The 72089-nt window shown below is 41.9% G+C and overlaps 1 protein-coding gene across 1 annotated transcript; it reads right to left on the reverse strand.

The window, feature by feature from the left end:
* Positions 1 to 10154: 10154 nt before the first annotated feature.
* On the reverse strand, positions 10155 to 39908 carry brinp3a.2 (bone morphogenetic protein/retinoic acid inducible neural-specific 3a, tandem duplicate 2). Its single transcript, XM_041935795.1, has 8 exons — positions 39688 to 39908; positions 27362 to 27552; positions 25155 to 25345; positions 20797 to 20902; positions 20369 to 20605; positions 17579 to 17801; positions 11930 to 12272; positions 10155 to 10925 (listed from the first exon to the last, which is right to left on the reverse strand). Exons 1-8 carry the CDS (start codon positions 39906 to 39908, stop codon positions 10155 to 10157), a joined length of 2283 nt encoding a protein of 760 aa, XP_041791729.1.
* Between the last annotated feature and the right edge of the window lie 32181 nt (positions 39909 to 72089).

Genomic DNA, 72089 nt, shown 5'->3' on the forward strand with positions numbered 1-72089 from the left:
TATTCAAGGCCAAATAGGAACACTGAGTTCTCTCACTCAGCTCCTCCGCTCCCTTGCTCTCTGCTCCACCAGGAGGAGGAGCAAAATGTGGCGTCTGCGTGTGCCGTCGATGTTTTTCCCGTCTGAAGATAAAACAACGGGTGGTTTGAGTTAGGGGTCAGCGCCACTCACAGTAACTACCTGTGAAGGAACGGGATCAAAGATAAAGCCGCGCCTCCTGCTCCTGGGAGGGTCTGATCCCACCCTGCACAGCGCCTGCACTCCCTCTACGGGCGTGTTCTCCCCGAGAGGGTGAAAAATGAACGGCGCCAAAGCAGATCTGAGGAACTGTTGCCGAGCAGCTGCACTGTGAAATTGATATTAATTGAAATTGATTATTCAATCTGGGACACATGGGTCATTAATTTCTAATCTCTCCCTTCAATCAATAATATATCCCTCTCCTCTCTAAAGCGTCTTTTACAGCTTTTAACTCTTGTTTATGAATAAAAATGATTACAATGATAGCATTCCTTAATTAAAGCCGAGGCTTCCCTGCCTCATCATTATTTTACTGAATTTCATGCCTGTACGAGAGAGAAAAAAAAGTCATTAAGCTAAAAGAAAAGAAAGATTAGGAGTGGGAGGAAACTCCTTGTTTGAACTCGCTCCTTTGCGTCAAAATGTTTGCACTTGTGATTCACCACTTTGATTCTTTCTGATGCCAGAGACAAATGTGTTTTCTGATCTACGGGTCTGTATTTTTCTCACAGCAGCAGCGACAGAGGGTCAGGTAATTTAACACACCCGTCGGCAGCCATGCGGAGGCTTGGGCTTCATCAGGTTATCCACTAAGAATACTGTTGAACTGACGAAACCAAAATACAGGATATATGAGAAAAAACAGGAAGAGCCTGATCTGATCCAGAAAGTATTCTATGTAAATGAAAGTTCACCACATTAAATAAAGGCCACTACATATATATATATATATATGAACATCCATTAGTAAGTCCTAACCTGCAGTTACATTATCACATTATTGGAAACCGCTAAACCTCTAAACATTTCATGTACGAGGTTTCTTAGTGCAAAAGACTAATTTGATTGCCGGCAACTTCTGTTCTCACCACAAACCTCTTTATGTGGCTATAGAAAATTAACAAGGGCCGTCTTCAGACAGAGTTGTTTTCCACAATGCAGCCTGATTGGGCGTTGATTATGTTTGTTGGTTCAACCTTAATTATCCCGGCTGTTTGGTAGGCATCTCCTCCCTCTGATTGCTGACGCACATCACCGTGAGGTTGCGAGCGGCGGCATCCCGCGCGCATCAACAGCGACATTTCAAGTGCCGCCGAGGCTCCTAATGATCGTTTCCGAGCACTCCAGGCTGCTCGGGATTTGATTTGGAGTGTGTGTCACTGGAAAAAGGAGCTTTTTCCACAAACACACGCAAGTATTGCTTTTTCATGAACTTGCCTCCACTTGAATCATCGTTCTTGAGGATGTTAAGACCTGTTTGTCCCTGAAGTGATTGAATTACCTCTTTTCTATCTTTTATTAGCATACGAAGTAAGGCTGCTTCACGAACATGCACAAAGACTTTTAAATGAAATTCTGGCAAATTCTAATCTGTGATATTTATCAACATATTTAATTATGTGATTGGCAAATATTATAGAATTAAAACAATTTCTCATAAGAAGCCATTCATCAGATTAAGCATCCTCTGATCTATGTATCAGATAGCTAGAGGAATACATACATACGGAAATAATGACCTCATCTAATTTTGGTAAGTGTTACAGAAACTAAAGATTTGATTTAGAAAGATAATAACTCTAATAGATACACACAAAAAATGTACTTTATCGTGACTGCTGTTTCCAAGGTTGAAAATAAACTTCAAATCTCAACTTTTAAAACAATGTGGACAAAAAGAAAGACGGAAATTCTGCTCTGTGTGATACAAGTGAAAGCACCAGAACAGACCTTGGCAAGTTTGTTTTTGACAAATCAAACATTTTAATTATGTATTTAACAACCTAATGATATATAAAGTTGCTAAAATTAGGATTGAGTACGATTGAGTAAAGAATGTAAATGTCTCAGCTGTGACGTCAGAAACCATGTAACACTTGTGTTAAGACACACACCTCCCAATGGTCTGAAAAATGAAGGGCCATTTCATTTTCATCACATCCCTTTCACAGCTGATTTACCATTTTATACACAGTTTAGGTTGGTATTCCTATCCATCTATATTACCTTCATGAAATATTACATAACAAGCCCAATTTCAATCACCCCATTTGGATAGAGGTGCCATTATCTAAGGGCGAGTCTGATGTTCAGTAAGCATTAAGGAGGTAACACTTTACTAAAGCTTCACAGCACTGTAGAGCCTCCGTTATCCAGAGAGGAAATAGTGCTGATTTCACACTCCACTCCCCTAACACACAGACTCAGACATTGACTGTGGAGCAGTGTATTTGTAAAAATGTGAAACAAATCCAAATAATTCATAAATGACCTTGTCTAGCGCCAGTGCCTCAATCCTCTGATGAGTACATGTCACAGCAAAGGACTGTCTAATAAGTGATGCATTGGAAAGCCTGGCCAGAGGATCCCTAAAGCAATTCTTTTGTAATTGATGTTGCAGCATAAAATGGCTCTCAGTGGGCCCAGCTGATTAGGTTGGTTTCTTTGTTGCTGTCTAGCCGCTCGCCTCTCACAAACAGTCACTCACCAGGTGGAATGACAGTTTCACATCCAATTATCCCATTAAATGCGATCGCATTCTTTCTGTCCTGTCCTGTGTGTGTTATCTCATCTCTAAATGTGTGTTTGCAGACCAGAAGGGTCTGCATGTTAATATTAAAGTCTGATTATTGACTATCACTTGCATTGATGGACGGCGGTTAAAACAAACAGAGACAAGATGCAGGTTTATTCTGGAGTATTGAATACAATCTATAATTTATGGCGGTGACTATGCTGGGAAAATTCTTCTCTCTTTCTCGCCCTCTCCTGTTCTGTCTCATCCTCCTTGTTGTATTTTCTGTATTCGCTGCCACGTGGACTCTGGGGACTCAATGCAAATGTCCTGGTGCTCCACTTACTCCTCGAGTTCATCAAATCTAATCAGCTGCGTGCTCCGTTGATTCCCCTTCCTCGTCACAAAGGAGACAACAGAAGTGCATGTGCCGCTTATGCAACCATGTCATTTCTCAAAGCACTTTACTGCATTACTGCAACATCACATGTACCCATGCCTAAAATGCAATATTATACATTACGATACTTTTATATATATTGCATGATACATTATGAATATAGCACCATCTTAGCAGTACAAAACCCAGTGTCCTGAGCATGAAGCAGCATAAATAACAGGCTGTGGTAATCTGGCAATTATGATAATGCTCTAAAATGAGCACACAATGCGCTTTTGATGCCTCGTGAGTGACATTTCTGCTCAAACATGGTGCATTGTGTTCTGCTGGGCAGTCTGATCAGTGTTATTACTACGTTGCCGTGTGACACATTTGAAAGGATTTTTACTTAATGAAAGCAGAAGCAGCGTCCAAGTCAGCGTGTCATCCTACATGTCGACGATGTCGTGCTTTTTCCTCCTCCCTGTCTAGCCTGACTCACAGGGAAACTGTGTTCTGCTGTTTCCAGAGACACGACTTCTGCTTACTTTAGAAAAAGAAGCAAATAAATAGAACTGATGGGAATGAAACTTAGTATTGCACTATTTGTTTTTTCTCTTCTTCTGAAGTGAGTGCAACTGCTTGATTTTAAAGACGTAGCCTGCTCGAATTGTAATCAATAAGTTATTTGCAAATCAGTTTTACTGTGGTGGTGTCTGCTATTTGCAATATGTAATAACATGTATAGTTCAAAAAGCCGTTAAATTAACTCCACCACAACCAGCTAGAGCACTGAAAAGCTGCTTCCTTGTTACTGCATCAGAGATAGTCCAATAATGCAGTTTATTTAATCACTGGACATTTCAAAAGAGCCATTGTTCATTTTACTACTGAGATTTAAGTGCATTTTTCTAATAATACAACATTTTGAATGCAGGACTTTTAGTTGTCTCACATTATGGTGTTAGACACAGGCGAAACTTTAAAATGAAACGACTTGATTGATTATTAATAAAGCAGCCTTCTTCAACAGTAATTAATAAGTTATTTCCCTCTGTTGCTATGCACCATGTGCTCAACATAAACAAGCAGGCTAATTAGAACACATTACAAAATAGCTGGAATACAAAAAAAAAGTTCAAATGCATCATATCTATCTATTTATCTATCTATCTATTGATCTATCATGTTCAACTGAGGATGATTTTAGTGAATAATAATAAAACAATATTTACAATATTTTCCTCAGACAAGTTATGTTAATGCATTAATTGATGTATCTCTTAATCTAATAATTAATACTGAAAAACAGAAACTAAGCCTGATTCCTTTCCATACGTCTTTCTCACTGTCTCGTATTCCCTGCACATCCACAGTCGATGCAGCCTCACTTCCTAATGAATGGCATTCATCTGGCACCCTGAGTAATGTCATTTTACAATGCATCAGAGCAGCTAATAAACTCAGGATTGATTTGTGCTTATACAAAAACACATCAGGCGGAAACCATCACATCGGTAATAAATTGATGCTGATCTGGTCGTGGGGACAGAGCAGCCAAATGCCAGGAGAATTTTATTTATTTATATTTTTTTCTTATTGGAGGCTCCTCAGCGGGGCAATCGATCTCGGTGCAGAGCCTTTTGTTCTCTGTAGTAATAAAGGAGGGTATTGATTTATTGGCGGGCGACAGTTACCTTTTGCCTCCTCCTCCTGTTCTCTGTTTCGCTCCGCTGCTGAGTCCCCGGGGAGGAAAAGTTTGGTCTGTGGAAGCTGAAGCTCTGCACTTTATTCCAGCAGAATGCTCATCCACACTGACACTGAGATTTAAGTTCACTGTGAAAATACAATGCAAGGGGTATACATCTGGACAAGCAGATTTTTCCTGAATTGGCGGTTGGCATGTACAAATATGTTTGTTGACAAAACAGGGCCAGTGCTAATCTGTACTCAGACATAAATGAACTCCTCCAGTTGTTGTAGTGAGTGTGGGAGTCCATAATTGTGTAAATGTGAGCAGGAATTAAAGCAAAGAATTAAAACAAAGTGGCAGATGTGAGAGCAAAAGCTACGTGACTCAGCTAAGTATCACTTTTACTAGGACCAATAGTACAGAGTGCCACCATCCAATGCTTTGTTTTTACATCCACTGTAATGGGACAGCTCATGCTTTCTGTTCTCTAAATAAGACCTATATCTTTTATGTCCGTGTCACCAAATTAGATCATTTTCACTCATATAGTCTTCATGCAGTCTTTTTCTTCCCGGAACTGCAATTGCATTGGAAATGAATGACTCTGCCAACATTTCCAAAGGCAGCCCTGTCTTCTAGTCCCATGTGCAGTTAGGTTGGTTTAGATTAGGAAGTGCAATCATTTCATGTGAATAATAAGCTGAATGTGTTGTGTCTAAAAGTCACTGCTAACCGCAGAGTTTTTGACCTCTAGTAGCACTCTGGACACGTTTTGTATTGCATTAAGCAATGCGTCAGCAAAGACAGGGAGGAAGAAGAACGCTAGCAAGAAAACATGGACGTAAACAACGCAGGATTTAAAGTAAAAGCAGATGTCAGTGTTCCTTGACTTAGCTAGAAGGTGTTGTCATTGATTTAGACCTAAATTTTGAACTAAAATTCCTATTTAAAAGACAAAGCCAGCCTATTACCTCTTCAATAGAAAGCAAGAATAGAAACTCCATGTCCAAATACATTTTCAAAAAGCACCTCCTACTTTTATCTTGAAGTACAGCAGTGAGCTTGCCTCAGCTTACAATGCTGAACAGATGTGGAGCAAACTCCAAGGTGGTCTGAGTTTGTTTCAGTGATTTAAAGTCAAGCTTATGCTAGTTTATTATTGAAACCTGGATTTCTCTTATTCTCTTATTTCTGTTATTTTTCTGAAACAGTCTGCAAGGTTCTTCTCATCCACCCAGCCTCGAATGCAAGTTGTCAATTTTCCTGAAAGTTGCAAGTTTAAGCTGTCTAAGGTCATCATCAGGATCAATATTCTGGGTGCAATTTCTCTTCAGGTTCAGCCAAAGCAGAATAAAACCAGAATCACTGGTTTGCTGGTGTTTGCCTTCGCCAACCAGTCAAGATAACAGTTGAGGTCACAGTGACCTCTGACGTTAGACCACCAAGACTGAATCAGTTGATCTTTGAGTCCAAGCGAACGTTTTTTGTTTGTGCCAAATCCGGAGATACTGTGTTCACGAGAACGGGACGGACAGAAAAGCAGAAAACATAATGCCTCCGGCCATGGCTCTCGCTCGCGTGGGGGCATAAAAACAAAGTAAGAGGAATCATCTTCAGTAAACCACAAACAGAGAATTTAATCAAGCACATTTACAGAGAATCAGAGGGGGCTTTTCTTTCCTCTGATACCTTTGATTGACAGACTACTAAAGGTCAAAGTGTCTCTAATCAAAGCTTCCTCTTGCCACCCACTCATACTGTCATAAGGGAGGCTGCATGGAGACACTTGGAGAATAAAAAATGAAGCCATTTACAAACTCACAGTAATGTATTATGGGTAGCTGCCTCTGCAGCACAGGTTTTTAGAAAAGAGTCTGGTAATTGCACAATGAGCAGAGTGCTGTAAAACATCATAATTATGGGTATGGTACCTTGGGATCTTTTTATTTTACTGGAGGAGGTACACGTACTGTCAGGAGGACAGAATTTTATTTGTAGTACTCCATTTCTTTTTTTCAATTTTTTTGAAAAACACCGTCCATATCCCTAATTACTCAGACTGAGTGCGTGTTTAATTAATATTTTGGTGAAGATGGGTAAAGTATATTAGTGTTTGACTCCTGTAGGTTTGGTGATCCCTTTCCCTCCAGTCCACAGAGCAATAAACACAGCTGGCTGGCAAACCTAAAGGTTTGTAAGAGACCATGTTTGTGTCAACTTTGAGGTCACTAAATGTCCAAAGTCACCACAGACCCACCAACACAACCAGAGGTGCTGTCTCTCATTCTTTCTGACCTGCTCTTTGCACGCCGCGGTGAAGCACTCGTTTCCTCCACGTAATTGACAAGCCCGTATCCAGGAAAAGACGTGCTGACATTTGGTAACACATTCCGCCGCTCACACATCTCATCAAACACTACTCATCCATGTACAGCCCTCGTCCAACGTAGCTTTTGACATGAGTTGGAGTTGATAGGAGGAGCAGACAAATTGAGGTGATGACTGTTAACCTTCACAGGTGCGTGACTTCCCTTTGGTGTGCAGTGTCACGAAGGCATGACATGATAACAGATTAGAGGTGGCATCTTATTCCTGACATTAAGAAAGCAGACAGAATCTTTGACCTGCACTGCAGAGGCACAACAGCGTTTGATCAGCGACTGAACTAAAAATCCATACGTTTGTGTATCTCCTTAACATCAATAAATCATTATTCATGCGGAGACGTTAGTATAATTAATGTAAATGAGGAAAGGAGAAAGCCTGAGCCTGCCCAAAGCTAAAACAGCTAAGCCTGCCTGGCAGTTTATGTTTAAACCTGCACCACCACCCATTCACATGTTAAATTTACTGTATGCTTCCATCACTTGCCAAAAAAACTTTGGGCTTGTGACATTTCCATTGCCAATATTTATATGCAGCAGGTGGTTTGTTGACTGAAACCCAATTGCAACAGTTTTCTTGCTTGGTAGCAAGCTTTAACTTCTGACTCTTTAATTCCAGCTATCAGCTTTTCAGGCCAGAGTGTGCGCAATGCAGTGCTTTGTTGTGTCTCATCAGGAAACACTGGTATACTGACAGTCTTGTTAAACCGACAAGAGTGGGTGATGATGTGTGCAGCGGACGGTGGGGGATTTCAAGCAAAAGATCATGTCAACCTGTCATAATCTACCTCTGCCATTGGTTATCCCTAAAACATTGGTGCATGGTAAGTGCTTCGTGGTAAAGGTGTAGTTTAGTTTAAGCTTCCACTTAAAGCTCAAGACAGGTTGTGGACATGGCAAATAAACTGGTAGATATGGTAGTTATTGTAGCTTGTTCAGCCTGGTATTGAGGTCAGGCAACAAACGCAATTGGCTTAGAGTCAGGGGAGGATTGTAGTCATGCTTAAATACACAAACAACAACATACTGTAGGTACAGGATGACCTGTGATGTTGAAGTGAAGCTCTTGTTTGCTTCCTCTTCTTCACAGCATGCCTCGGCACACTGACACCACACACAGACTGTCCTGCAGGCACAGTTCAACAATAGCTTGTAGAGCTGCTATGCACTTGGGTTGGACAGGAAGTGCTGTGTGCTGCCTGCGCTTAATTGGTATTTGGTCCCATCACCTTGTCTAAACTGGCCATGCAGCGGAAGCAGCACGTCAGCAGCACAATAGCAGCAGCTGCTGTCCTCTGTCAGCGTCTACACCGGATCTGTTCAGCGCCAGTACCGCTGTGCACGCTAGACATGTTTGACAGAGCTCACAGCCCAATACACACGCATATGTTTGTGGAAGTGATTAAAAAAAGAAAAAAAAAAGGCTTCAGGTCGCAGTTACATAGCATGAGCGAGGCACATGCCACTGCACAGCTGGTGTAGTTAGCTGTGTAGATGGTTAAAATGCACTGCATCTGTTATATCACACACAACACTGCAAAACACTTAGAAATACTACAAGATGAAGACTCAAAGTGGCACACAGAACTACCTCTTACAAACAAAATACACTTAATACACAGATTCTCAAACCTGGCACAGACTCTGTAAGGCCCAATATGGCCTCAGGCCTTTACTTACCTGGACCCTGGACTCAGGTCTGTCTGTAGCCAGCCTCTGTACCACCGCTGTATTAAATTCGGTAACAAAATGAACTTGATGACTTTACAGCATTTGTGAGTAAGTGTGAATAATGCACAACTTCTTATTACTATTCAAACTGCATAGTTTCAATTTCACACTAGCTTGCCTCATTGAATTACATACAAGGTTTTAACTTAAATAAGGGCTGCTGTTGAGGGGGGACAAGCGGGTTCCATTACAATAAAACCAATTTGTCCATAGGAAATGTAGCCTTCGTTTTCAGTAGATTGAAGGTAGAAATAGACTTAAATAGAGGCTGATGATTGTATGCACCGTGGTCTAACTTTTCTAGTAACACTACCAAGATGAAGGGCCGTTTATAGACTGATGTATGAAAAAACTACACTTAACAGACTTTACCTTGTTTGTTTGACCTGCTGATGTGAATGGAGTAAAAGAGAGATTATGTAATCAGGCATGCTGCGCATTTCTCAACCCTCGAGCTTTGGGATGTTATTACCGGGTGAATTTCGAATAAGTGAAAGGAGGAGGAAATGTTGAGACACATGGAAGTAATTGCAAAAAAAAAAGAATTAGCATAGCTGCGTGGGCGTACAAACACTTCATGATCCAGTTTATTTACCCTGACTCTAATTTGTCAAACCTTTTAAAGTGCATGTGAAAAAAGGAAGGAAGCTTTTTTAAAAGTAGCATGAAAAATATTCCAACAGCTGGAATCTGTTATAACATGATGTTTTAATATCAATTTATCTACAAAATCTTGACTGACACCACTGTTTCTGGTCTTCATGGAAAGTGCACTGTCACTGAAGCAAAGGGAACATATAAAAATTACAAACAAACAGACTGTACCATTTTTACCATAAAATGTCCATTCATTTGGCATTGGTACTTACAGTATAAGTGAACAGAGTCATATTGAAACAGGATGGTTCACCTTTTATATAGTGGTATCTGATTTTCTACTGTAGATTTCTTTTGTTGTAAAGTTTGTTCTTGTGAAACAGTTGTGCATTTTCTCGCTGATCCTTCTCAGTCTTTATCATATAGCACTGAAGGTAGTTGCCACAAAACAGAAAACAACCAGATGAGTACATTCTTTATAATTCGTCTCCTGATTTACCGTATGTTTGGTAATCCGTAGAGACTGTGAGCATCTGCCCCACAATTGGCACAATTCGTATGTCCAGGAGTTCTCCTCGAAGCCATTTATAGTCCAGATCTCCCATCAAGCAGCTGTTAACTGCACAGCTTGGTGGTCTCGTAGTCCATCGAACTGGGCAGACGTGAGCTGAAGGCCTGCAAGGAGGCATGAATGCGGACCACCTCGCTGGCAGTCAGTTTGAGTCGGTGCCGCAGAAGACAAGCAAACAGGTCCAACCTCTGTTGACCTGGAGGGGACAGCCGGTTCACTCGGTCGCGTATTTCCAAGAGCTGAAGCATGGCCGTGTCTTGGGAACCTTGGGTGTACGGGTAGTCCAGCTGCAGAATCAAGTCACGGATTGCCTCCGGGTCAAAGTGCATGCTGTAGCCAAAGACCTGGATGCTGTTGATCTTCATGTAGCCAAGGTTCCGAGCAGGATCCGTCATTTCTAAAGGCTCGTAATAAACGCTGTCATTCACTCCATCTTGAGTCTTTATCCTGCTCCGAAGGTAGATATGAATAGTTTCAAAGAACGTCTTCCACTTGTTGCCCAGCGTCAGAGTCCAGTTATAGCACTCGAAGGGTAGGTCCAGCTTGGTGGCCTGCCAGTCTGGATAACTGTTCTCATTGACAGGGATGTACCAGCTCTCTGAGTGGCTCCCTCCAAATGGATTGATGTAGAGAGTGAGGACAGGCTCCAGGGTGCTGTTCTTTGTAAGGCAGATCTGGAGGGATATTCCCAGCAGCATGTGGACCATGTTAGACTTGTACTTGTTGCTCTTCAGCGTCAGCAGCATCCTCTTTCTCCACGATGGGTCAAACCAGCTGTTGAGTCTCATGTCATTGCTGATGAAGATTGCGTGGACCTACCAGACACACAGACATGAAAACACTCATACTCATGTACACAGTGAGTACGTACATGCAACATTTCAACTGTATCAGCATAAAAGCAAGATTACTATTGGTTGTTTGAGTTTTAATCACTGGTTTGTGGAGTACATATACATTTTGTGAGGTGTACTTTTTGGCATTTTTGGGGTTTGACATGCAGCAACGGTACCTGGCTATAGTTGAAACCATGTGACAAGAAACAGTTGTTAAATGGGCCCAAAAAAATGAAAACCTGAGGAAATTATTTGGTGATCAGTAAGCCATGGGTTAAAATGGCCGCATGAGGATGTTTTACAGCCAACATTTGTTCAAGGAAAAGAGTAAGGCACGGAGGAATGGAAACTACTTAAAAGGCAAAGGTATTTCATTGCTTCTTCCATTTTATCTATTTTCATGTGGCTTAACAAAAAAGAAGAATCTCAACACAATCAGACTTACTTGTTGTAAACCACAAGATGCATCAAGCTGCCATTTCCAAGGTCAAGCATTACCCTTCAGTCTTACATATTTTTATTCATATACAAGTAAACTAGTATTATGTTGAGGCAAAACACAGGTGACGTCTGTTTCTATTGTATGCAACACTTCTGGGCTTGGCAGGCAGATTATGTGACATTCAGGATAATGTAAAGAAACACTAAATGCATTTTTGACCATAACTGGCTCACCATGTATCATCATCTATCTATGCCATCAGATCAAATCACATCAAAATCTGATTTTGTTTTGTGCATTGTTCTCTATTCTAATTAACCAACCACATACTGCTAAGATGTACAGATCATCTAAATGTGGTTCAACAGATACAATGAAAAACATGGGGAAGATATGTAGTTTGTCAGTAGCCACAAGGGCGAGACTTTGCAATGATGAGTGATTCAATGAGTGAATATATCCTCCCCAGGCTAACGCTGTGAAAGACAGCCCGGCACTTGATCAGCCTGACGTGACTGAACGGAGGCTAAAAGAAAAATACCTCTAGCCTGCGGTCGGCTCTCTGCAGCAGGTAGCCCAGCTCCAAATCCTGAAGGTCCGTCTCGAATCCCAGGTAGTTCTCTGTGGAGTCCGCCACCATGGGCCTGCAGACCCCCTGCACCAGAGCGAAGCCCAGGTTGCAGCTCCCACAGCGGGTGTGGTTGTCTGGTGCGCACGCCGCGCAGGCCGAGCCCTCCCCAACAGAGCAGGGCGGCGGCAGCTGACAGGGGCTGTGCTCGTATCGACAGCTGCAGCTGTGGAGCTCCTCAGAGAATGCACCAAGTTGGTTGTTCTCTGAGCAGTACAGGAGTGACTGGAAATGACTCAGCCAGTAGGACTGGGGCCTACACCAGGGAAAGCAGAAACACAGAAGCAGAAACAGAGAGGCAGAGAGGGAGTAGTTATTGAACGGGGCTTATAGGATGAGCTGGTTTAAAAGGTAGCTTCTTTATTGGGTCCAGGACACCTGTCTGGGTCTGCAGACAGCTTGCTCGTTAAAAATAGCAAGCATAATCAGCATAACGTAAAGCATGCAGACAGGATTCAAGCAAATGCGGTTTATGCAATTTGCAGGTCAAAAGACCCCTGTGAAAGTTCTTTTGGCCTGTGCCCATATAGTATTTTTTTTCAGTTGTTCCCTAAGAGAGAAGAGTGTTATGAACATTACATTGCCAGAGGAATACGTGCACAAGAGGTAGAAAAAGGAGAAAAGCAATATTTCCACCTGCATCTCAAAATTACTGTCCCTCTAGGATTATGTGCATTGCAAGGTTTACAGTTTTATTCTAATGCCACAGCTACAGTACCTTGCTTACCAAGTGAATCTACAATCTTCCCTTATTTCAGTTGGATATATAGCAGGATAATATTGTCAAGACTGTATAATATTGTTTGTAGACCTTCATATTATTGAGTCAGGCTGGGCTGAGGTTGCTGTGGAGTACACCAGTTTTCATGCTTTTTGTGTAAAGTGCCAGATGAATGGAGGTTACACATTTAAAGAACGTGAGCGCAAGCATCGATGTTTGAAAAGGACGAGAAAGTGAGAGGCAGAGAAAGTTGCCTTCGATGAGTTTGTGACATAAATATTAGAAGCGCCGCAGCCGTAGGGTAACTGACTTCCAGACGTACACATAATTCCCCCCATGTGGGCCGGAGTTTGATTCCCGTCTGTAGCACATTCTCGACTGTGATCCCTTTATGCCTCTTATCCTCTTTGCTCGCTGAAGAGAAGAAATGCGCAGCACATACCGCTGGCTTTCCTTTGAGATAAAAAAAAGAAAAAAAAAAAACTTTTTCTTTGATGAGGGAGTATTTGTGGTAAACTTTATGCTAATCTGAAAATGTTTGCTGGATTACATTAGGGGCATCCTTCTTCTATATCCCAATCTTATTGTGTGCTTGGCAGTAAGAAACAAGTCTGAGTTCAGAAAATCACTTATTTGAATATCAAAACCCCCTAATGGAAAAATCAGTGATGGGAAATGAACCGAAAGTGCTCTTCCTTTCCATCACTCGCTACCTGTGGGCATGGTATTTCACCTCCGACAGCTTCAGCAGAGCAAAGCAGTCGCCAAGACAAGACTGCTGTTGTACTGTTAGTTCCCTGGTGTGATTATGTACAGCCTTCCTGCTCCCTGCAACTCTTCCTCCAAACCGCTGCTGTAAATCACAGTGTCTTCTCACTTCAGTGCCACTTTTAAGTGAGCGGGCAACACTGCGTTTCGAAAATGAGTCCGGCCGAATATGCAGCTGCAGGTTTTTGTGAAAATATGTAAAAAAAAATATTTGATTAAAAGGACACTCGAGCTCTGTTTCTATTGATAATATTTTTAATGTAGAGAAAGCCAAGGGTTTTTGAGAAGTTAATGTGATTCCCAGAGATTGAAACTGAGAATTAAATCCATATTGAATTTCCTGACACGAGACCAACATGCACTTTAACCTAAAGAGCTCTAACTGAAGCAATGTGCAATACATGGCCAAATGTGTACGCCCAAACAGTACAAAACAAACCGCTGAGCATTCATCTAACCTGTGTTCTTCTGGGTTTGGGTTTTCTGCAAGAGTTTGGAACAACTGCTGCAGGCATTTCCTGCCATTCAACCTCAACCACATCAGTGAGGTCCAACACTGACGCTGGATGATAAAGGTCTGGCTCACAGATGGCATCCCAGTTCATCCCAAAGGTGTCGGATGGGGTTGAGGTCAGGGTGTGCAGGCTAGTGAAGTTCTTCCACTCCACACTCAAGAACTCCTCAAAACCAGAAAGCTTTTGTGTACACTTGGCTTTGTGAATTGTCATAAGGAAACCAGACCATAGCATGCTGTCACATTAAGATCCCCCCTCACCAAAACTGATTTAAAAAAGGATTTCTCTCCGTTGATTTGTTCTTTATACTGTAGAATATTTTCACATTTCCTGCTTTTTTCTTGCAATCTGTATTCCATTTTATTTTTCATTTGTTTTGTGCGTTTGGTGATACACACACACACACTAACACACACAGAATAAATAAATGAAAATATTACATCAAATAATCATCATGTCATGTTTTATACTTACTATCAGTATTTCTATTGTCAGATCTGCAACAGAAGCTCCCCAAAGGAGCACAGTGTTGCTTTTTTCTTATTAACTTATTTATCCTGTCTTGTCAGAAATACTGTGTGTGTTAATAAGAGAGAAACTGCCAAACCAGTCAACTAGTTAATCAATAATAAGGTAGGCAAGCAAAAGCAGTCAATGCAAGCAATGTAAAGGAAGCCCAGTGTCACGATATGCTATAATCACACCTTCTTGCAATATCACAGTTTCCGGCCATTTTTCCTCTACGATTTAATGTAACTGAAGCAGTGTGAAGCTGTAAAGATTGAATTGGTCTGATCTACTGAATGCCCCGACAAGTTCATTAAAAAGCTATTCAGCATTTTAGTCAAATCTTAACTGCACTCTCTTAGTAGTCAAACAAAGACGAGAGGACTCCTCCACACAAGACCTTGGAGTTCAAGAAAAAATCCACCACCTTTTTTTTTTGGGAGAAAGGCTGCGCATAAGAAAGGCATTTTCTAAGCTGATTAAAGCAGAAGTACTGAAAACATCACTTGAATGACAATGTGCATCATTATGCCTAATGGCAAAAGTTTGAGCACAAAGTGTACTGCGTAGTCTTATCATTACCCGCCTAATAAAAGCCAAGCTGACTGCTGCTTCCACTGGCTTATTTGCTCATAATTGTCAACGCAGACGAAAAGTAGCCCCCAGGAAGCAAAATCAATCACACATCTCTCATCTATCTCAAGTGCCCCGAACAGGATGTTAAAGGGAGAGAGAGGGGTTTTTGTTGTTTTTTTTCAAGGGCTTCCGTCTCTCTCCCAGGCAAACTGACAAACATCCCATTCTCCTTCCACCGAGTATGGAGATTTCTGTGAAGACATAAAAAAAAAAGGGGGAAAGCTTCACAGTTGACGTGACGGTAATAACATAGATAAACTCTGCCTGGATGAGGGCGATGACGCTCCCACTCCTTTTCCTGGCAAGTGGGTGGGACTATCAGCTGCACAGATCATTGATTAATGTCTGTTTTGGCAATGTGGCGGAGAGGAGGAGACAGGGCTGTACACTGAGCCTGAGACAGGAAAGAAGACAAGAAACCACTCTAGAGAGAGAGACTGGACATAGAACAGCAAGCACTGTGAAGACTGATCTGCCGCTTGATTCATGTGCTTTGCTCTCTAGCGTCACCACCATTACTGTGGACGCTCAGCCGGTCTGAACACTGTATGACTGACAGCGAAGTTGGATTCATCAATTCAGAAACTGTCCTCAGCAGAAAAATTACAATATTGGTCAAACACTACGTCTATTTTTTGTTTTTAAATGACAAGTGACAAGTGCGAGCATGTGAATGATGTCCTCTCTCAGCAGCAAAGGCCTGATGTTGTGATCACACTGCAAAATGTCATGGAGAAGGTCGAAGTTGACTCAAAATGTCCAACATTTACTGCAGAGACTAGAATTTTCAGCACTGGTTTTGCTTAACCATGACAGTCGTCTCTCCCCATTGAAACAACTAGCTGCCTAAACTAAATAGATGTTGCAGATCAGAAAACACTAAGACATTTTTGGAACAGCAATATAGGTAATACTAATACTCGGTTAATACTGACATACTGCACATCTGATTTCAGTTTATTAGCTAGTTGGTTCTAGTTGGTTATGTGAATAGACTTCAGGAGAGAAAACAGCTGTTTGATTAACCTTGAGAAAATAAGTGTGAATCTGTTAACTTAGCCTAACTTAGCTTCATTCACTAGCCTATAACAGGGCAGCAAATCAACAAATGTTCAATCCCTCTTCCACAATTTCATCTGATTTTGTAGTCAGCTGAAATGCCGAATTTGATAAACTTCTGAAGCTGAGACAGATTTAAAATCCTGAACGTTGAATTTTCTCCTTTGCAGCCATGTGGCCCATGCAGGGAATCTGGTTTCACAGGGATTTCATGGGGATGAAGTTCGCTGCAATGAAATGAAGATTTCATCATTTCATGCAGATTTCATGAAGCTCTATAAAGATTTTAATGGAGCAGAGACTTGTGGATTTCCTCAGTTAAAGCTGACTGTTGGAGCAGCCAATGACAGCAAGGTAAGCCAGGTAAACTCATTTATGGTCATCTGCAGATGAAAAGATACGGTTACTATAAAAACTGTGCTAAATTGTACTGTGCTGTGTTGATGTCACTGCATTTCAACATGTAGCAGGATGTGCATATTTCTTGTGGAAAGCTGTACAAAAGAGATAAAATGAAATCCTTAGCATACAGCAAAGGGTATAGCGAGGGTATGCAAGTGAAATGCCACCACAGCATGGCAGCTTGTTTACTTCCACCTACGTCCCTGGAAATGTACAGAGGGAACTGCAGGCTACAGTTTACATCTGCTGTGGGCTAAAAAAAAAAAAGCCACAACTTTGCAACTACATCCACATCAAACAGAAAGGGAAGACTAAACAAGAAGGAAAGTACAACAAAAAAGGCACAGCTTTAATGAAAAATGTTGGCTGCAGTAGTTTGAGCCAGGATCCTACTCAGGAGAAAATCACCCCTGACTAAAACACATTAAAAAAGTAAATGATGTATTGTAATGATGTAGCTAGCTAAAGGTCCCACATTGTAGAAAGTGAGAGCTCCATATATTTTTTGGATTATAAAGCTGGGCAAGGTGCTATTTAAATACTGTGAAAGCATCAAAATGCTCAATCCAATAAGAAATGCACACAGCCCTTACTCAGAAACTGCGTCTTTAAAGGAGCCATCAGGACTTCACAACCACAGAGTCACCACCCTCAGCCACGCCCCCAGCACGGCCTTGTTTACAAAAACACCTGCAGAGCTGATGGAAAGATAGTGGGCAGTGGCTGCTCAGGCCTGTGAGAGCTGGCCTATCACAGCAGAGTGGGATTTTTGGGTGGGCGGGGCACTAAAACAGATCGTTTCAGACAAAGGGTGAACAAAGGCGCTGCGGCAATGGACAGTATGAAAAAAATGACACTTAAAATAAAAGTACAAACCTGAAAATGAGCACACAATGGAAGCTTTAATATAGATACGGAGGGACTAAAGCTGTGTGCTTCAGCGGCTGCACCCACCGTTCTCTTGGCAGGCGGACTTGGGGCTGTCGGTGACATCTTTTACTAAGACTGAAGAGCTTGAAAATGACTCTCTGGGCTCGTTTGGAGAGGACCCGCATGCTGTTCTCCAGCTGCTCATATCGCCACTGGAACAAGTTGTCCATGGACCACAAGTGTTGGATAGTTGACACATTCAGGAAATAGTTCTGCGGCAGCCTCGCATAGAACGCCTTGAATTCATCTGGAAAAACAGATAAAAGAGGGCATCATTTTAACATCAGTACAGCATTGTCATATGTCCATGAGGACGGTTGGCATCCAATATCCTCTATACTGTACGCAACATTAGATACTATCATGACAAATGGTGGTTATCACACCCATATTTATATCAATAGGCTGATTGATGACAGTGGTGATTTCCCATTCAAACTACTCAGTGTTATAAATATTGTACACCCAGATTTAAAAAAAAAAAAGAAGTTTGGACATTGTGTTAAACATAAATAAAACAGAATGTGATAATCTAATAATCCTTTTTGACATACACTCAATTGAAAACAGTACAAATGTCATGTTATGATCTGTTCCTGTTATCCTGTGCTCTCTCTCTCTCTCTCTCTCTCCATCCCTCTGCCCACAGGTGCATGAGCAGGGGCGGGGCCGATCTTCCTCAGGAGCGCAGCTGACTACCACACCTGACAGTAATCAACCCAATCAGCGCTGGCTACTTAAGCCCAGTCCAAGCACTCCTCCGGTGCAAGATTATTCTTGCATGTAGCACATATAGTCTCGCTTCTGAGGAAGAGTCTAGCCACGCACCAGTTTTTTGTATTTCCTTGTATTTCCCTGAGTTGTGTTTTCCGAGTATTTTCTGTCTTGATATTTTGTTGTTACTTTGTTTAGTATATTATCATGATTGGGTATGAAAGGAGCATCCTGGAAAGGCTCAGACGTTGACAAGCAGGGATGGAGCGAGGTTCACCACTTTGTGAACACATTGTCTATTTAAATGAGTACCTCTGTGGTTTGGAGTCAGTGTGCAAGTGTTTCCATTGTTGTTGTTTTTTCCATTACCCTTGCACCTACGTGATGTGTGTGCAATTGTGTTACGTTGTTGGGTGACTACTGGGTCTATCAAGACTAAATTGCACAGTGTAAATCATAAATTTTCCTTCAACACATGATGGAGAACTGCCATGTTAACAGTAAATATACATTTTTTTTTGGTCCTGTGTTTACAACAAGGCTCGGCTGCCAACGACATTTATGTTCATGTTTATTAACATCCTGCAGTGGCTTGTTCATGGGTCTCGTCCATATAAAATGATGGCCACCTGAAAGCAAATATCTCGTAAATACAACGTGCTCATGTGATATTTCCTGACTTTATGACTTGACAAGCGTCACCTCAACACTCCATTAAACAACTGAGTTGTGCACATTGCATTGTGGGATTATTATAAAATGCAGATGGTGCACCAGTTGTGTCCTCCACTTTGAGGCAAAAGATGGCTCAGTTGCATTTGGAAATGGACAGACTTTGGCAGCCTCTTCTATTTGGGCTAGAAATGTGGATTTTGGAGTGCCTGAATTGAATCTGGCTGCTGCTTTGAAAAGTCACCTCTAACATTTTGATTGTATTCTCTAAAAAGCAAAAGGATGGAAAAGGCCTCCAGAATGACACCAAAGATGGTAGAAAATGAGAGATGTCCCACTTTGAAGCACAAAGCAAACTTTTTCATGGGAATTTGGCTCTTTGGGACAAATTATTCAAAATTATCCTGAAATGATGTATTAATCTTTAAAGAATGCTAAATACAGCATCTCTGATATGGTGTTACTGCTCAAAACTGTGCTCAAGTTCAAAGTATTTCTTATGTCCCTTACAGAGGAAGTCATCCACTTTAGTGTCACATGAACAAAATAAATTAATTTAGTCTGAACGCAACAGCCACATATATCTACAGACAGGATCCTGCTTCAGACAAAAGGTGAGTGTTTGTCTGGGAAAAATGGCCATTCAGTCATTTTTGTCAGCATTTGTTCTAATGTTAACAACAGTATTGCTTCTAGGAAGATGTCACTATCTGATCTCCATCTGAGTCACTAGTAGACCACTTCCTGGCATCTTCCTCTGCTGATAAAGCTGGAAATCTGTGATATCTCCGGCTGAAGGACACATTTAAGACGCACGCGGTGGTCTGCATTCTGAGCACGGCCGTGCCCTCACTTCACACCCAGCTATTAAAACATAAACTTTGAAAGTAATTGCACTTAGGGATATTTCAGCCAAATCTGAGGAGTGGAAAAAAGACATCCATTTCGCTTTCACCTGAGTAATAATCACCAAGGCAGGGTGACCGAGCACAGCAATAATAACCAAACATTATGCTAGGAGCTTCCACTCAAACTGTTTCCCCGGTGATATGAAAAGCCGGACTCGCAATAAATGGGTTTTATAGCTGATTAATCTGCTCCAGACATATTGTAAACTACCTGAGCCGAAAGCTGTTGATTTTTTTAATCCGGTCCTGTCGCCTTGTTAATTTGCTTTATGCAGATAGTGTGCCAGCACCCAGGATTCACAACCAGCTATTATGGTTCACCTATAAATCATAGAAAAGGGAGGAACATACATATAGGATCCTGACTCAGATTTAACGGCGCAGATAAAACACTAGAATTCATCCTCACTGCCTGTCATATAAATGATTTATATTCTAAAAGTTTGATTTGCCTGCATTTAGATGAGGCATGCAAAGGGAATGGAAGCAAGAATCCATTATTTTCTAGAGGGTGTCTTACCTGATTCCTCAAACTCTTTATAGAGGATCCCCCAGGTCTCTGTGATCCTCTCCAGGCTCTCCTCCATGGCTTGGATGTCCATATAAGGACAGTTGCACTCTGGGAACTTGGGGTCACAGTTGCACCAGCAGTCATTGTCCTTGCAGCCAAATTCGCCCTCTCCATTACAGGCTATGTAGCTGAGCGCAGCCTGCACAAAACTTTCTCTCAAGTAGTCCGGAAGGATCACCTGCAAGCCTGTCGAACAAAACCGGGTTTAGTGGCATCATCAAACTGTGAAGCTGGGGAGTGACAGTCAAATTATAGTGGCAATTATGTGCTGGCTGAGCTCACAATTTAATAAAATCTATAAGTCTGAATATTTGCTTTGTGCATATCAGAGGAATGGTTGATCTTTAAAAACATAAATGGTTAAAAAGCAGACTAACCTTGCAGCTGGACTTTATTTTCGGGGCTCTGAACCAGCACAGAGCTAACAGAGTCAAGGTTGTCATAGTTACTGCATCCAAGAGGACCTGTGCGGGTCTCTGTCACCTGGGCAACAACAAATAAAAAGCTCATTTATAAATTCTCCACAGCATCCATTTTAGAACGTGCACAAGACGGTTATGTTGCATTGCTTCACACAAAATATGTTTAAGGGGTGTGTTTACATTTGACATAGAAAATTAGAGGGGGGGGGGGCAAAGAAAATGTGCCTCCTACAGTCTCTTTAAATAAACAGGTTTGCAAAGAACCGATTGTGCTTGTGAATGCAAAAGAAACTGAAAACTGGGGTAAGCTCATTTAGATTCGTCTAAATTGCCGTACTCTGCTGCACTCGTTTTTTTTCCCGCAAGAATGCTCCAATGTTTTTTTTTTTTCGCCCAGTCACTGATTGAGGACGTTTTGATTGACCTTTGCCACAGAGCAGCTCCAGCAAAGCATCCTCTTTTCACTTCATTTGCAAGAAGAGATCTTATTTCAGCGCTCCCCTTTTTCTTGCTGTGACACGGCAGGGAGCGTCTGACTGACTCTCATTTTTCTCTCTTTGTGGTTCTGGGACACCACATTTTGTTCAGCGATTTGTCCTGGTCGGGCTTGTCAGAGGACAGTTGGTGTAAAGTGACAGATGGATGAGGCGAGACAATGAGGGTCAGTCGATCAGTAACACAATCATAGAGGGCTGAAGGGCTTGGGAACTCATATGAGGCCAGCGCTGCAGGGAAGTGAAAACTCAGTGTGGGCTTCTTTAATCAAAAGCCTAATCCAGAAGAAAGGGGTTTGTGAGCGGAAGAATAAATATCCTCCGCGAATGGGAAAAGGAAAATGAAGATAATTTGAGTGCAATTCTTCGACTATAATATTTATATCACATTATAAACCCCTTGTTTCCCTCATGAGGGATTTTAATCCTGATATGAATGTGAGGAAATGATATACAAGCCTTGGTCTCAGACCACATGAATACTGAATCCATATAAGGAATTATTTGATATGCCATATGATATGCCATATGGCAAAAACATTGACTGATGAGCAGAGCTTTCAATTTCCGCTTTGCATAGCAGCTGCTATTCACTGTAGATGCATTCTGGTATATTAAAAATACTTAATAGGACATTATTGGCCACCTGTATCTTGGCACATGGCTGTATGAGGAATGGTGCAAAGGCTGGCGCTCTCTGGATGAATTTGATAACTGTGGTTTGGTGTTTTCATTCTACAACTACGACAATGAAGACGTAACTATAGCTCTGAATCACGCCTATTAAATTGCGTCGGAGACTCCCATATTTCTTTGTCAAGAAACATCGAAGACATGCTTGTATGTGTGTCCACCTGATGAATGCAAGTCCAGTATTCACTCTCCTTTTAGCTCCGGTTTGGTTCCCACCACATCCTAAGAGAACTATCGTACACTTTCTTCACCCACCTAGTCGTGCCGTTTGTGTGACTCAGGTACAGCCACAGTGTGTTTATCAGAGCTTGTTTGGTGGAAGCAGGTGCAGCTTTGAACAGGTTTGATAAGAGCGATGAAACTGAACTGAAGTGAAAAGTTGTGGCAATGAAAACCAAAAGAATGAGCTAAATGAGGCTGAAAAGCTGAAGAGGTGGTGATAATCACGTCTCATAGCCGCTTTGATTTAATGTTTAATGAAGCTTAAAGTCTTAAATTGTACTAGCCATGAGTGTGTCAGTGTGTGTAAAATCGACCTAATGCATTTTTTTCTGTCTGAAATCTGTTACAGAGGCAGTTTTACTGACTTCTTTCTGTTTATGCCAGAAATATGCTGTGAAAATAAAGTCTGGCTTGAGTGTGATCGCGGATGATCGAGTTAGCAGCCCATCTTCTCTGTGATAGTCCAGACAACAATCGATCGAGTCAGGTAACACAAAAATGTATTTCTCTACCATAATGACAACACAATGCAATCGAGAGGCTGTCCACAAGATGAAAAGATGAAACCAGAGGCTCCTGCCGTTTCCTCGTTCGAGTCTGTCGCCTTTGTTCATCACTGTGTGCAGACGTACTGGCAAATATGGCCTGAGTCAGTTGGGGATATCGCCGTCAATTCAGTCTGGGAAATTCTCGAATCATAACAAAAATGATCCCCGACACTCTCCAACAACTGTGGTCATTACTCATTGTGGAAACAAGCCGATCCGCTCGTAGACTCTGCTCCGTGCCATGACTTCTTTGAGCCCATATTTCCGCAGCCAAACCCCTGCACACCATAACAGTAACAGGCTTTTCCTCCGAAATGAGCTTCAATTTCCCCTTTGCATGGAGACAGCAGGGGGGCCTTCGGCTCGCCAGCCCTCTCTCATTCATTCCTCAACTCGTTCGATTTCAAATTCACGCAGAGGAGTGCTTAGTTGTGTCTGTTCCGCTGCCGTGTGGGTCAACGCCCTGTGGAAACGATGCAAAAGCGTCGAGGAATCTGCCGCTCCTTTGACTCACTTTCAACCGGTGATGGAGGTGAGTTTCTCCTGTTTCCACTTCCTACCTGTCAGTTACGCCCGATGACTGCCTTTGGAGCATGAAACCACGCTCCCTCTTCCTTTCTGTAGCTACAGAAAAACCCTAATTCCCGAGAAATTAAACACACAAAAGCAGCTGCCTCTGCACCTCTGATGTGCCCACCTTAGCTGCAAAAGAAATACCCGACCCTCCCTGAACACAATGTAGTGAGAGGACAGAGCTTTGATAAAAGTACAGGGAGTTTGATTCATGTTCTGCTACAGCAGAGAAAGCCACACTTCACAAGCCGGCTGCCACTGTGTTCTGAGGAAAGAAAAAGGCAGAAAGGAGGGTCATCCTCCCCTCCGTAGCCCTATTAACCCCATGCTACCTGAAGGTGACAGCCAGAGGCAGAAACCTGTCACGAGCTGTGTTTCACAAGATTCATTTATCTTCCCCTCGCCATATGTGCACATCACAGAGCTTCCTCCAGACTCGATATGCTTGTGGCAGCTGAAGATCATATCTCATCACGAGCAGGCTGATAAAAAGCATCATTTTCCACTTTGCCGCTGATCATTGCATTGTAAGAAGGAAATCACACCCCAAAACTACATGCATGGCTTTTAGAGATGTGATTTTCTACTCTGCAAACGACACCTGGAAGCGACGGACAAATTTCAGCTGGAGAAATGGAATCTGTGATTGTTTCTAATGAACGCGAATGAATGTGTGTACCATACAAAGAGATTAATAGGTGCACAGCAATCACGTGTGCAGTGAGTCTGTATTTCTTGAGTGTCTAGATTGATTTAGCATTCTTTAATGCTCTTTGTTGCTCATCACCTGCTATAATTTGCATAGTTATTCTGCTGTCAGAATAACAATATCGACCTCTTAAATCTTTTAATATTGTCTGTATGTCCAAATAATGCATGATGGACTGCGGAGAAACAATAAATCTGGGCTCATTCTCCACACACTGTCATTTGCACATTTGGCCAAAGTCTACATGTATTTCAATGTTTCTCGCTAAAAATGGGGCATAGTTGGTGTCGGACAGAATATCATGTAATTTCACTTCCAGCTATGGTAATTACGCTTTGCTTTCATTCAAAAAGGGCTTTGAAAGAAGCTTCTACGGGCAGCTTCGCATGCTTAGCAGCTCCAGATGGCAGGGAGAGGTAAGACCTAAAAACCCTGGAATCATGTAAGCACGATGTTGTGCAAGCTCATGTTTACAGTCGAAGCCAGTCTGCCGCTTTATAACAAAGGATAAAACACAGAGGCAGGAGCACAAGGTCTTATGTTTGTGATTCCAGGCCTCTTAGAATAAAGCACTTGCTTGCCCTTCTGATTCAGATCCTTCTGTTTCTGTTTTGTTTTTTGTGTTATTTTTTTCCCCACTGTAATTTGATCAATTATACTTAGCTTCTCGTGTAGCCCAATTTTGCCTCAGCTACTTATATATATTTGAATATTGTGACCAGGCTGCTACTTTAAAAGCCATTTGCTGTATGTCTCCAGTTGTCTCTGAATATATAGGATGTTTAATTTTTCAGAAAAAACTCAGAATCAGCTACATGACATAATTTAATTAAAAAAAAGTAAATAAACATACAGTTTGAGATGTTTTGTTAACAGAAACTGTAGAAAAAGAGACAACAAAAGGTTGAAGAAATCAGAGAGACCTTAATCTATAAAGACTAGCAGCCCTCTATCTTATTACCACTGGGAAATCTCAGATTTGGGAAGAATAAAGAAGATGGAATCTGTGACAGTCAGCGCAGTAGTCTGAGAATGTGCATCAAGAACTCAACAACAGAGATAAGAAGGCGTTACCTTGATGGCAGTGGAGGCGATCTGGATGTGGTGCAGCTTGCGCAGGGTGCTCTCCCTGTCGATGAAGTAGGAGGCAGCCAGCTGGTGCAGAGCCTCCAGGGTCACAGTGGAGGAGTTACCCGAGTAATCGCTCACCTCTGCTTTCTTACTCAGTTTCCTCTTGTCCACAAATATCGTTAAGGCCTCTTCTCCTGCGCAGAAACGTAGCATTGTATTGTCGAGTTATTAAAGGGATAGGTTGCGCCCATTATCTATTGCTATTCAGGGCTTCTAACTATAATGTCGCCTTCGGCTTCTTGAGGGCGGAGGTACACTTCTGTGACATACAATCAAATAGATAATATCTTAAGTGTTTAAATTATTTTTGGTGTTCCTCTATCTTTGAGGCTAAATGCTCAGGTGTTTATGCGCTGTACTTCCCACACTTCTCTTGTCGATCAAAAATCGTGTGAACTAGTGTGAGATCCTTCCGTGGGCCATGATACCTTTTTTGTTCAGAATTATTCCAGTTAATCTTCAATTTAACACTTTGCCATCACTTTAAAACCCGGCACCTGCCGTGCTGCAGGAGACACACAATGTGCTCTAAATTACTGGTGGCTGAGAGCACGGGAGCCTCTGGAGCCCAAAGACGCTTGACCACAATTAGGATAAGCCATGTCGCCCTGTAACAGTAGCCACTGATCGGAGCAATCAGCACTTCATAAGTCTAGGGGCCATGGTGCAGCACACTCTTTGCTTGAGAGTCCCCAAGACACCGCACATCATATTTCTCATCGTAATGCAGTGTTAATGCTTCAGGGCCATTCTTTCTGCCCGCTGCCTTCCTTCCTCGGCTGCTGAAGGGCACCCTCTTAATATCACAATCTATTTATTAATTTCATTAAGTCCATCTGTTTCTGAACACAGAGGCAATCCATTCAGAACCACAGAGGCATATCTATGGCAGCAATCCAAGGCAAACGCCTCATTCTCCTCTCTTCATACCACTAAGTGCTGGCTGGGAGCCAGCGTGAGGGGCTGCATCAGCTCCGGCAGCTGGTGGGGTTGCATTACATACAGCCACTCACAACAGCGACCTTTTCTAAGCCAGGAGTCAGGTCTAAAGTAATTGACAAGTGTTGCTCTGTAAAAGCAAATCTGCTTCGCAAGACTTGCCCGAGCCGTTCTGGCATCTCAAATGAGTTCTTTTTCTTCTTTTTTCTCCACTCAGAGGACCATTAATGCTCGTCCATTCATCACACAGAGAAGCAAATATTGGGTGACTGTGATTGGGAGTGGGAGTGGCAGGTTCACAATACACAGGCTTTTACATGTATTGTATGTAATGTATCTCTGAGGAGTGATTCTGTGCTGCCTGTGGCATATTGAGTTGCTGTGATGTGTTATTCAGTTACTTACTGTGATTGAGTTATTGTGCCATGTCCATCTGTTTTCCATATGCAACGGCTGGGAGAGCAAATTCTAAAAGCTTTTATCAACACAAATTGTATACTTAACTGACGCCCAGTAATTCATTGAAGCACATTTTCCCTCATACTACTGAACTATCAATATTTGGACAAACTAGCTCTACGCTGGAATACGATACACATCTCCTTAATTTCAGTGTCCTCTACATGAAGCATCAGCTGGTGAGCATGCTGACTTTACCCAACTACTTCACATTACTGCTGAATTGCGTTGGTATGATCACCACTGATGTGACCCTTTTTTTCGGGGTTATCATTTTCAATTAAATTTGTTCAAACAGTAAAACAAATCAACCAAAGACGGTTTTCAACCAACACACAGAATTAATCTTCATCATCTTCCCTGCTACAGACGATAAAATCTGACAGCAATGGTAACTGTTTTACAGCAAAACTGACGATCGCTCTGTAAAAGTGACAACACTGCTTTTGTCTACATCCGTCTCAAATCGAGAACCCATTGTTCCAGAGATTACTATGATCTCTGAATGTGTCTCCTTTGTTATTGGAAACTGTGTAATTGCTGAGCCGGAATGCAAAGTTTGACGTGGAAAGCTGAGGGTTGCGCAGCTTATTAAACAAACAAAACACTACTTGATTGTTGGTGGAATCTGTTCAGCGATTTATTCCAAAAGGCCAATTACTTAGTGCATAAGAGTTAATGCACGCCATTATAAAGCTGTTTGAAAAACATAATCAGCCTACAAATAGTAAAACATCTTTGTCATGACTTACCTCCCAGTGTAGCTGACAGCAGGAAGTGAGTGCCATACTTCCGGATCAGATTGTCAGTGATCATCTGGGTGGTGGGCCTGCGGCCCAGGAGTCGGATGTTCCTGATGAACTCAGGAGTCAGAGGTAACGGAGACTCCAAGAAATCTCTCCTTTCCACTGCCAGGTTGTTCACCTTCCATCTTCCAAACTCCCTGGAAGGAGTCATAGGAGAAACAACGAATTAATAGTGGAGTTCTATTAAGAGTGAGGTATAGGAGAGTTGAAATAATAAGTCAATTAATACACCTATTACACAATAACAACATTATGTAGGTATACAATTTGCCTAAAGCTGAGAATGCAGCTGGAGAGGACAGACAGACGGAGAGAGAGACAGAGAAAGAGAAAGAAGCGAAATCAATTCATTATGTCCCTCTGTGCTTTTGTAATGTAAGGAATCCCTCGACCATGCCGACACTGCCTGAACTAAAGTGAAAGGGAATTGATGGAGAAAGAAATAGAGAATTAGAAAAAGGGAGAAAGCTAGTGAGAAGACAAAAGAAAAAAAAGAAACACATTCAGACCAAAACGTGGTATCATTTGAAACCACGATTGCCACCTGGGACGGATACGTGCTCCTGCTACACAGCTGACAGATGTTTTCCTTAATAGCCCCATCATGAGAGAGATATACATCCAAATGAATAAAGAACAAGGTGGTGCAAGAAATGGCCCATTGCTCTAACAGAGCATGTATTCTGTAACGGCATGGAAACAAAGTGGCTGCAAAAATGTGGGAAAATGGTGAAAGCAGTGTGAACAAAAGCCTGTTTCCCTTTAACTGACACTGTGTGTCTGGCTTCAACCATGAGTGCAGCGTATATGCTGCGTTCTTATGAATACCTAACGCTTCATTGATTATACTATCTCTGGGCATGTTCATATTCGGTGGCATCTGACAGCTTTAAGATGATAACACGATGCACAGCACACAATGAATCGAGTCCAAGCAGCAGGAAGGGAGCAGAATTTTAATAAAACTTTGTACACTGTGAAGGCAAGGCGCTTTCTTCCTGCCTATCTGCCTCTGACAGCCTTGAAGCTACTCTGACTTTCTACTTTCATGTAAAAACCTCACATACATTATGAGAAGGAAAAAAAAAATAGATATGTCAAAGGCAGCATGGTAAACTGAACTTGAGGAAAACTCAGCGAACCAAAGGATGCGGCTGTTCAATCAACAAAGACCAGCCCGGCGCTCTGCATGCACTCTTTCTAGTATTTTTGTGGAACATTTGCCCAAGGCACAGCCGATAGCGCATTTGGCAGCGCTTTGACTCGTAGCCTATACAAAGTTGTTCTCCTACCAAAATGTTAAAGGTGTTTAGTGGAAGATTTCCATGTGAAGTGCCCTTCACAGATACTTTTGTATACTGCGAGGCCTGCAATTCTGCAGGCAGCTCAACTCAGCGAGCATGCTGTGAATTAAAATCAGACTTGTTTTGTGTGTCTGACATTTGGCAGAACACTACAGATTTTAGGCTGAGAATGTTGTGTTTTGAGAAGGGACGTGCGCATCCTTCATATGAACAGCTCTGCAAAGTCAAATAACCCACCTGAGAGTGGTTAACTGTTGAGGAATATCAATATAATAATTTTTAGTGTGCTGAAACAATAAAAAAAAATGTTTTTTCTTATTTGTTTGATTTAGAACAAGGCTGATCTCAGAAATGTAAGTAGTCAACCACTATTTCTTTTTTTCTGGTCAACATGATGCTACGGCAGCTGGAACTGGAAAGTACATCTGCGCCCTCTCAGTACAGTCAGCATGAGCAAGGTTGATAGCAGAAAGTGACTCATTTCATCATTTTACCTTTGATCTGAGACACTAATGACTGTAAAGCTCTGCAGAAGCCTGATGAGTGTGAAGTTAATCACCGACGGAGCAAAAGCAGAGATAGAACTAAATCAGAAGTTTCGACTTGGCTGTTAGCTGTGACATAAAATAGAAGAATGACTTTACATAAAATGTTAAGAGTTCAGATACTGCACATTGGTAGCTGTACTACAAGGCTGGCTCTAGCTCTGTGCAGCAGCTCTGCTCACTCAAAACAACCAATGTTGCTGGAGGAAATGAAATAGGATCACATCACTGAAACATTTCTTAAACATTTCGCTGAAGCTTTGGCCTGCTGGTGGCACTCGTGACAGTCAGGGGATTAACAAATTTCATGGCAACGCATCCGATAGTTGACGAGATATTTCAGTCATTCTCATCCCCAGAGCAATGTCGCTATCATTGCTAAACATGTAATATTACCAATGAAAATGGGAACAAAACCTAGTCCCCCTGCCCTTAGTCTCTGTCAGTATTTCTTGCTTGCACATAGCAAGCTTCCACACACACACACAGTTGGCAGTAGCTGCCTGCACATATACCCAGTAAGCTGCAGTGTCGAGATGTTTAGCTCTTCACCTCCTAAAGAAAAATTCATCTAATTTCGATGAAAGTGCTTTCTCTTGCCTGGAGCAGGCGAGGCCACAAGTTGTACTCTGACCACTGCTGACCTGCTGTCATAACAAATTGGTTAAAAGAACCAACGGCCAAACTCCACATGACTAAGGCAGCACAAGATCAAAAATGCAACATCAGAACAGCTTATTTTACAGAAAATACAGTCTCAGAACTGAGTATTCAGCTCACGACTTCCAAACCGGCGCCTCTGCTTTGGGCTCACAGGCCCTAAAATATGGTGATACCATATGAATGATGTCAACGATATATAGATCATACCTTATTTGTAAAGCATTTTTTCAGCTTGTAGTGAGATTGTTTTGTCAACTAAAGGAAAAAATCAGTGTTTGACATTTAATTTCCTGCATTCTGGTGACTTCTTATGCATGTGCATAACCACAAAATCTACCTGACAGCATCAGCATCAACTTCCGGCCGGTTTATCTTTGAAAAGGGGGACACAAAAATTCAGGTGCCAGACAATAATGCTATTTATTCATTTAAGCTTTCAGATTCAGCCAAGTGAATGCTCTGAAGCAATAGGGCCACTTCAGGGTCCAATCAGATTTCAGCTGGGACCAATGCCCTATAGACCTGCGCCTGGATCAGACCTTGTTTCCAAGGTTACTTTCAGTCTCATTTGTTGGGTTGTTTGCTTAGTTAGAAAACGACTAAGACAATGACAACCACACACTTATTGCTAAAGTCACCAATTTACAATGATAATATTATGAAGAATGGGCTTTTTTTATTATTATTTTTGGTGGCTGCTGCTTATTTGGCAAGATTATTTAATGTCAAAAAGAAATACTTAAGATTTGAAATCCTACATTGTACATGTATTAAACATGTGCTTCATGTTTCCTTATATAACTAATGTGACAAAAGTACAGGAAGCCATACTTGTAGATCTCATTCATAAGCATCTAACTCTAAATTTTAGGTTCATTTACAATTTACTTTTTTCAAATTCATTTACTGTCGGTGCTGTGCCTTTGTTGTATACCTTTAGTACTATTAAATAAAAAGCAACCACATAGCGAATAATGAAAAACGCAGCCAGTTTAATGTAATATGATCATTCTCAGGCATTTTGAATCACTTCTTTTCAGACTTCAGTGTCGCCAAGACACAGAAGAGAAAGGCCAGGACCTCTACGAGATGGAGAAGAGACACCATTACAAGAAGACTCCTCATACAATATCCTATCCGTGTCTCTCCTTTTCTTTTACTTTCTGTTTTTCAGGAACAAATATGTGCTCATTGCACTAACTACGGCCAACTAACCAATACACAGAGTATTTGTCCTGCAGAGTTTAGAGAGCACTGTGTATTCATGGAGTGAAAAGGTAACACTTTGACATTTCATTTTTAGAGGCATAAAGAGCATACAAACCCGTGGGATGTTGTGGTATGAAGGTCTTTAGTTTATCTGACTCCCCAAAGAAGTATTTTTCAATATGTCTAGGAAGTAATATGTTCTTCATTAGTTGTTGTTAGCAAAGGAAGTGTGACCTCATACACCTCAAGAATCAGAAGGGCAGCAGGGCTCATCCCCGGTGTCAGTAACAGCCAAAGACAGTAATAATAACTCAAGCAAAGGCAGATTATTTATGTGCTTGGGTTGGTATTGAAATTAAAATAATGTAGAGGGAAAATTAGCCAGACAGATACACATAAGGAAACCCACCTACAGAGCGATAACCTATTTCGGTATCTGAAACTAGGACTAATTAAGTATGTACTTGTAAAATCAAGACGGCGTTTGAAGACCACAACTATCTTTGATGTTTAAAAGAAGAACAGCGCTGATATTAGGGCCAGGGGCGAGACTGTATTTATTTATTTTTTTTGCGAGCACTTTCCCTCCGTCACAAATCTGCATGGCAATGAATGTATAAAGAGACAGTTATGAAGTCGCAGACAGATATCACAGCTGTAATTATAACAGATCGGTTGTGATTACTTTGAAATTTCTCGGGGAGGCTGCAGGAGCGCGGTGCCAATTTTTGCAATCCGCCTGGCACTGCCCCCAATTTACTCACATAATCACGCTTATATGAGAAGAAAGGAATGGGAAAAATCTCCCTCAAAGAGGCCGATGCCTTTTTAGAGAGCACACTGTTCATTTTCAAGTTTTTATGATGGGCTACATCATGATGCTTTTTGGAACGCAAGGAAAAGACCCCTTTGAACATCAAAACGGCGGAGGAGCCATGTAGAAACGCACATGATTAATTGTCTTGACTGGGGGATTATTTTTGTCAGATTTCACTGCGCGGCAGGAAATAAACATTCAGTGAATTTATGTGGACCGCATTATCCTATCACTCAGATGTTGCACTGTTCTCTCTCCAAAATAAAAGCTTGACTGCTGTAATCAGAGCAGGTTGAACAACCTTGGCTGCTGATGATGGATGGAGGGAGTGTGGCCTTTTGAAAGGGTATATATCACATTAAACCAGGAGTAATGAGGAAAGCCTGAACACCCAGATGTTTGAATGATACGAAGTGTAAATCCTGTGGAATTCGAACTGCTGCACACCAAAGTTAGAACAAGCCGGTGCCCAAGATTTGCAACCCACATCGATTTCAGTTCCTGTTATATAATCACGAAACAAGACACTGATTCACACAATATTAAGCAGAAAGTGTAGGCAGAGCGTGTGAAGCAAACGTAATGATGTTAAATGGATTTGTGGTGCCCGTTGACCTTTTTGCTGACACTGTAGTATTCAGACAAAGCCTTTGACTAATCTCTTGCTCAGATATATCTAGTGTAGCTATTAATCTTCACCTCATTTCATGCCATACAAATAAATGACCTCTTCAAATGGGACGCTGTGTCTCCTGAGTTCCACTTTGCAGCGTGAGAGCACTAGTTCAAAGCCACAGCACGTCCTGTGGAAAAAGAGGAATACGCAGCGAGGGAGGGAGGGAGGGAGGGAGCGCGAGGGGGGAGGAGGAACGGGAGCAGGGAACAGGTATGGAAAGAGTATTCACAAATCCCCGCCGTCGTTCGTTTATTCAGTTATCGTTGACTGTGATAAGCTAGCCCCGTCTTATCTTAAACCCCCGATAGGTTCGTCCTGCAGGGAGAGGAGGAAATGAAATGGGTTTCACCACGGAGTTGATTTTAGGGGCCGCAATCCTCCCCACAACCAGCTAAGTCATTATTATTATCAATTTCATTGCTCCTTTTCGCCAGGGTACATCAGTTTCATCACTTTTAACTCTGTGGACGCTATCATGGCCAAGTTGTTTGAGTTGCTCCAAATTAAAGAGGTCCCCTTTTTCCCGGCCAATCCAACAATCTGCATCTGCAGCTGTGGACAGTGGCTCAAGTGCTGTACTTAAGAACAATATTCCAGTATTTGTACTTAACGAGAGTATTTCTATCTCATGTTACTTTCTTCTTCTACTCCTGTTTATATGTCAGAGGGAATTATTTTAGTTTTCACTGTATTAGTTTGATAGCTATTACTAATAAACCTATTGTAAGATTAAAACAGCGGTAGTCAACCTTTTTTGGCTTTTGACCCCTTACAAAAGAGCAGTGTCATAGTTGGCATCATTTGTCACACCACCCTTCCTCTCAGATGGTTCCTTTTAAAGAACTGTTAAGGTCCAAATAAGTAAAACTACCCAATATTTCACAAATATGAAATGACTGTAGAAAAATAGAAATATTTCTACACATTTGTGCAGCAGAACTTTGCTTCTCTCCAGCTCAATAAATCATCTCACAAGCCTCAAACCCGTCTTTGGAAGGGGTCCAACCCCTGGGCTGGGAACCACTAGACTACACCTATATCAAAATGAACTACATATTTAACAGCTACAAAAGTAAACTGCTACTTGTGCGTTGATCTTATAATGTCATATATAATAATATCTCAGTTACAGGATCCACTCTTTAACAGAAAAAAAAAAAAAAACTTGCTTTACTAGCTGATAATATTTAAAAAATGATTCTGAATGCAGAACTTTAAGAATTTAAAGTGAAAGTATCAGTGTACTGGTACTTTTACTTAAGTAATGGATATAAAACCTTCTATTGCCACTGTGGTTCTGATATTTCTTGTATTCACATTTACTTGCTGGCATGGGGCCTAATGTTTAAGCAGTTTAATAATATTTAATGAGCAGAGTGAATTTTCCTCAGTCAAATAATATTTATAATAAAATCATATCCCATAAAAAATAATCACATGCATTATCCAAATGCAATATGTTCAGAACGCGGCCAAATACATGTCAACACTCCTGCTTTCACCCTGGTGAATATGGCAGCTTTCCCTTGGCAATGTTTCCGCAGGACAGGTGGCTACGGCGGAAGGCCCACAACGTGTTTGCATTGGAGGCAGTGGGTCCGCTATCCAGTGACTCGCCAAAACACTCACTCACATGTCCACAAAAACACAAACCTCTTTCATTTCCTTCAGACAACTTGTTAAAAATTCTTTCAAATTCAATTAGTGAGAGGCGGGAGGCTGAGTAGAGGGATAACTGGGTGTGAGTCCATTAATCTATCAGTGCTGAGGAAGCTCAAACACTGTAAGTCGGAGCGCCGAGTCTGATCATAATAATAATAATCTTCTCTTGCATTTATTAGGATTTCACACAGAGCTGGACTACACATGAGGAGGACCAGAACAGAAAATAATATTGTCACTTTAAATCCCCCAAATCTTTTCTCTTTTCAAGTGATGAGCCGCTCAACCTAACATGGGCTGCCAAAAACGATCATTCACAACAGACACAAGCTTAGCATTCATCTGACCAAGTTACTGTTGTTGGATCTGACCAATGGCTGCTGACACTTATTGATCTTAGTGTCTTTTTATCTTATTTTTTATCTGTTGTTTCTAACACAATTTGGCTCTTTTAGAGCCAGAAAAGCTGTTTGAGTTTTGCAAATCTCAAGCTGCATGGCTTTGCATCAGCCAGATTGAGTCTACAGCCAGCTCTGAGAGGCTGTACTTTGGCACAGCTGTGCTTTGAGCTAAATTGTAACAACAGTATGCTAGTATGAGCACAACAACATTGCTAACATTGCGATTTCAGTCAGGTCTGCTGCCGCTAACCCTCACCCTGAGTAATACCCAACAACCAAAAAATGTGACAATCGACCACAGCACACCTGTCAAGTTAACATAAGCATCATGGGCCAATCAGAGAGTAATTAAAGAGCCAATACTCATAGACTCCAGAGTTACAGTATGTAACCAACATTTGTTTGGCTTAACCATTACTACCAGACAGATTTTGACCATAATGTGTTTGCCTGCTCATCTCTGCTGACTCTGGCTTAGTGTTTGCCATGTTCACCATCTTATTTTAGTGTGTTAGCATGCTAACACTTGCTAAGGAGCACGGAACACAAAGTACATCCGATGCTGATGTTGATGTCACTGGTTTTTCAGTCATAAGCCAAAGAATTGGACAAAGTAAGATATTGACTGACAATCAAAGTTTTTCCAGTTCATCCTGAGTGGGTCCTTCATGTCTTAATTTACATTTCACAGTCAATGACATTTATCTTCTGGGGACAATGAATGTCTGTATAAAACTGAATGGCAATCCATCCAATATTTGTTGAAATACCTGGACCAGAGACTTCACTGGACTTACACTACCACCCATCTACGCCTCTAGTGTGGCTAAAAACCAGAAATAAAGATAAGAAGAGAAACCTTAATGATGCTTTCCTCCATTTACAGTGGAATCATCACCTCCTTTTACACTTTTATGATCTTTATTGAATCAAACTTAAGCGAGACAGCTCAACTAGAGAGAAATTACAGACTTCAGTTGCCTGCAGCGATAGCAAATTGAATAAAAGTGAGAACTAAAGTAAAAACTGAGCAATTAATGGGGCTAATTTGGGGTAGATAGTCTAATCCTGTGTCTCTTATGACTAACAAAATTATAAAGTGCAGAAACTGATACCTTTTCTGACATTTTAAACAGTGGTTGAGAAAAAGTGTCATAAAGAGGGAAAAACCACTATTTACTACCCTTCTTTCTCCTGCTTATTTACCACAAGCAGCAACTTGGGATTGCCAAAACCTCTGAGGGATTTTCAGGAGGAGAGACGAGACAAAGCACATCAGTAAGAATGCAGCAGTGGGATGTCGAGAAGCAGCACTGAGGGAGTCTGCTCTAAAGCACTCACCTCAGCCCTCCTCAGAGCACCTGCAGACTCCCCTGTGGTTTGGGAAATCTGCTGTTGTTCACTGCGCATGAAGTGGCTCTCAAGTCAAACAGCTTTGATCAACGTAAACTCAAACGGTGTGTGTGTCCTGCGTTCCCGGGTTTGCAGAATAAACTAACTGCGGATCATTATGAGTATCCCATTGTTTTAATTTATATGTGTTGGTGCACAGTGATGCTTACTGACACACTATCTGCTGTAATTTACTTCTTTCCAAACCAATTGGGTGTTTTTTATTTTAAGCATGAAGCAATCACTTTGTTTAACATCTGTGTCGACAGCAGCTTGTATCTGGATACATCCTGTGAGGCTTAACACCTTCAGTCTCATTTCAATATTAAGTGACTTGAATTTTTTTTATACTCCACCCAAATCTTTTTAATAGCAAATACAATGGAGACTTGAAATGTGGCTGTTGCATGTCTAAAGGTTTACAGTGGCTGTGGTCAGCATGGATTCATGTGTGTTACAGTGGATTCCAATGGTGACAGGTTTTCTTGTGGGAAAAAAAGGTCCTTCTCAGCCTAATATCTCTGCAAATTCATGTTTCCTGTCATTTGTTTTATGGTACAAACTTTTTAATTATATCCTATTACTATACAGCAAATTCAACTTCTCATTGCCTTGTGTTTTTAACTGCATCACTCTGTTTATTTATCCCATCTCTGTTCCCACTTCCTGTACAGCGCTTTGTAAGCTTGTGTTTTTGAGAAATTCCATAACATCTCATCATCTCTCCTAGTTGAATAATTAACCAAAGAAACTGTTGTTTTCCACAATTAGCAGCCAGTTTAATCTCTGGCAATCCTCATTGAATGCAAATTGCTTTCATGATCATCAAACAGCTGCAAAATCCTTTGAATCCATTCCAATTTAGTGAGGGAAAGCAAATAACTTCTTTTTAAATTTATCTATTTAGACAGGTAATCTCACTGAGACACAAGGTCTCATTCTCAGGGGGAACCTGGCAAATAGTCGGATGTTTTCATGGCAATAATGTTTGCTAATGATTCAGTTGAAAATTTTACTCAGAAAATCAAAGAATAAGTCTATGTAGCTGATAACACCTGTGCTAATTCACATAAACTCATGAGTTATTAAATCCACCAGGGCACTGGACATGGCTCAGACCTGTTTAATCTGGAGAGGTACAACAACGCTCATGTTAAATTAGCCTGGAATATTGATTTCTAACAAATAATAAATTGATCTTAGAGAAATTTAAATAATGAAGATGCATTAGTGCTGCTGGCAGGCTCCACAGTTCCTCAAAGACAACTACAGGGGTCACAAGATATATCCCAAGAGCTTTTCAAACCACAGTTGTTTTACTAAGTGCACATCGATATTTGATGTGTCTGCAGCATCAAATATCAAAAAGTGCAGCACACTGAAAGTAGGAATGCGTGCTCATATTGCTAGCCTTGTTACTAATTCTTTAATCAGACGTTTTTCATCTAAATCAGAAAATCAGAAAACATTCAGGCAAAAGTGTGTCTTGTGCAACTGCTTAGACACCGATGCATTGTGAGGTTTTGAATAGTTTGCACTGTCTCAGAGCATCACGTCACCTTCTTGTTGCTACATGAGTGTTAAGAGCTTGATTTGGAAATTTAAGGATTTGCATGACACAGCAGAAGCATAACTGTGAAATTTGGCCTGTTTGAGAGAATTTTGCACAGGACCGACTTTCTTTAATAAAAAAAGCCTTACTGAATTTTTTATGAGCTAGCTCCAGGTGTGAGCTCCCAAAATCGTTGTCACATTTCACCCCACCAACACAGGCACTGAAAGAGAGCTATTGCTTGCCAAAACAGGAAAACAGAGGCTTACCCACAGCTGTATCTTTCCTGTCTGGTTTAGATTTTTCTTTCTGAAATGGGACTGAATCCAAGTGAATTTCAAATGAAGGAAGATTTACAGGCTGTTTACTTTTTGGGTTAGTTTTTCCTTTTTAATATCGTCACTATTAATCAGTGCCGCATTGTGGTAATCTAGAGAGCCTCAAACACAACCTTAGAGCTGACAGAAGCCTCTCAGGGGATTCTGTGATAATGCAGAGTAATAAGTACTAAGAGCTCACTAATCACTTGGCCACATGATAAGACTATTAATCTTGCCGCCCATGCAGCTCGGCTCCAACGGATCGCTGCCTTTTGCCAGAGAAGGAAATATTAAAAAGCTCTAATGCAGCAACCGTTCACTGAAGCCATAAAGTATCCTCACTCCAATCCATAGATGTCAGGAACCCTGTCTATCTCTTTCCAGAATCCTGGACATTCTCCATCCTCCAAAATGAAGGATATGATTCATGACACAAGCTCCACTAATTCGGTTGCATGCCGATACCTCAGACTGTGTTGCTGTCATGACAAATCATCATTTTTTTTTCCGGTGCTGATCAACGTTGACCACCTGATCAGGTGACTCCCTGAGGGTTTGGAAGGCAGCAGAATGTGATATACAGCCAGCTGAAAGCAACATGCCTGCATGAAATACATCCACTGGCTGTTCACATGATTACACAAGACCTTTTTCTGCTGGACAAAACTGGGAAAATAACACAGTCTGTCTACTAAATAACCATGATTAGGGTTTCCATAAAACATATTGTCCACTGTGTGCAGGGATATAAGATATACAGTTGTGTTGCATATTCTCTTACATCATTTTGATGTTACAATAAAAAGTTAGCAGGGAAGAGCAACATGCACTGCTCATAAAAACTGTCTGCAGCTGCAAACACTACCATCGTGCTACAGAAGTGTTCAGATAACCTTATCACACACATGCTAAAATCCCCTTGGTACGACCTTGTCCTTAGCTTTAATCTGTTTCTCGACCAACATATTACAACCGATGTACACTTGTAAGTTAATTCAGCCGAGGCAGATGAAAGTTCGCTCACTTCCTTTCTCATCTCTACCATTTAATTCAACTTCACCTGATTTGACTGCGGTGCATTTCATTGCAAGCAATATAATTTTCACTAGTGTGCTTTAATAAGGGTCAGGTGAGGACTTGCGCATTTTCAGATGTGTAGTAAGAGAGCCCATCCAAAACACTGTTGAACAGCTGCCTTTTAATGGGATTGTGGTACCTACAGGAATTATCCAGTATCAATGAAAACACGCAGGAGTTCTCTCTCTCGACATCCAAGAATGATGCTGAATCATTAGATTTATACTACAAAATCCCCTATAATGAATCGTTTCCCTCAACCAACATAAAGACATGCACACGATGAAAATAAGGGGGCTTCTTGCCACTAACCCTAACCCTGAGTAATACCCCAGAGCAAAAAATGAGGCTTATGACTGCATACCTGTCAAGTAAACATGACTGAAAGCTGTGGTTGGTGATTGAAATCTGTGAGCTTTTGCTGATACTTAAAATCAACAATTAACTGTTTGTTCATGTTAAATTAGCTGCATCTTTCTGTACAGCTCTGAATGCCTCTGAGTGTGTCTAAGGAAAAATGCTGTGACTTTGTGAGTTATACTAATCTAAATATTTAAACTCTATGAAGATAATCATATAATGTACGCAGCCTTTCTCTACACACAGCTGACCTTTCGAAGAACAACCGTAGCGACCGCTGGACTCGCGACTCACCTGTATATCTTGTATCTGGTGGAGAAGCCTTGGCGGTTCTTCTCCACAAAGTCAATGTACTCTGGGGAGTGGTGGAAAGGCCCTTTATCAGACAGAAGCCAGTCCAGGGGGCCCCCGGGCTTGTCATTGGGGAGGCTGGCTGTGGCTGCTGCTGCTATTACCGCAGACCGTAAACACACCCAGCAGTGAAGGCTGAGGCTGACGACGCCCCATAGAGCCATCAGAGATGGAGGGAGCGAGAGAGGGATGTGGGTGGTGATGGTGGTGGGGGGGGGGGCGTTCAGCAGCCAAAGCCACTCGTCATTAGTTTGCTCCTCCACTGGGATGACCGGGGGACCTGCATCACCTCAACGCCCCCGGAGCACCTAAAGAAGAACACAAACATACAGATATGGATCCATACAAACACCCACATCCAACAAAGAAAAACGGCAAAAGCAAAAACCTTAGAAACTCTGACAGCTCTTTGTAGCAGCAAGGTACAGATGCTTGAATTTTCTATTGTTTTACAGGGTCTCATTCCACAGAAACCCTGGGACACAATCAGTAGACTACACTGCCCTTTTGTGTTGGAATGAATTATCCATCAATCAATTGTGTATAAAGTGGAAACAATGTTAAACAATTTTCATAATGAACTCATCATTTATGTAAATTATCAAGTGAAAAAAATGCAGCAGCTTCTCCAGTGTGAGGATTTGCTGCTTTTTCAAAGACCTTAACTACTCTTTAACAAATACAGTATGTACGTGTAAGTTTTCATTGTTGTCTGAACAAAACAAGGAGCTTGAAAATGTCACCTTACTCTAGAAAATAATAAGTTCCTGAAATTCCTCATCTTCTTTTAAATTTAATATTCCAGTGTATTCTCCTATTACCATACCACGCAAGCAGGGTTTAGTGTCTTGACCAGAGACACTTCATTATGTGGACAGGAAGAGCCAGGGCTCAAGGCTCCAAGCCCCAGATTAATGGACAGCCTCGCTCTTGTTTCAGCCACGTCACTCTAAGTGCTCAAACAACGTCAGTCAGGACGGCAACAGCAGACGTGCGAAAACAGTCGGAATATTGTAGAACATGATGCAGAATAGAATAATACCAGTCACAATACTCATGAGTTTGTTGCCCCAGTGCACTCTGGGAGGCTTAGGCACTTATATTAATCAATAACGCCTTTTACACAGCCTGTTCAAGACGGGAAAGTTGTGCCCTGATTCTGCTTTGTAGTTCTGACTAAAATGTACAGCATGGAACGGGGGGCATATTTGTTCCACCTTGAAGCCGACTGGAAGGATGGGACATGGGTTGATATTTTGATAACGTGCTATATGTGTGACTGACCACTGTGGGATTTAAAAAGCAGCAAGCAGCAGTTAGCAGCTAACTTATAGAAGAACAGCGACAGACAATGTCTGAGAATTGGGGAGACAAAGAGGCATGGGAGGTCCTTACCTAGAGGATGAGATCAACAGCCATATAAATGTATATGTATATATATATATATGGATAATAACAGATGGCCTGTTATTAGAAAGGCTGCAAGACACACAAAAACAAAAAATTACCAGGTCAACAACCATAATGGCAGGAGTGGTAGGGGACAGTTGGAATAGCCATATTTCAACTTGTGCTATTGGATTTGGGGACCAGCTACTCTGCTAACACCGTTGCTCGACTGAGCAACATGGAGGAGCCAGCTCCTGCTGAGACCACTGCTGCTGCGTCTCCCTGCTGAGGAGAAGGCGGAAATGAACGGTAGACTGGGTGGCGACAAAAAAAGAAATGAGGGACCTGTTGCTGGCGATGGGCCGTGACGATGAGGAGAGGGGTTGGCTTCAAATGGAAAGACAAAGGGCCCGTGGAGAGCGGCTGAGGAGAGCGGCGAGGGAGGTGGAGGCAGGAGCACGGGCCGCTGACAGACAGGAGCGAGCAGAGCAGATGAATGTCTTGAACAAAATGTTTCGCGACATTCAGTGCGAGATGCAGAGTCAGGCCTCAGTGCTGCTGACCTGATTTCACGCATGCCAGCTCCCGCACCGCAGCGACAAACTCCCCGACGACGGTGCCCCGCCCCTGCACCCCAACTGTCGCATCATTCTCCACCACCAAAGCACCACCACCACCACATGGACCACACGCATGGGTCATCTGACCCTCCGTCCTCCAGCAGCTGGACTGAGTTGTTGGCACCTTATGCTTTTGCACACGTTCATTGGCACTGCTGTTGTGTTCATCTGCTGCTATGTTTATCTGCACTGTTAAATTATGCTATTCATTGTAAATAGATAAAACACCTTCCAGTTTCTTTTATTCTTTAACATCAGTTATAGCAAATTATTATCATCATACAAGGGCTGAGCTCCTAAACATATTTTGAAATAATTATGGGCCAATATTCTGAGAACTGTTCTGAAGATGTGTACGTGGTATGTTTTGAGAAAATCCACTGTCTGGCATCTCATAGGTTTGTGAACAAATAAAATATTCATGTAATGTCTGTGAAAAGCTTACAGAGTGGTCATAATGGCTTCACGGATAGCTCGGTGACCTTTGCTTGTGCAGCCTTACAATGAACTGGCGGGTTCGGGAAGATTAGGTTGCAAGCGTTTTTCATTTTCACATAGATTGTGAAGAACATAACAGGCCACAATGACATCTGATACAAATGTGGCAGACAGATTATTTTGCTTGGCAACCTTTGAGACATCCAGAAGCATTTTCTACCACCTTCCCTGTCGGGCTCAAACAGCGGTTAAGGCTTTGCTGCCATTAATCGAGTGAGTTGTGGTTGGTGAACCCCTTCATCAGTCACTTCCTGAGGGTTAAGACGGGTCTCCGATTATATGCACAGTCCTTTCCACTCTGTTAAGTTATGGATTTCTGTGGACAGAGCAATGTAGATGTATAAATGCTTAATGCAAGCTCTCCCATCCCAAACGTTTCCCCCGTTTTTAAATATATATCAATGTATGCGTGGTATATGAAGCATTGTGATTGCATCCAATGGGATTATGTGGGACATGTGATGAATGTCTAAAACTTGAGCATCATGTATGCGATCACACCAACCCACGCAAAGGTGGAACAGCAAAAACTGAGTGTATAGATTGACATGAAACACATTGTTACTTATTAAAAACAAATTGTAACGCAGGCTGTGATCCTAACTGGCAACAACAGCTTGGGAACATGGAGAATCACCTATTGCAATTGTAGTAGGATGGTGCATCATCACTGATGGCACCAGTGCACATCGGATACCCCCATTTTGCAAATCCGTCCATTGTGATACGCAATATTAAGACTATTGAGAAGTCAGCGGGGGCTATATCCGTGCTGAGGCCAGCTGCTGATCTGGCCAATGATAAACCGACACTAGTCCCGGAGAGGTCAGTGGTGGGAAATGAGATGCTGACCGTTCATTAGCCCAAGGTGGTGGCACCCATGCTAGCTAGATTAGCTACTGATTGGGCCGGTCATTTTCTCTTTTTATATTTTTTTTGGTAGACTGGAGACAAGTGTTGCACGTTACCAGCACCAGCTGTAGGAACAGAACAAAGAGCTGTGTGCTGTCATCAAAGTCCTTGCTAAGCAAATATTGATAAATCTTGCAGTTTAACAATTCATGAACTTACAAGAAAGGAGCTTTTAAGTATATCATCTCTACTTTGACACACCAACATTATCACAATAGTCACTGTCACAGGAACCAACTGTAAATAGAATGATGACGGCCTCATAAAATGTCAATCTGTATCTAAGCGAAACACTAAAAAAATACTTTTAACCTCTCAAAACTGCAGCTTACATGTTGTCCAACGCAGATTTAACTGCCTGAATTCATACTCATAACCCACAGAGAGGGAAAACCTGACAGCTGGGCCTGACTGGGTGAACTAACTGGTGTAAGTTTAAATTTCATGGGTGATTGCTGTAGCAGTAGATTTAAATATCAGAATCAGAGGGAGAAATACTTTATTGATCCCTGAGGGCAAACTGGGTCATTTTACAGCTGCTCCATTCTGCAACAGAAATATGTCGCACAAGTATAACAAAAATAGAGATAAAAAGAACTACAATAATGTGCATCACACTACCCTACTACATTGTCAATAATTGAATAATATTTAGACAAAGAAAGACAAAATAATGATACTACTTCTATTACGACTACTAAAAATAATAGAACAATTGAAAGAATCTATAGTGCTATATGTCTACCGTTGGTTGTGGTAACATGCCACGTTTGGCTCCAATCCACCAATAAAATACAAAAGAAGAAAATGATCCGTCAAATGCATGGCTAATCTATCTAGCATCAGCATGCTAGTTACCAGCGGAGCCAGTAGCTGATCCAGTGGGTTAGGTTAGACAGGAGGCACCACGTGGGTCCAAGAAATTGTCGACCTGTCATTTCCCACCACCAGCCTCTCAGTGACCAGCACTGGCTTGTCATTGTCAGATCAGTGGCTGGCATAGGCCAGGATATGTCCTCCGCCAACTTCTCAGTCATCTTAATTTTGTCCGCTACCCTGCGCCACACACTGAACGTTGAAAAAGGGCTCTTCAATCCTGCAGTTACTTGGAAGTACCAACACACCAACCAACAATAAAACTAATCAACTGATACATCACACAAAGCAGCAAACAAAGCCGAGGTTCCAGAGGCTGTCGCCAGCCTGTTGTTATGCACCTCAGGTGCGGCTCACCGAGCTCCGGCGCACAGTCAAAAGTGTTCTGCGAAAATGACTGAGCCACTCATCTTCATCAAAATGTGTGAGGACATTAGAGCAGAATGCAAGTCCATGCAGCCTCTCCTCCCCTTTTTTATTTTCCAGGCCAGAGTGAACTGACTGCATCACCTCCATCTCCATCCACGTCATCTAAGCTCTGCACGCCACTGCCTTGGCTTGCATGCATCTGCCATAATGTTCGCATCATGTCGTATACGATGCACAGCAACTTTTCTTGCATATGCAGAATGTGCAAAAGTGCAGCACTCAGCTCGCCCTCCAGTGCTGCTGTTTGGAAAGAAACGCTGCTCCCACACTTGACATCGACGCTGTTGTGTTACATGTGACGCCCCTCTTGCTTCTGTTGTTGACATAATGATGGGTCTTCTTTATAGTCATATCGTGGAATCTGATTTGTGTATGAGAGCCTAATATAATCTACTAATATTAGGTTGAGTCGAGTAAGAAGTTTTAATATTTGTATTTCATTGTCAATTCAATGTAATCCATTCAAGACCTTTTAGTAAAACTGTATTATTGAACATTTTACACTACAAGGGAAAAAAAATATATTTAAAAAATTAGACTTGAGGATTTAGTTGTGATTTCTAAAAAATAAATGAAACACTGATCAATAATAAAAGCAGCCTTTAGTTGCAGTCCTACACTCCTTTAACAATAAAATTGGTTTTCTTCGTGGCTGGTGGGGAAAGAAGTAAACAAATCAAAGACACTCAGAGCATTTTGAAGCTAAATGCGCTGTGATGTGCTGTGAATCCATCTTCCATTGGAGAGAGGAGAATTTGGCTCATTTTTTAGGACACACCATTTCACATTTGCTATGAGTCATTGCCTCCTGTGACTTTGGATTTCCATACACAAGAGAAAAACTTCATTTGAGGAAAAAAGGGAAAAGCTTTGCAGACTTTGCGAGTAAAGTTGCACATTTCTGTAGCTGACTCACTTTGCGATGCACGGACACATTCTGACGCGAACAACTGCTTTTAAAGTTTTGGGCTGATTCTTAAAGTTAGCATTCTAGCTGTGAATTCATCTCTTTAACTCGGTGAACGATTGCTGTGCTGCTGTTTCGTCATACTTCAGCAATGCGTTACCTTAACACTGATCTATTAAGAGTTGTGAAATGAAGGAACACACACACACACACACGGAGCCACGTTTTTGTAAGCTAAACTTAAAAGACTCGGTTGCTGTGTTTTATCCGACTACATGCTGTTCAGAGTGTTGTCCAGGGCTAACATTAGTCTCCATCACCATCTCGAGCCCCGTCAATCATCTCCCCCGCAGTGGCACGCTCGTTCCCTGTGTGTGTGTGCTGCTATGTGTGTGAAGGGGGGGTTTGAGTCCCATTACAGTATTCTGATGACAATCTGTCAAGTTAACTCAGCCATATGACCGTCTGTGTGGGTGTGTGCGCATGTGTGTGGGTTTCAAAATTCATTTCTCTCAGACAACAGAGCAGGCAGCACGGGAAGAGCCCATATCAGCTGGAGATGGATGGAGGGGAGAGGAAGAGATTTAAAATGTAAATACTATTATATGTTCATCCACAGAAAGAGACAGCGATAAAGGCTGATTATTGAAAGTTTAAGCATGCAGGCGCACTTTGATTTAGCAGTTCTAATAAGATGAGATGGCAATTTGGAATTTGATTCAGTCTGACATCACTGTCGTTGACTCCAGTGTGTGTGGGAGAGTGTGTGTGTGTGATTGAATTCGTATTTGTGTCTACATACGTCTTCATCTTTTAGTGAGCTGTAATTAAAAGACACTGGGATTTCAGTGCCGATGTGTGCAGTGCTACTGGTTTTTTTTCAGTCCACAGCAGGTGGACTTCCCTTTTAAATGTATGTTCAAGTGAAGCTTCACGTCATTAGCGAAGAGCGAAAGTCATGATCCGAGGTTTTGAGGTCTTTCATAACATTGCACCGATCCCCTTCAAAGTGTTTCCACAGGATCAAAACTGAAGACTTGAGTGTGGTTTAATTGAAACTTGTTTTGGCTGCCCTCTCAAGCTAAGTCTGAGAGGAGTGAAGTCTCAAGTCACGTCAAGTTTCAAACTCATTTTAGTGACTTCAACCCGCACAGATCTTAAATTCACTGACAAACACAGAGCACACACCCCGCACATAACCAGCACACACTGAAGCAGCAGAAAGGAGGACATCTGGGAAACAATGGCTCGACTTAGAAACCCCACACAGTCCCTTGGTCCTGTGACAGCAGGAGATGGAGCTTTATGAGCGTGAGGGGGACTTTGCTGGAAAATGAACTGGACTGAAAAATAATTCTCACATCTTAGTTTTTTTTTTTGTTTGTTTCTTTTTTTACCACATTGGTCCTGAATCCACACAACTGTAATGACCTTACTGGGGAAAAATGGGTAACGACTTGATCAGAGGGCCAATGATTACAATAAAAAATCAAAAACCAAATGCTATATCATTTTAAACACCAACTGATCCAGTTAAACACGATGCCAGATCATAATGCACATTATAATCGTAAAATTTGTACCTGCTGCCTAACTCAAGTCTCCAGTTTTAATGCTGCAGTTTTGATATGTACACACTGCACTTGATCTCATGTGTAGCATAAAGTGTGGGCATGAATGTGGTACAATTCTGCACAGCACTGCTGCAAACAGTAAAACAGGGCAAGGAATAAAGTTCCCCAACACTGGAACAGAGAGAATTCTCCCCAATTCTCTTTTAACTTCTTTTGTTGTTGACGCAGTTTAACTGTGAACGAGTCCTTTAGCCATATCTGTTCTCATTCCAGCAGTGTTGAATAGTTTATTCGCACTGAGACGGAGGACCTCTGTCTTCCCAGCTTCTCTGTCATCTTCTGCCATGCTCTCTGTTCGAACTTCAGCATCCAACTTTTCCCTCTGTTCCGTCAGCAGCGGAGGGACACACAAAGAGCAGAGCCGCACTTTGTGGGTGTTTGTGACAAAATCTGACATTAAAGTCATGGCTTACTATTGCATAGTATCAGGTCTGAGTGGAAGCTGCTGGAGGATAATAATGTACGACAACGTGTCCACGCTGCAATAAAATTGGCATCAAAACAGCTACAAGTGCATCTTTTGTCAGCTGAATCCAAAACTCCCCTCAGCTTCCACTTTGACTTGATATTATAGGTGTAACACTGCCTTGCTTTACATGCTGCATGTTGTGTATAGAGTGACCTATCTCAGAGGGGAGTGTGTGGCGTGTTAATATCAAAATAGAGCACAGAGGTCATGTTAAAAGACTCTTTAATCCTATCATCCAACAGGCAGCTTTCCAAAAAGCTGATGCAGGCAGAAGACTGGGCTCCCTCTCGGTTCCCCGTTGGCCACTCTGCATTCTCAAATCCTCCATGTGTTTTTTTTTTTTTTTTGACACAGTTGCTATGACAGTCCTGTCAGTAAACATTCATTGTTTTCAGACAGGTCTGCGGCAGCCTTATAATCACATTATCACCCAAACAAAGCCATCCACTAAGCCTTTGTTATCAGCTGCCTGGGCGATATCAGATACATGCCATTTTCACTTTACAAGGGCATTATGTCACATTTCCAACCTTTTGCAAACGCCGCTTTTCATCAGACAATGTTAAAAATGTTCCTCCTTGAGGCGGGAAGCCCTCACATAATCCTAGAAACAACAAATCAAATGCTGGGCGATGCAACAAGAAGGAATTTTCAATTCAAGCGGTAGACAAGCACCGGGGCTCCAGTGGATCCACTCAAATATGATTTTACACAACGTGGGCCAGCAATAACCCGGGGCTGTTTGGAACCTCTGTATAAAATGAAAGCTCTGTTTGTTCCTGCGAGGTCCTCTCAATGGAAATGTGAGCAGAGTGCAAATGATGGGGGGGGGGGGTAGATTTTCCCACACAGGAGCATAATGAGGATTTGCGTTCCCCGAACAGGCAAATGCCAAGAATAATATCGGCGAAAGGCAAGATGTGGCATCTTATCGCAAACGCAGCCTTTTACCAATTATCTGTGTGGATTTGAGCTATCAAGTGACTGTTTTGTTTTCCTAATGTTTTGGTAATTTCCTTCCACACTGCCAGCCATACCCTCAGAGCACCAAGGTAATCATAGTTTTAAGTTAAATTAAAAACGGCATGAGCTTTCAGGAGCAGTCTCTCCCCGCTGCTGAAAATTTTATGAGGGCCGCAAGGTTTAGAAACATCCCTCCGGCCAAACTGACACAATCGCCTCAGCCTTGTCATGTGACGCGCAACTTTTTTTTCGCATGTTTAAAAAATGTCCCACACGTTTGCACGGGGAACACAAAACGCTGCTTTGAGTAAGGAGAAAGCACAGAGATTGAAATTTATCTTTCAAACGACACCTATGACAAGGTCCCATTCATTGCCGCAGGGGAGAAATATCCATTTGGAAGTCTTTTTTTTTTTTTTTGTTCTGCCAGTTCGATCGAGAAAGGAGGGTGTTAAACAAATGGCCACCCGAGTGAAGTACAGCCAACAGTGGATCAAACCCGACACCGCCTTTACGCCCACTGCCCATCATAACGACAGGCTATGTTCAGTAAGCACCACTGAATATCAAATACTTCAGCCGCTGAAATACTGAACAAGTCGTCTGCGATGAGTCATATGCAAGGTTTAATGTCTTGTCATTACTTGACCAAAAGACCCTGCAGATCAATGGCTGCGAAAAGAGTGCTGCAAATCCCTGCTGCTTCTTTCTCATGCCATTTACTTTTTAATTAAAACTTATGCTGAGCACTTGTCCGATGATGAAGTTCTCTGAGAGCGATTCCAGACACGCTCTATTAACCAAAGACAAACTATTTGCATGTTGGTCCAGCACGACTCCACAATGTCCACAAGAGGTTTGAACAAGATGGCTTCACACAACACGCTCATTCAGGGAATCGAAGCAGTCCTCGGAATAGGGCTGGAAAACCGGAGTCCGTGTTGGAAGACCATCAGTCAGGCAAAAAAGGTAAACATGCTCATATCTTAAAACATATCTCAGAACGTTCTTCCCTGAGGCCTGATGTAAAAAAAAAAAAAAAAAAATGGAATGATGAAAGAGTGAGTGAAAGGCATTTTTCATTACAAGGACTGGTGCTTACATTAAGGTATGACACATGCACAGTGTAGGCCCGACGTGTCCTCCAGCTACGTGGAACCTCTATGTGAGATGACAACCTCTCTTTGTTTTCCCACCTTTCATCTGAATGATCTAGAAGGAAGCATTCAAATAACATGTTTTTCTCAACACATAATGCTGGGTTTTCAACTGATGCTGCAGTTGGAATCTTGGAAACTAGCGTCCTCGGGGAAGGATCAAAATGTTCAGCATGTCATTCAGTGAGGCATCATTTCATAGAAGCCATGATTGCTGGTATTCTTAGTATTATTCAGCACTTGGTTTGAAATTACAGTATGTGGTTGATGCATTGACTCCTTGAGCTAAATTAACTAAATTGCCAGTGTTGCCACTTTGAGTTAATATCTCAATTGATTTTGCTAAAGAGAACAAATCCAAAACAAGCTCATTTATTGGCTTCTCCTACCAGCCTGCTGCCTGTGATGATGATTTATCTGTCTTCACCAAATTTCGGAGCACGTCTTTAAGGCTGTGCTGCACCACTTCCTGTAGCGGCGTGCCAAAATGACATGTTTCCTCCAGAGATACGGGCTTGGCTACTGACTGCAGTGTTGGATCTTGACTCTCACCCTGTTTTTTTTGGGGGGGGGGGATACGGTAAGCTTGATGAGATGTGGGAACTCCCAAGCCTAATCTTTCTTGAGAATTTCAGCAGCCGTTCTCATTGGAGACGGGGACAAAGCGGAGCATTCAGCCCCTAAACATCTGCTCGCTCATTGTAGGACGCCAGAGCTGTAACGGTCACCTACCTGAGCTTTGTGTGTGTGTGTGTGTGTGTGTGTGTGTGTGTGGTTTCTTGCGGTGTGTGTCCATATCAACGATTGGAACACTCACCACAGCAGATCCTCTTTGTTGGCGGTGCGAGTATGCAAATTGAAATGAGTCTCTTTTTGTGATATCGCACAATTTGAGCACATTTGAGGAAAACGGTGGTGGAAAGAGAGACGGCGGCGAGGCGCATGCTTTGCAGGAGGTGGCTGATTAAAACATTTCATTAGAATTTCTTCAACAGGATCCACTTTGTAACTTGTCTGCGAGCCAACCCCAAAACCATCCTCAAAGTAGGGAAACAGGAACTGATAAACTTTACATCTTCCCCTCTGTGCTGACTAATGAGGTTTTTGGCCCTAATTAACCCACTTATCTTCCCCCCTACAACTGTCAACAATACCTCTCATCCAAGCGCCAGGGGTAAAACGCAGCCTTTGTGAAATTTTAATATACGACTGCCAGTCGCACTCATCCGGCTGTCTTACAAACAAATACAAAGGATGAGCTCCTATGGTGTCAAGAGAGGAAGACATCAAAGACGTGATGTATGCGCTTAAACGCACAAGCGTGAATACATATGTGCAGATTTACATGATACAGATCGACATCCAACATGAAGACCCAAAGCAACAACACTCGAACAGTTGTGCTGCGTTGCTGTGGGGAAGGTCAAAGTGTGTGTTCAGTGTTGGTGTGCGAGGGTGTGTGGTTTTTTTTTTTTTGCACAACTGTTGTGTAGGTGTTTTGTAGACTGCTAAATTTACTCTTGAGCCTTGTGGAGATGTTGTGGACCTAAATTAGTGATGGACAGTTCTCAAGAAGAAGCAAAAAAAAAAAAAAAAAGCCTTTCCCTCAAACCACCTGAGACACATTTCTTAAATATGCAGCACTGTGGTCTTCAAGTCCAAATTCAGATTTAGAAAGCAGACACTATGAAGCATAATTTCATGCACATTAACTCCACTTTTTTAAATAATTCCTGCTTTTATCGCAGTAAAGTCTGACTTAAAGTTTGATGATTTGCATTTTGGCTGCAATATTCGTTATCTCTTATAATCCTCTTTGTATGGAAATGAGTTTTACTGAAGTCACACAACAAAGGAATTTATTTACATTTGTTATTTACATGGGCTGCTGCTCTAATGATGTAGACTACTGTATATGGAGATACTGTGTATTTAGACTGGTTTTTAATAGGACGGCACGCACTGTAGCTTTTTTAAACCTTGTCTTTCAGTGAAATTGGGTTCATTTCCTCATTGTTTGGGGTGCCATAGACCCTATTGTTACATGTATAAAAATAATAGTAATTGCAAAATCAACCCATTTATTCTTACTGATTTTTTTCTTATCTTTTTGTCGGAATATATTTAAGTGGTAATCTTTCTCTTTGTGACAAGCTGGTCTTGTACATTTGTAGAGAGACTGTCCTCTAAGAAGGACAAAATCAGTCATTTCAGAAAGTGTCCTTAAGCTACATGTATTTAGGTTCAACTGACAAAACCCAGCAGCTGTATTAATTATAACAGGAACAAAGGAGGACAGACAGTGATGCTGTTATACAGTGACAGTAATAAATCTACATGGGGAGCTGGTCAGCCTCAACTAAGAACAACCTGCCAAAGAAGTTGGTTCTCTATGTAAGTCCATGTAGTAACATCCTTTATACAATCATATTATGTGAGCGACTGAGTCTTTCCAGGATGCTCCTTTCAGACCCAATCATGATACTATCACCTGTTACCAATCAACCTGTTTACCTGTGGAATGTTCCAAACAGGTGTTTTTGGAGCGTTCCACAACTTTCACAGTCTGTTGTTGCTCCTGTCCTAATTTGTTTGAAACATGTTTTTGACATCAAATTGAGACAAAGCAGATATTTACAAAAATCAATAATGCTGATGAGGTCAAGCATGAAATATATTGTACTGTTTTCAATTGAGTATATGTCAAAAAGGATTAGCAGATTATTACATTCTGCTTTGTTTATGTTGTACACAGTGTCTAAACTTTTTGGAATAGAGGTTGTGGTTATTTTAACATAAACCATGGACTTTTCCAAAACCTATCCAAGACACTGTTAATGCTAATCAAACTCTAACTATAGCATAGTCACAATATAAAACAGATGATTCATAATGGTTTTAGAAAGCACAGACGAATGTCATCCTGCCAACATGGATCAAATATGCTCCTGTCCTAAAGGTCGTGGAAAAATGACTTGCTTTGTTGTTTGATTTTACTTGTTGATTGTTAGAAGCTGGTGAAATACAGAAATAATCATAAAATTATTTCATCAAACAAAGATATTACATGTGTCTTATGTTACATGGGCTATTCATCAACAGTCGTACGTTCCCTCTGTTTGCCAAATGTCTGTCACAGACAAAAAATATGTATGTTATCACAGTATGTTATCCTCCATAGTGTCATTGCATATGTTTTAGGTCAATTAGGCCCCAGAGAGGTCTGCTTCTTAAAAAGTATTGTCAACATCAATCACAAATACAGAGTGCATGAAAATCTGTAACCTTGTTTTACAGCTGGAGGCTCTGAGACCCCAAACAGAAGTCATTTTCAGTAGCTTGTGAAACATGCCATCAGTCATCCAAGTCATACCAATAAATAATCCTAAAATTAGTAAAAGCTTGTTACCACTATATGTATGTATGTTACTGTTAAACTGTTTGGGATTCTGTCTGTTTTTTCCATATGATAAATCAATAAACTGGCCTGAGCTACTGTCACAAATCCACTGTAGGACCTAGTGGTGCGGTTTATTACAGTGGTCGCTTCTATTTAAGGAACATGAGCATATTTCACATCACAAAAGGTCCTTCCAGAACCCTATTTAGTCTTTCTACCACTGTTTACAAAATAAGACAGTAGCTTATTAAGGCGGAGAAACTCGACAGCAGACATTTTCTGGGCCAGCATGGAAACAGATCCGGGGGCTCATTACAGAAAAATGCTGTAACTGCTTGTCCTTTCTGAACTTATGTTTTAAACAAGGGGTCAATTCTACCTTTCTATTGCAGAATAAATTTATAAACCCATGGCTGTGCCCTATCCTAGCTCAGATCTCCTATCCTATGTCTGTATCTGTGTTTACAATGTACTCGAGACTGCCAGCATCGTTGATTAGAATGTACTTCATATGTCTCTGGCTAGCTAGCATGCTATAACAGACAAGAAAAGACATGAGTCAGAGATGTTAATCGTGTCGTATCTTAGGTGACCACTGAGTTTTATGGCAGTTGCCATCCATAAGTCTTGCCCCATCTGTTCAGGCATTGCCATGGCAGGGCTTTACAGGATCTAACATGTTTTTGTCATACCAAAAATCCTAAATGCCATCATAAACTGATACAATAGGACTGCAGACAGGAAGTTTGTCCCAGGCCAACAAATCCTTTGGCTGCAGGAAGCAATACTCTGATAACAAACACTGCAAACCTCCCTATTTTTAATACAGTGGCAATTAATTGTGGAAGATGGATAGCAATGAGCCTGGTCACCTCACACAGCGCCATCAAAAATTCAAAGCATTATGAAAAGAAGAAAACAATGATGTAAAAAAAAAATTTTTCTCTTCTCTTCTTTCAATCTTTCATCTTTTCAAGCTCTTCCAGGTCGATTCTAAGCAAACCTTGATTTTCGAGTGCTGACGATCAATGAAAGTATGCTAGTACAGGTTGGAAATGTATGTGTGTGTGTGTGTTTGTGTGTGTGTGTGTGTGTGTTTGTGTGTGTGTGTGTGTGTGTGGTTGTCAGATTCTAAACCCAATGTGTGTTTTAGTTCTCTTTGATGGCTGCGGCAGGAATTGGAGATTACGTATTTAGACAAATTGATCAATTACTCAGCTCGTGGTCTCTATCGGTGTCTATGCATGTGCACATGTTGCACATGTACTGACACATGCACATGTTAATACTATATGTGTGCATGTTTTCATCTGCAGGGCTGCTGTAGTCAATCATTATAAGCTGTAGTACATAAAAACTGAGGTTGAAAGCAAACAGGGGAAAAGTCACCTTAATGATTGCTACCCAGACTGTAAACTTCTCACTTTCGGCTTTTTATATGGCTGCATATCACCAAGTGGCCAAGAACATACAGAGAGCAAAGCTCCTATAAATCACAGCAAAACACAAATAAACCTCTTCTGCTGGTGGCCTTGTGCAAACAGGGACACAGGTTGCTCTTAAATTAAAGGGATGGTTTCCTTCCTCACTCGTCTCTCTCTGGCTTTTTCTTTATTTTGTTTATGTCTCCGGCTCCTACACTGGCTTCTTGATCTGCTTTCGTCAGGTCCTTTCTCTGCAGAAGAGGCAGGCGAGGAGATGTAGAAAGCAACCATTCAAACGGCAGTTTTCATGACATCTTGTTTGAATTTCAACCTTTTAGACTTTTTGTGGGGTATAATGCAGTGGTCTTGTGTGCTAGCTTCCATTTGGCTTATCTGTGACGTACGATGCATTTAAGTGCAGCTTTGTATTTTTTCTAGAAGAGATGATGGCATTTGAGTCTGAATTAGGGATGAGGCATTCACATCTTCACAAGTAGATGTTTTCTGAAAGATCGGAGTTCAGGATCTGTGTGTGAAGCTTTTATAAAAAGCTTTTTTTTGTTTCGTTGATTGATTATTCTTACTCCCCGTCCTTTTCTTCTTCCTGACGTGCCCTTTAAATGTAGAAAACAAAATGATCAACCATCTTTTGAAAAGGGAACCAGGAGAGATCTGTTTTTATTATCGATCAGAGTGTTTTTGGTGACTTTAACCACTTGATATCCCAGCTCCCATGTCCAAAAACACAACCTCACAAGTTTGTTGTGAAGGCAGCTTTAATTGTGATTTGTTGTGACAATAATTTGACTAGTATTAGGGAGGAGTTATGTGAGGCACATGCTCTTGTTAAGTCATGCTTAGTGTACGGTTTTGGCCATGGCTATGACTGTTGAATGTCCTCGCCGCTTGCCTGTTTCAGCGAGAAGGCTGCACGTGATTTGTAAAACATAATATGAAAATTACCGCATTACTTTTCTGTGACAGGCTGCAAATTAGCTGTAAGAGCAGTCTCGTGCCTGTCCGCTTGTGTGTGCTTTCACAGAATATGTTCAGGCTCAACATTCAATTACCAGTTGCCTCATAGAGATTTTAGTTTAATGCCCCAGTCGCACTTAATCTGAGATATTCTATTTTAAGGCCCTAGTCAGTCTCAAATCCCTCAATGAGACACCCCCCCCCCCTTTTTTACGATTTTCTCCTCTTTTGCTCTTTCTCATCGTCTTATCTCTTTCTTTTCCCCTCCTCTCCCCCCAACAGCTCTTCTTCGTCATTTTAGATTGAAGTCAAACTCGACGGTTTGCTCATTATCATAAAATAATGGGCTGTGGATATTGAGCAGAACCTGGCAAAACTTGACCCCTAAACACCACCGAAACCTGCACAGTCAATCTTTTCCTCCTCTGCTCATCTTCATTTCTTTTATTTCTTTTGCTTCCGTCCCTCCTTTCTTTCCGTCCCTTATCTTCTTATTTCAGACTCCAGTTTTGCCTCCCTCTTCCAACTCCCACTTCCAGCAAATAGCTGTTATGATCAAATACACTGCAGTGGTATTTCACACGGCGAGGGCCCTCATTCATTAAGTCAAACACTTGTTAGCGTTCTCCCCACCACCCCCACCCGCCCCCTTCCCCCAGAGCTGTGGGAAGTGACGGGGAACAATTCGGCTTCAAACCGAAACTGCATTTAGACTCTTTCTCATTGCCCTGTGGTGTGTTTACAGTGGCTGTGGGAGGGTAGAGGAAGGGTTCCTCTCACTTCCTCCCTCCCCTCCCATCCTTTCCTCAGCCATCACACCTACGAACAACGCCTCACCCAGTCCTATCAGGCACTTAACTGTAAGAACAAGGCGCTTTCTTAGGCACGTAACTCCTCCTGTTGGCATTAGTCTAGAAGCCTACAGATGGCTCCCTGCTCAGTCACAGTCACCACGTAGAAGTGTTTTTCAAGCCCAATTTGAGTCCTTTCAGGTACATGTCCATCACAGGCGGCTGGTCTAATCATCGCCACAAACACAAGCAAATCCGCACTCTCACAGGCATAAAATTAGACACGCAAGCATCCAGCCTGGCTGAGCATCCGGACGATGGGGAAATGCCGAAACGCGTCGAGCTGTTAACTTCTTTCTTTTCGTGGGGCAGATGAGCGACACGAGGAAAGGAATCGCTCTTTTCATAGGAGGAGACAGTGTGCCTTTCAGGCCTAGACACGGTCGGGTTCACCAGTCTCCCAGGATAGATGAGGACACCTCTGAACAGTGGCCCTGTTGTGGCCCTATAAAAAGTGTGAGGCTCTGGCACTTCTGCCTAACACTGGCGAGTGGCAATGAGAATTACAGCAGTGATTCACATTTTTTTTTCCACCGTAAAGCTCAGCTACAAAACTACCTCCCTGTCACCGGAGTGGGTTATTCACTCTAAGATACGGGTTTAATATAAAGTTAGACTTTAAAATACCACACATAACACCTATGCCAGTGTGCCCTTGGGCGAGCATGATTGCATTTAAAATGTTATTTGTTTTCTTCGAGGGCATTTGGCTCATTATCCGAGCCTCCACTGATGCTCCCATAAGGCTGCCCTGACTCATGTGCCTTCTTTGAGGGTGCTGCTTGAGGGTGAAATGTATAATTATGGAATCAGTGGGACTTTTTTTTTTTTCCCTTCTATTTTTTTTCCAGGCTGAGAGCGAGTAGGGTTTTCTGCCTCGCCGGTGCTTGGCAGAGCCGCGCGCTGTGCACACATCGGCGTTCGAGATCTGATCCTCTACAGGCGAGAATGCCAATACACCCTAAGGAATATAGATTAGAGATGTTAGCTGGGAAGGCAGGGAGACGGTGGCAGCGTGTGTGTGTGAGGGGCAGATCGGTGAGAGAGGTTGGAGATGAGTCCGATTGTGCTCATGTGGATACTGACAAGGCATGAAAAGCAATATTGTGCACGCCTCCCTGACAGCGGCAGCACATTCTGCGTGCATTCATGTACATGTGCAGGTGCGTGCGTGCAGTCATGTTTGTGCAGGTGTGTGTGTGTTTCTGTGGGAGTTTCTGCTTGCATTGTGGTCCAGCCTCAGAGAGCATCTCATGCATGTCACAGCACAGCAGATTTTAAAGTGCTATCCAGGCCAACAACACTGCTGCTATGTAGTTATTTTACAGAGAAAACAAGCAGAGAATATCCACAGGTAGGCTGTTTAGATGCTCATACATTCTATTTAATATTCACATAACAATAAATGCATAATTTTAAGAACTCACCGCGGTTTGGAACTGCAGACAAAGTTTAACTCAGTATTTCCCATTCTCTCCCTGAAGCTCGATGACTCTCAACTCTCGAAATTGCAGAGAAACTCATTTCACAGTTTGTCAGGGCTGAATAGCAACTCCGCGGAAGGAAAAGAAGCGGCACTCCAAAAAAAAAAAAAAAAACACACAGACACACTCAGGGATCCGGAAAGAGGTAAGAGTGGTCGCTGAGGCAGGCTGCTCCGGACCAATCCGTCGCACGGTTCTACACCGGTGACAAACTTTGACTTTCGCAGGGGGGTGAAAAGTCGGCTTATCCCGGCGTAATTCGGCGTTCCTAGAAGCCGAGGCTCTGACCTTTCTGGGGATAATGACTTTACAAAATGAAATCATCCAGCAGGAGATGTAGTCAAGAGGAGAGACGAGGAGAGAGAGGAGAGGAGGAGGAGGAGGAGGAGGGGAGAGACTCAAGGAGCGCGAAGGGGCTGTCGATTAGAAGATTAAAAAGACGCGTTTGCGCATTTGTTCCGGGCAGGGAACCGGCGGGCTCCGGCGTCGGACAGATGCGACGGAATGCGGCTACCGGGACGCGGACAGCCGCCCCACGAAGACGGTTAAATATCCCGTGTTAAATTCCACCCCAGCGCCTTATTTATTTATTTATTTCTCTCTCTCTCTCTCTCTTTTTTTTTTTTTTTTTTTTTTACTTGACCCGCCTACTCCGCAGCGCTGTGTGGAGGCGCAGGAGCGCAGGATCCACAGCCCAGGAGAAGCTGCGGGTAGGCGCCCGGCATCAGACACCAGGCATGGGCGCCTCAGCTCTCCACCCCCCCTGTGCGCCTCTCTCGCTTAGTCACATGTTTAAGACACAAGTAGCCCTCTGTAATAGCTGCCAGAGGAGGGGAGAGAAGAAGGCAGGCGACGTGGCGAGAATGGTAACAGTCTCCCTCCTCCTCACTTGAAATGAAAAGCGCTGGTGTGCACTAAGCGAAATGACACTCTTGTCATTAACTTTATGCCCTAATATAGCTCCTTTAATGCCGCAGTTATTTAGAAGACATGGGCATTGAAGTAATTGAATATCCCCCATAACTGCTTGGCTGGTCCACTCCAAAAAAAAAAGCGCCTCCGGAGAGGACGTCAACATTTAAGTCCTTATCAGTCTGAGCTGTCACATTAGTCAGGGGGGAGTGACGGTGTTGAGCATAATGTCTAATCCTCTCTGGTTTTGTCTTGTGCGGCATGCCTATGCATGAACCATGAGTCATTAAGTGGCAGCTCTGCTAGAATCACCACGCAGCAGAGACTGTGGCCACTGAGTGACTGAATAGATGCTGGCATTTTCATAATGACTATGACAGCACACATTATAGTAACAGGGATCAGCACTGTTAAACTGCATGGCCAGGCACCTGGTTTTATTTCAGATAGCATGGATCAAAACCGGCGCCAGAGTGTGGAGGATCTGCACTGACCTGGACCTGCACTGGCCTTTATTGGCTCTTATTGCTTTGCAGGAATAATTAGTGTGTAGTGCAAAAAAGAGGGATTTTTTTTGGTGTGAATTACATCTGATATACAATTTGAAAGCCTCAGTATGACGACGCTCTCATGGGTAAGTCGGTTTTAAGCCCATGATGGCTGCCAGTGAATTCCAAACACTTTGAAACATAATATATTAAATATTAAAATGCAAAATGCAATATGTCTTGTAATTAATGTTTCCATGTGAGATAGTGTTATCAACACTGAGACGTGACTAATATGCTGTATCATGTGCAACACAGTGTGTGTGTGTGTGTGTGTGTGTGGGTGGGGGGGGGGTCCGTGGGTCTTGATTCTGCTGGGTTTAAAGAAAAGAAGCTGAATCTACCCAGAAACAGCAGAAAATAATCTGTGGAAGCAATCAGGCCTTGGAATTCTACTGGCACAGCAGCCTCAGTGCGGTGCTAATTAACCCAGTTCCCCATGTGTTCCAGGGTCCATTTAGTATGCTGCGCTGTGCTGTAGCTGTCCGTGGTTCTGAAGTTGATTTATGTCGCGTCCCAGCAGAGATTCGTGCCAGATTCGGTGTGACACGGACTGCGTTTCATATTCCGAACTGTCAATTCCGATCAGGGCGGCGCCACAAAAAGTGACAACTTGTTAGAAAAATCTCATTAATTTAACCATTTCCTTAAGTGTATCCATCCATCTGTGTGTTTCATTAGAAAAGAGCGTTGTGCCTATCCCGATTCATTTGTCATTTCCATTCATCATTCGCTCTGTGAATGTTGTTGTCGATGATCAGTGCATGGATGGGCGCTGTCCGTGGTCCTGAAACACCAGCCTCACACTGTTCACAGCCCCTGGGATCACCCAGGTTTAACTTTTGGATTAAAAACTACTTAAATGCTTGATTGGATAAGTGATTCAGTGTACTTATATTTGCAACCTAGAGTGCGCTCCTTACACAACAGCAGACCAAACATAATAATTCCGAACCACTTTACCTGATTATGCTCTGTGTGACAAAAACACTTAACATTTCACCAGAAGGTTTTTTTTTTTTTCCCAGTGTCCCTTTTTTCTTGGCCGTGACCCGCTAAGCGCTGTAATTCCATTCATTTAGCTATCGACCATTAATGACCGCCATTAGCATATTAATGAGTGATGTTCATGAAATGGATCTCCATCATGTCTGGTGGAACTGAAGCAACCCAGTGGATTTGCTGCTCCAGTGTCTGTGATGAGCTAGGCTGTGTAACTAATTTACACCTTAAGCACAGCCTCATTAGAAGACCTGGGAGCGTCTGGAGAGCATCGCGCTCATTTTTAGCTCTGTGACTGTCTGGACGGGTGCAGAAAAGTGGTCCTCCAATGCAGAGAGGGGTGTCACGTGTAATATTTGGCCTTTTTCGCTTCATTCTCTGATACCAGCGTTCTGCTCAGAAAGGAGTTCACGTCCATGTCATCGATGAGTCACTCCTGAATCAGAGATATAACCTTTTTTGGGGGGGGGGTTGTTGGGTTTCGTGTGCATGCTTGTTTGATTTTACATTTGTGACAATGGCGACCGTAATACACAGCAGGATTTGCGATTTCTCCCCATCCTGTGCTCCGGCTCAGCAGACGGTACTGTATAGCTGACTGGCTGACTGTCAGCCTCCTGCTAACTCTTAAGCAATCCCTCCACAGTCACACACAAGCTGAACCCCCCCTATAATTTGACCTTAGCCGTCTCCAATATCCCTCGGGCAGCAATGGAGGACAGTTGATTCAGATAACTCCATTCCACTGGGCCTGTGAAATGAATTTAGGTCTGTTCAACTAAGGGCCCATTCATTTTGGCTCCATTTCACCGTCTATCATTTCCCCAGAATGCCATCAGACCAGCAGTTATCTATTCTATATTTAAAACAGCTAGGATTATTTGGTGCATGGGATGAATATACTTCTTACAGATTACCTCAAGCTATCTTGTGTTACCTTCTATCTGCTGCTGCTGCTACAGATTCAGTATTACAATATAAGCCAGTGCCAGCAGTATCATACCCTGTGTATTATAGCGTACGCTTATCACTGCACGCCTAGGACAAAAGGCTCATGAACAGAAGGAACTTTTAAACTGCTCATAGGGAATATTTAACTTTTTGTCTCATCACAAAGCAAATGCTGCTGCTTCCCCTCTTGACTTTTTAAGAGGGCGAGTAGCAATCATCATTATTTACCCTTTATTGAACACAGCAATCTCGAGAGCAACTCCACTGACACTTCCTCCTCACCCGGCGCTGGAAAAGACTTAACGAGACTCTTCAGGGTTAATGTTTTAATCTACCGGAACTTCTCATGATATCATAACCAGTTCCCAAACGCACCCTACCGTTGTACTTATTATGCCATAAACAACACTTTGTGTAATGGCCAGTGCAAGGCTTAATGATGACCCTGATGAGAGGAGGAATTAAGAGGATACCAGAGGCGGAGTTGTGGAGGTGAGATAACCTTGCTTTTCGGCTGGAAGCAGCAACAGTAATACCGTGATAGTAATCAGTGTTTCCATTCAAGATATTTATCATGGCATGGCAGCTTCAGTGCGTAGCAGTGTGGCCGCTAATTCTGTGGGATTGCAGGATTGATAAAACATCAGCGGAGGGGGATGAGGAAGGTAAGCTGCTTTGTCTACCCTTCAGTAAACACAGATCGCATTCGCAATCTCGTATAGATAATGTGCTATTCTTCTGCACAAACATGCGCCCGTTCACATGGTGCCGGAAGAACGAGTGCTTTAGCAAACTTTTGAGTCATAACTGGGAATGCAAAGTGTATTTTCTTGACGCTGTTAGAGAAGGAGAGCTCTTGACGGAAAAAGTTGTGTGTTCAAATCCCTGGACGGACTGAAAAAAAAAACACGTACTTGAACATCAACTACAGTCATAGTGCCCTTAGGTTAGGCACTGAACTCACAGCTACCCCGTTACGCTGTTCGTCGGTTCAGCGGCGAACAAAACAGCGCTGTGATAAACATTTTCACAAAGAATTCCCACTGCAACCACTCCCTTGTTGTTGCTATAATGTATTCTTTTCATCACGCCCAGCGTAAATGTTTACAGCACAAAATTATTTAAAAAATAATAATTGTTAGGATCTGCAGCACAGCTGGTGTCCGTCTTTGTAGTGACACACTTCAACAGTGTAGATATTATCTGTCAGAAAAAAGAAAAAGAAAATGGAGAATTGAGATAGACCAGTGTTCTGTTATACCTGGAGTAGGCTGCCATGGAGGAAGCCTATCATTGAAACCCAATGAACAGATAGCTTGGAGATTTATCAGAAATGATATAGTGCTGTGAATGAGAAGGCTATGGCTTCTCCATTACCCATCCATCACCAATGATGTATTGCAGATAAACTACCAGGCAGCAACAAGCTCTTGCTGAGAGGCTGACCTCGTTGATGAAAGCGAAAACTCCCCCATGGCCATCCCAGCACACACAGCCCCCTCTTCTCAATACAACAGTCAGAGCTTGTCTCTGTACAAGGGAACTCATATCAACACTATTACTTCTTGGGGGTGGTGTGTGTGCGCACTGCCAGAAGAGACCAAACACACAATTTGTCTCCAGACAAGGGATGGAAAGTCCCTCTCCTGGACGTCAGCGCTTGAAGGTGAAGCCAGAAGGCTGTTCTCACGCTGTGCGGCTGATGTGGGTCTTCACTAACCTGCACCTCACCTGTTCAAATAGCACCTGCTTTTATTCCCCATCGACAGTGATAAATAGACCCTGGCCGAGCCTGCGTGTCGTGTTTGGGTGTAAATGCTTGATGACCACGGGTCTAAGACAATCTGTCCCGAGCAGTGTTTAGCTTTGCACTTCAGCGGCACCAAACAAAGTCCTTTACTGCTCAGGGATCAGGTCCATCAGTAAACTGCCACATTATCAACCTAAGTCAGCCTATAAACACAATATGCCAAAGAGATGGTTCATATTTCAAAAAGCACAAAAAAACATGACCCTCAGCAATATCGCTGCATAATATTATCCTGACATCCGTCCCCTCGGACGTCCAAATTGAGTTTTTAGCCCACAGTCCCGATTCAAATCGTTTAATACTGGGCGTCTGCTGATAGAGGTCAACACAATATTTACATTTTCTTTCTCAGGACCACTGTAGCACAGCTGCACCGTGCATGCATTGTATAATGCCTGCATTAAAGTTAATGAGCTAATTTATTATGTTTAAATATTTTCTTAATGCCTCTGCGTTAAGGAAATATAGCCCTGTCACAGGTTTCATTTAATGGTATCCAATAAAATTTAATACACTTGTGTTTTATATGATAATGAGTGGGGTGTCATTCTAAATTTGTTTTGCAGGTTTGGACAGCCTTTCTGGTTACTCAACAAAATATTCAAGGTCAAATACCAATTTCTGCCAGCAGAGCTGTAAAAGACACTAGATCAGTTGTCAAAAAGACAAAAAAAAAAGATTATTACCTCCATCCAGGGGGTTATGTTTCCAGTTCAGTTTGTTGTTTGTGTGTTTATCAGCAGGCTCACAGAAAAACTACGGGTTGTCATGAAACTTAGTGTCATATGGGCCAAGGACGAATCCATTAAATTTTTACAATTAAAACCAAATGGTAGAAAACTTTAGTAGCAACAAAACATAAATGTAGAGATACATGTACGATGTCTCCACATTACAGTCCACTTCCCCAGGCACCAGTAATCCTCTGGAGCAGACTGCACACACAGTTGCTCAAACTTCCTGCAGAAAGCAGTCGTCATGGAGTGCTCAGGGACAGTGGTTTCGTAGGGGAAATGGTACAATAACCTGCACAGCTGTAATAATGCTTTTTTCCTCAAACTAAGGTGCAGCTATGGAAAGGTAGCTTTTTTTTTGTTTTCACAAATGTAAACTATATGAAATATTTCCAGTGTAAATGTACATAATAATTGCACAGCTGAGATGATGGGGCTTCAAGTTGGCACAACCATATTTCACCATCACTCTAACAAACATATACTGTGTACTGATGTGTGCATCATAGAATGGTGGGGCTATTTGCCCTCTTCTCGGAGTTATCATTATTGCCACTGGTCATCAGTTTACTAATCAAGTCTCCTTGAAATACAACTAATTTGCAACAGCAAATGTGCTTTTCCAAGGAAATATAATGCTAATTGTGTATATTTGCGTTCTTCTTTATTTTTATCCATTGGTTTTTTTAATCAAGCTAATGAGGAAAAGTTGTTAAGTCACACATGGTATCTGACAAGACACAACATATAAATGTAAATTTGTATAGTGTTCTCTGGTCAGTCTATTTCATGTGTTTTCTTACAATATCTGCTGGTAGAAACTAAAGCATTATTGAGCATTTTTATGTTTATGTTTAAGTACATTGATGCCGGTCCTGGTTTAATTAAATTGAAGCTTGAGACAGGACGTGTTTATTTCTATTTGAAACATATATCAAATAAAAACATACACGCGGTAATCAGAATACAAATATCGGTCCTTGGTGTCACCCCAAACATCCTCCCCAACCAACTCCCTATGACTTACATACAGCACACAACTGTAGCACATCCTTTACTTGAAAAAAACATCGCTTTTTTCTTGTGTTCACCATCACTAAATATTTGGAGAAGCCAAATAAGTTTTATATAAACAGATTTTTCAGAAGACAGGGTTTGGTGCACACACGCTTCCTTTGATACATAAGCTTTGCTTCACTTCAACAAGCCTCACGAGGCATGAGCAATGCAGAAATCCATTCTATCCCACCAGTTCAAGCCATCCATTATCCAATTAAATGCCCTGTCCAACCATTAGGAGTCCTTTTTGCACCAACAAGGACGGGATCCCTCGCTGCTTTTCAAAGCCTCGGACTGTCTTTGTCGGACCCCATGATCAAGCTTCACTTTCGCAGGATTAGAGCTGGTCATTGCAATTATCTGATCAGTGATCAATGCTTTTACTTACCCAGACATCCCTACTTTTAGTGTTTGCTAATCATCTCATTTGATTGAGATTGGCCTGATGATATGTCTTATAACAATACATTGTGGTGTTGAGATGTACTTCTGGTTGCGTTCCCAAAAAGCTATCATTAGAAATGATAGACATCATGTCTCTGTTTTGTCAATGTCTGAGGACATACTGTAGATTTCCCTCCCTGTGACTATAACTGGCAACCTAATTTTATTTGGCCAAGTGAATAAATCTATCTAATCAAAGAACCACCAGGGAACCTGGGTTTTTTCATAAAAAATCCGTCTTTCTGCAAATGAGGAGTGCAGGAAAATTGAATGGTTTTCTTGTCTTTCTTTTCTGTGTATTCAACTTATCCAACCTTTCGCTTCAGCATGAAGAGAGTAAACAAACCACACAAAGCTGAGTGGGAGTCGTAGAGATAAATTCCCAACCTGTGGTTTGCAGAGGATTGAGCATTGGGACAAGTTAAGGCATGTGAAGTGACCCGGTCCACATTACCCCTGTCACTATCTGTATTTCCCAGCTTGGCCTGATAGATCCGTGGGCCCTCTGCTGACAGAGATAATACAAGGCAGAGAGAAAGACTGTTTGGTGACAGCGTTGGGAAAAGCAGAGAGGAGCGGGGAAAAGCAGAGAAAGGGGGAAAGTGCATGACTCAGCGAAAGGTGGCGCACCATTAAAATTAAATTTACAGCTGGTTTCAGACAAATCTGTAAGCTCTGTGGCTGTAGGCAGAGGTGGTTGGGCATTTGGAGGACATTACAAATTGACACCCTACTTCTCGGGACTACTGAATCATTTATTACACCTACCACTACTTAAGCTGTCGAAGCAGTGATGGGTTTGGCACTGTGTTGTCCACAGTTAATTTATCAGGGATGAGCTGGCTGGTGCACTGACTGCCCAGTCCTCTGTCGAATCTTCCTCTGTCATTAAAGATGTCAAAATCTCCAGCTTTCATTTCATCAGCAACGCTGTGGGAGACATTGCCATGACTGTGTTCGCTAAAGCATGTTATAGAAGGTATTTATATGCGTACCGATTTGAATAATCAATATCATAATGTACCGCTGCTGCTTGGATGCTTATTGTTCCCGTGTTAAGTCGTAACAACGTCAAAAGTTACGGTCAAGGCGGGGGTTTTAATTTGTCAGACAGCGTGGCAGGTACCACATCACTCCCTGTGCAGTCGATTTCTCTCCGGAAAAGCCTGAGTGGGACCGGGTCGCCGCGGGACACTGGACGGGAGTATGAGCTGAATTACTCCTGAGTTATACCGCTTTGCGATGCAGAGCATTTACTACTCTAGAAAAGGGGATTTTTCAAGCATCCGGAAGAAAAGAAAAAGGAATGCATGGGACCTGAAGGCTGTGTGATCTCAGTGTGTGCACAAAACCGTGGACAGCACTGATGAATTTCTTCTGTGGACTATGACCCCTGATTAACCACACAAATTAAAAGCATAACTAAAACCTGTCTTTCCCCATTGAAGTATTACTAAAACCAGCGCTTCAAACCTCAAGCAAAGAAATTGATTTTTTTTTTTTTTTTTACATTACCATAAAACCCTTATATCTGTCTGCACAAATTAATTACTTCAATTACAGTGGAGCTTAGCAGAATGGATTTGCATTTTTTGTCCATAGAGCAAAAGTCACTCCTATTTTAATCGTCATTTACTCACGGATACCGGATGAAATAAAAAAATAAAAGCATCACATGTCCACAAATCGGGTTTACTAAGGTTGATTTAGGGCTGATTTTTACTTTCCTGGTCATGCAATGAGGTTTGAACTGTAGGTTCACACAACAGTCAGGTGACTTAGCTCATACCTACCGTAACATTCACCATGAAATTCTCTGCTTATCTCTTGCTGCACTGTTCTCTGTAGTCAAATGAATCCAGTGTGTCCAATGTTTACTTGACCATCTCCTCATCATTCAATCACAATACTCCAGATCTGTGAGTACATTTGCTGCACATCACACATGTAGCAATGATGGCACAAAGGTTGAAAATAATCACCAAAATGGACTGAGAATATGAAATAGAAAAGGGAGGAAAACCCAGTTAGAACATAAGAAGGGAGCAGATCTGTGTCCAATATTTGCAGAGATTTACTTCAGTTTCAACAAAAAAAAAATGTCAATTTTTTTTTTGTGCAATCAAAACTCATTTTTCATCATTCAGAAAGGAAGAATAAAAGGTCTTTGGTGATGCATCCTTAGCCTCCGAGTGGGCAGGCAGTGAATGCGTTTGACTGACAGGAAACCCAGCGGGATAATCGAGTCACAATGTAAACAAAGCCTGTAGGGTATAAGCCAAGGACAGGCAGCATCGTGTTTGCAGGACCACTTGGCATCTAAACCAGCCTTGCGTGTTTTTTAAGCTATTCAGTGTGCAAGAGCTGACTAGATAATTAGCTACGTAGCCTGTAAAATGATGCCAGCCATGTACTTCCCCCCAGTGACTGTTCGGTGGCTCATTTGGTAAGCTAGAGTGCAACATAAGATGCAGTATGTTATAATGTTTGTGGGCAGGCGACACATAGACGTGTTTTCACGGGTTATTCTGTGTTGCAGCTGTGCTCAGAGTGTTATTCAGTGTCACCATCAGCCACTTACAGAAGACTGAATGGAGATCTGGACTTATATGCACAGATGGGGTGATAGCACGAATCCAAAAAGAAAAGATACAAAATGTATTTAATTTAGGTACTGATTTTCTTTTCTTTTCTTTTCTTTTTTTAATTAGGAGAAAACTTTAGACCTACATTTCATTCAAACATTTCTCACTTTTTCCATACCTGTGAGAACACTCTTCAGGAAAAATACCTGGAGAGCGTTTTCAGTTATTTAGTCTGTGAAGTGTTGCTGTTGCTGTTTTTGAAAGTTGAGTTGATGATTGCCACAATACATATTTATCAGGGGAAGTTGTAGCAACAGGATATACAGACTATCAGACTTGTTACTGTCTATGAATACAAAATCAAGACCGTGATCATGACTGCAAATTAAAACACAACATCATTGTTTATTGGCGTTCTGAATATTTATTTAAACTTGCAGCAGAAACAAGTTGTGAGCGTAACATTGACGCATCATCTTATTTCACGTTGAAGTGGCAACCTCGTTAGCTTGCTTATTTACACATCCAGCAATTAAGGAGCAACGTTATCTTTCATTTACAGTCGTGTGTCAGACCACCAGGTGAATGGAAATCCAACAGTCACTCACTTTTAGCTCTGTTTGTGGTCTCCACCAGTTCCTCGAGAAATATATGAGTCTTTATTGCTGCAAAATTCTCCATTATGTTGACCATCACTAACTGTGTGTGTCTGCTGCTCAGTACGTCGTGAACAGCGGGTTTATAGAGCCAAACCAACTGGAACAGTAATGTTGCCCGACAGCTAATTAATGAGCCGAAACTCAGTATAAACCTTTGGAAAACCGAGGGGAGCTGCAGAGTCAGGGGTTATTCTCTGTAGGTTCATCACTGCTAGCTCACCAAGTTTTCACTTTGTTATTTAATGCATTGTTATTATAAAGTTATTCATCATAGCCATATTAATTACAGGTCATCAGTAATACAGGGGGCTTCAGCACAACCAGAGCAAATAATAATGACATGTCTCAGTAAGTCAAGTAGACCTAATTGATTCACAACAAACACAATCTGTTGTCAAAGTCACAGAAAATATTACAATTGCCCTAACTTGTATTAAAAGTAGAACATTTTTGGTAACCTTCACATGCATAGAGTTTAATGAACTGACTATCAATTGAATCCTCAGAGCACATACAACCTAAAATAGAAAATTTCAAAAGTGCATGGTCATCAACCTGAAAACAAGGAAAGGTCATTGCTAGAAGCTTTTTTTTTTTTTTTTTTTTTTTTTGCACCAGTGAACTTAAGTCCAAACTCAAAGTCAGTTTCGTGATATAACCGCCTGCCTGAGGAATGTAAGTGGGTTTCGTTGCCACGCACAGATATCTGCTTTTATTGGGACATTGCACACTGGTGATTTGGCTCAGTGTCAGGACAGACTTTCATCCATCAACATTTATTTAGAGTTTGAATGTTGGACATCTGTTTTTTACGGGTTTTGGAGAATATTTACTGAGAAAGAGAGCTGTCGCCAATCCCTGGCTGTTGTTTTATCCCCACTACAGACAAGGGATTTAGGGGCCCTTTAGAAACAGTGATTGACAGCCATGTTAAATTACAGAGAGCTTCCAGAAGAGCCTTCTTCCCTCGTGGTCTGACTGGCTGTAATTTTCCCTGAATCTGGTGCAAGCATTCCCCTGTTCCCGAGCCCTAATTTAACAGTCCTAAAACACCCTTGTGCACTCGGTGCTGAACAAAAACCAAACGCTGCTAATGCCAAGTTAATTAATAGAAACCCAGCTGCTTGGGCCTCAGAAAGGCATGCAATGCCAAGGAGGAAATATCCTGCTCTGTTTGTGTCTATTATGACAAAAATGCTTCGGTGTCAATGGGACATGCCCTTATAGGCCCTCTCATCAGTGTTTTTAATTTTGTTTACGGAGCCATTGCTTCCCAAAAATTGCTGGGATTAATTTCAGTGTCTCAGCTCTTGGGGCTTCCATGTGTTGTCACATCTGAAAGGAAGTTAGGACTTCCACACGAACACACAGTTTTCACTCACCACACTGATTCATCTGGAATTATATCGGATGAAATCAAATTAGTCTTTTGACAGGAAATATCAGGCATTTTTGTCTGAATTCTCTGCTTTTTTTGCATCGTCTTTCAACAGCTAAAACCTCACATTTCAGATTAACTTAAGCCATCTGGAGGATTAAAATTACAATGTTTGTTTTGCCCAATTTAATAAACTGTTAAACAATCTTTGATAATTTTGATCATTTCACCTACAACCTACGAAATGTGCTGTGAAATAGAGCAGATGTCCATGGTTACAGTTCAATATCCTGACATGTGCTGAATGGATTGGCAAACTCTGTGTGGACAGTCATCGTCCCTGGAGGATGAACCTTCTGCAAAGCAAACAAACATGGTATCATGACTCCACACAGACAAAGTAATGTGTTATGAAAGCAGAATGGATTCACTGCAATTAATACGCTTTATCCTTCACTGACAACAAGTTCCAAACCTTTTCCCCCCGCTTTCAAATGTAATCCCTCCTCCCCTTCATCAAGGCACTTGGTTAATTGAAAGGATAGATAACACCATGTTTCCATTGGCTGCAAAGCTTTATCTAATCCAGTTTTGAGGGAAGATAATTAAAGGTCAAATGACCGACCAAGGTAGTGCTTCCATTTGCGCTGTTGCCCCCTCTGATAAAACACGATCTCCCCCAATCATTTAATTGACTTTGCTTTACATGTGGTATCTCACAAATGGTGAGTGATCTACGATTGTGGGAGGCAAGGTCATAAATCATCAAGCCCGCCTGTAAACACTATCACTTAAAATGAATGGTAGAGATCTAGCAGACACTGTTAACAAATCTCCTTTGACCCAAAAAAGAGGCCGGCAGCTCCGCCGTTCGGCCCCCGGCGCTCTCAGCCGAGAGCAGAAGCAGTACACGTGCACCTTTCCATTCTGTATCTGACTTTAATTTTTCATACCTGGCCTACCTCCTGATATGAAGAGGCAGGTCAAATTGAGAAACATTGCCCAGAGTATGGTAACTATGGTCAGTTAATGGCTGTGAAATATGTAGGCAGTTTCCCTCGTCTGAGGCATGCATGCTATTGATTCCTTTGGGGCGCCATCAATCATGGCGATAACCTCACCGTCACATAAGTTACTGAGAGCCATCGCTCAGGCTGGGGCTGAGGGAGGACAGGACAGGAAGGGACAGAAATCTATGGGCTCTCTATCTTCCCAGTTTGTGTTATTCTTGCGTTGCTGCCACTAGCTAGCGTATGATGTCATTAACAGCCAATGAATGAGCTGACATAAACACTTTCCCTCTAATTGTATAAACCAAACTGTCTCCTCTTTATCACCTCTTACCTAATCAGTTTTGTAGTATCATAACATCACAGGTCTTTGGGATGTATATGGATTATGTGCAACACTGTAAATTTATGTATTCCATTAGTCCTCGTGTGGAAAGAAGGAAGCTCTATGGTGGAGGCACGCCGCTGAACAAACTGCAGATATTTCTTTTTCAACTCGCTCAAAGCTGCACAAATCAATATTTTCTCTGTTGCTCTTTATCCTCATGTTTTGTTTTGCTTTGCTTTAAGAGCAACCATAGAGGGAATAATCATGTCAGGAAAAAATGCAACAGATTTTCTGGACTAAGAAATAATTAAAACAACATGAAATGATCAAATGTAATGTGAAAGGCATGGATCATTTAGGGCATTGTTTCTGTTTATAACTGCCAATTCTCATCAACAATTCATCTTTCAGATGTTTTTCTATTTGCAAGTTAACCTTTTATGTATATAAAATGTTTGAAAATAGTGAAATAGTGCATAAGAACACTGACGCTGCATCACTTACACCAAAAAGTATTTTTGCCTTGTGAGACAAATGTATCTGTTTGATAATGTACAGTTTGAGACTTCATCACCTCCCACATCAAAAAAACCCCCCAGAAAAACAGACATTTGACATTTAATTTTCTTTGCTTTTTCTTTGCGTTTTTTAAAACATCACCACCACATCATGTGTGTCTATCCTCTAAGTGTTTCCCTCCCGAAAGGAAGGTGTCACCCGAGCCACTGAGAATTTCATCAGCCTTGAGTTAGTGAGGGCTTTCGCATCCAGCGACTGCTCCACAGGTATTTCCACCTTGACCAAAGCACGATTCTAGAGAATGATCAATACTTATTTTTTTTGCGGTGCTGAAATTCAGAAATATTGAACATCAGCAGAAAAAATACTGGCAACTTAAAAAGCCTTAGTCCTAAAATTTCCACATCAATATCCGCTG

The sequence above is a fragment of the Chelmon rostratus genome, chromosome 4 (genome assembly GCF_017976325.1).
Source record: "Chelmon rostratus isolate fCheRos1 chromosome 4, fCheRos1.pri, whole genome shotgun sequence".
Taxonomy (NCBI): Eukaryota; Metazoa; Chordata; class Actinopteri; order Chaetodontiformes; family Chaetodontidae; genus Chelmon; species Chelmon rostratus.

Coding starts and splice junctions, on each gene's coding strand:
- brinp3a.2 (XM_041935795.1), bottom strand. CDS start 39,908: ATGGCTCTATGGGGCGTCGTCAGCCTCAGCCTTCACTGCTGGGTGTGT. Junction 20,903..25,154: donor TCGCCTCCACTGCCATCAAG/GTAACGCCTTCT, acceptor GTTGTTGCCCAG/GTGACAGAGACCCGCACAGG. Junction 10,926..11,929: donor GAGCCGACCGCAGGCTAGAG/GTATTTTTCTTT, acceptor TGTGTCTGGTAG/GTCCACGCAATCTTCATCAG.